Raw genomic sequence first — 58,914 nt, 5'->3', positions numbered from 1 at the left:
TGGATTGTTTGCTGTGCTTAACCAGTTTTGTTCCCATCATAGTTTCATCTTCCTTTCAAAAACCTGTAGAGAAACTATGAAGTTAGACAGCAAATATGTAAATGGCAATGAACTGTACTGGATGTGAAAGATTTAACACCGTGCAGTGGGAGGAAAAAGAGCAAAGCTAATGATTGGCAGCAACTAGTAACAGTGGTTCAAAGCTTTTTTACAGATTAACTCAAGACATTCTCTTGAGTTTCTATTGAAGTCAAAGACAATATTTCCATTGGCTGCAGTTGGAGCAGTTCTCTGAAGTTTTGAACAGTTGTGTTTTTCAGTCTAGAATAATGAAGTATGACATTAGTTCAAAACTGAGTCAGTTACCCAATTTGTGGATTCATCATTCATTTTAACACTGCTCTGACTGTTTCCTCATTCTTCTGCTGAGGTTAGCTTAAAAGAAAAGATACCTCCTAAGATATCCTCCCTTGAAAGATCTAAGGCTTTCTTTTCCACTTTTTAAGCTGTGGGAAGTACACTGTTAAAAGCAAAACACAGAAAGAACAACAGCATCTTGTGGTGAACACTGCAGTGACTCACTGTTGCCTTTGCACCCTGCTTTGGCCAGGCAGGTGTGGCTGGCAGGTATGTGGGAGCATGACAGCCTCAGTTGTTGGGGAGCAAGACAGAAGGTGCATTTCCTGGCTTGCCTTATTCTTAGCAGTGGCAACCATTTTGCTCAACTTTTCCTAATGATGTGTACTCTGGTGACAGGACTAGGGGGGATGGAGCAAAGCTGGAGGTGGGGAGGGTCACCTGAGGACATGAGGAGTACAGTCTTCACCATGGGAGTGGTGAGAGCCTGGAATGGGTTGCCCAGGGAGGTGATTGAGGCCCCATCCCTGGAGGTATTTAAGGCCAGGCTGGATGAGGCTGTGGGCAGCCTGATATAGGGTAGGGTATCCCTGCCCATGGCAGGGAGGTTGGAACTAGATGATCCTTGCGGTCCCTTCCAGCCCTATTCTATGATTCTATGATATCAAGGGCAAAAAGTTTCAGCTGTATGAAAGTTTTTCCAAGTCAGATGAGGATCTTCATGAAACTGCTAGACACTTTCTCCTATAAATGCTGTTGCCAGTTCTGTGTATGGTACAAGTCAGAAAACACTCAACAAAGCTCAGTCTGTTCTGATTTTTGTCACTGAAATGTTTTGGGTTGGTTTTTTGCCTTTTTCCCTCCACCATAAAATAAAGATAAGAGCAGCTATTCACTAGCATATTGCACTTATATTTGTGAAGGAAGCACATTTCTGCATCTCAGATTTCTGTGTTTGATAAATTGTCCCACTTGCACACTGACTTATCCAAGACCCACAGAGCTGATCAGTAGCAGAATCCAAAATAGAATTAAACCCAAGTAAGGAATCAGAAGAGAGAAACTGTCCTAGTTGATGGGGACACATTTGCTGCACTGTACTAAGGATGCAGTCTATTTTAAATATTCTCATCCTTTTGAAATACTGAGATGTCTACAGCTGGAAACTACAGCTTTGAAATGGAACATTGGGATTCATGCATATAATTGCACTTGCCAGAAAGCCACAGAAATATTTAGTTGTTTTCTAGCAAGCACTGACCAAACAGAGGTGCTCTCTTGGTTCAACCTGTGCTCTAATTAATGATGCACCAGTAGGGTCTTTGCTTCTGAAATTCAACCACTGCTATTTCATAGCAAACCCATAAGCTGCTGTCTTTTAGTGAATACCCACCATGTTCCCTGTTACTTCTGGTAACCTGACTAATCCCACCCAAACCAAATAGCTGTCCTTGTGCTCCCCCAAAATCTCAGCATTCTTCTTCAACCTCAGACCTCTTTGAATCAAAATTTGGGTTTGCTTTCCTTGTAGTTGTTGATTTGCCATATCATTGATACATAGCATAGAATCAACAAGGTTGGAAGAGACCTCCAAGATCATCCAGTCCAACCTAATACCCAGCCCTAGCCAATCAACTAGACCATGGCCTCAACCAGTCTTTTCTTGAACACCACCTCCCTGGTCAGCCCATTCCAATGCCAGTCACTCTCTCTATGAAGAACTTCCTCTTAACATCCAGCCTGTACCTCCCCCAGCACAACTTGAGACTTTGTCCCTTTGTTCTGTTGCTGGTTGCCTGGGAGAAGAGATTGACCCCCACCTTGCTACAACTTCCCTTCATGTGGTTGTAGACAGCAATGAGGTCCCCCCTGAGCCTCCTCTTCTCCAGGCTAAACAACCCCAGCTCCCTCAGCCTCTCCTCACAGGGCCTGGTATGTTTACCCCAATAAGCTACAACACTGTGACAACAGAGTTAGGAAAATCAGGTCTCCAATTCCATTGTTGTCAGAGACCAATAATTTTGAATCACCTAAAGGATCAAATCTTCTTTAAGAAAACAAATGAGCCATTATTTTCTTTTTATCAGTTCATTTTTGTTTTCTGCTGACCTATCACCAAGTGAAGCCAGAAGGATATGGAATTCTATTAGGAGGAAATGAATCCATTTCTTATCTTTGTAAAACTTAGGCTGGTCTCTATCACTGAGCAATGCCATGTCATTTTTCTAAGCTAATAAAAAAGATCAGAGACTCAGCATCTGTAGTCTGTAATTCAGTATCAGGTGAGAGGTTTGGACATCATGCCAACATCTCATCTTAATGTTAATGTATTATCTTCAGGAGAGTCCAAAGGACAGCCTTCTGGAGTACAAATAAATGGATGCCCTTAGCCTTAATGATTTTCAAGCTCTCTGCTTGTATCCCAGGTGGCACTTGTTCTCAATTACTTTAATTCCTCATTTGGACTGACAGAACAAATTTGCTGTGGACCTTGCCACTTCCCACCAAGAGTGTCAGGAAACAATCTAAAGAAAAATGAAAAAGGAGTAATTGTGATGGTGGATATCTTCCCTCCTGGTTGGCAAGTTGCTTTGTTTTCATTGTCTGCACTGTAAATTATTTTCCAAAGCTTCAAGTGGAAAAAGCAGATATAAACAGAATTTTGATACTTCCAGGGACCAGAACTTGCACAACAGCTTCAGGATTAAAAACAGTTTCAGCAATTAAAGTCAGGTGAATTTCTTTTCAAAGTGCATTTTTGTTTGGGAGGAGAAGAGGCTATACAACCAGAGGAGGCTGTAGGCTTAAAAGTATTGGTAAGAAGGTCGTAATGTAGCATCATTATTTCCCATGAGTTCACCAGCACAGGATCAGGAGTTGTCTCAGAAGAATAGTTGCTTGTCTGGCTCTCTTCTATCCATGTCAATTAGCAGCATGCACAGAGGTGCCTTTCAAATGTGTCATGGCCTGACATAGTCCAAATCTACCAATTCATTTTGCAGAGAGGGGAATGATCAGTCTTAGGAAGAGAAGGCTTAGAGGAGACCTTATTACCAAAGTGGCTACCAAGGAGATGGAAACTCCCTTTTTACAAGGAGTCGCATGGAAAAGACAAAGGGGAATGGGTAGAAGTTACTCTTGGGGAGATTCTGATTGGACTCCAGAAGAAAGTTTTCACCATGAGAATGGTTGGACATTGGAATCATCTCCCAGGGGGTAGTAGTGGCTTCCCCTACACTGGACAGTTTTAAGACATCTCGAGAGGGTGCTGGATCATCTTATTTTATTACTTAGAAAGGCTACACCAGATTGTCCTTGGGGCCCCTTCCAACCTGACATTCTGTGACTTGTCAAGTTGCTCAGTCACTACCAACCTGAAGGATAATTAACATAATCCAGCAGAAAGCTTTGTGTACTGTTATCCATGTAATAATAGCCCTCTGAAAAAAACCCAAAACCAACCAAACAAAGTAATTTCACTTCAATTTGAAAACAGAATTTGTTTGTTACATGATTCTAGATTTGCTGACTGTCCCCAGTCTCAGGGTATGGTGCATTTCATGTGCCACATGCCCTTCTGTGTCGTGAAAGGTCCCTATGATTTCTGCCCAGTCATTCTCTGTTGGCTGTGTTTCATGTGAGCAAATCTGCTAGCAAACCAATAACTTTGTATTTGCACAATACACTCAGCATTAAACACCTAGAGATGCATGGCACTATGACAGGACGTTGTTGCACAACTCTGCTGTGCTCTCAGGAGAAGAGACCTGACACTCCTTCAGCAGGCTGATAAGAAACAGTACCTAAGACATTGGAGGAAGTCTTCATTTTAACAAACTGCATGTCTTTCTAACACAAAAGACATTGGAGGAAGTCTTCCTTTTCACAAACTGCATGTCTTTCTAACACAACATAAGGGATAGACTCATTGTGCTAGTTTGAAGCAGGGTAGAATGTTTTGGTGAGAAGAACTAGACCATAGGCTGTGAAAGGAAAACAATGGTGATGTCTCCTTCCTTCAGAGTCTTGCTGAAGAAGAAATGAAAACATTACATAACACTCTCACCATTTTCACTCACTCTGCTTTGGGCTTCTGACTGAGCTGCATCTCCTTAACCTCACCTTCCACTCACCTTTGCTTCTTAACCTCTTGGCTGAACCTCCATTCTTCCTTAGGACTGGGGTAAGGTTGAGAGGGGCAGGGGGAAGATGCAGGGATGGTTGAGAGCCCCTCCTGGGGATTCAGGTTTCTGGGAGGGGAGTTGTGTTTTCTGTATTACCTTTTACCTTGTCTATTTCTGTCTATAATTATATATACTGTAAATATCTGCTTGTAAATTGTGCTAGCTGTAAATAAATAGCTTCATTTATATTCCCAGAGTCCAGCTGAGACTAGTCTGGGTAACTTCTAAAGTGTGGGGGGGGTGGGGAACACCCAAACCATCACACTCATTTTACAGTTAAAAACAGATATTTAAACTTCTCAAAGTCCTTAATGTGAACTGCCACAGAACAAATGTTCTGCAGCTCTTAGGGGACCCAGCAACTTCAGTTGGATTTCTGTGGGCCAGTTCCCCAATATTTAGAAGATTCTCCTCTGGCAGTGTAGCCATCTGATGCTGGAGAGTCACAGAAGCTTTCCTGCTCCCATGCTTCCCTCCATAAACAGAAATTCTGAGCATTGGGATGGGGACATTGTAGCCAGGTGGGGGTTGGTCTCTTCTGCCGGGCAACCAGCAGCAGAACAAGGGGACACAGTCTCAAGTTGTGCTGGGGGAAGTCTAGGCTGGATGTTAGGAGGAAGTTGTTGTCAGAGAGAGTGATTGGCATTGGAATGGGCTGCCCAGGGAGGTGGTGGAGTCACCGTCCCTGGAGGTGTTCAAGAAAAGCCTGGCTGAGGCAGTTAGTGCCATGGTCTAGTTGACTGGCTAGGGCTGGGTGCTAGATTGGCCTGGATGATCTTGGAGGTCTCTTCCAACCTGGTTAATTCTATGGTTCTGTGATTCTGTGACTCCAGGAAATGCACCTAGAGAAGTTTGCTGAAAGATTGATTTTTCTTGAGGAACTGCTGATTCATTGGAAATGTTTCACAGGCAAACACTGGTTTTGACCAATGCCTCAAAAGAGGGGCAGCCCCTGGGCATGTAGCAGGTAACTTGTCTGCTGAGCTGGGCCAGTGAGCAGGGCATAGCCTTGCCACAGTGGCTGCCTGTGAGCTGGCAACTTAGGCTTTCTGCAGCAGAGCTGGAAGAGTGGAAAATATGAGATCCCCAGCTTTGAGAAGCTTCAGTGGGTCTACAGTTGGATCCAGAGAAGCTAGCAAGTGAGTTCAGCTGTTTCCTCTCATGCTCTGCTTGCCAGTTCTACCAAAGAACAGCTTGTGTGCCCTTGGGGCTGCCAGGAGGGGTCCCATGCAGTATGGGTGGCTGAATACTTTGTTTAGCTTTTCCAATACCCAGTGGCTTTTCTGAAGCAAGTACTTTCAGAGTCTCCTCTCCTGGCATTTTCAGTCTGAATTCCAGTTCAGAACAGTTGCTGCTATTTGCAGACTCTGTGACTTGCACTGGCCCAATTCATGCCCTCTGCATTCATGGAGAAAAAGCTGTTCTGTGTAGGAACAGGGGCAGGAATTGTATTTTCCAGCTGACATTAGTCAAAATAGGTGTTTTCCTCACCTACTTATTCATACCCTGTCCCTTGAGTTTGCACAAGCTTGGTCTGAATGACAGAGTAGCTTCGGAATGGGCTGCCCAGGGAGGTGGTGGAGTCACCGTCCCTGGAGGTGTTCAAGAAAAGACTGGACAAGACATTTAGTGCCATGGTCTAGCTGACTGGCTAGGGCTGGGTGCTAGGTTGGACTGGATGAGCTTGGAGGTCTCTTCCAACCTGGTTGATTCTATGAAATCTCAGCCCACAAGAATAAAAGCAGAAGTTGCATTATGGCTTGAGGTCATGGTATGGTTTTCCATCCAGCCACAAAGACATGCATGCCAATGGGATGGAGAGGGCTGCCTCTGTGGGGAGCTGGTGGGGGAGCATGCAAGATGATCTCTTCTGTGGACTTTGGGGGCTTGCACTTCGTCGGGAGGTGAGGCTGTGTGAGATTCCCAATTCCACCAGGGATGTGTGAATTCTGGTGAAATCTTTCTGATCCTCACTCCCACCTTGCAGGGACAGGTCACAGGTTAGGGCCAAGCAGTTGCCAAAGTTATGGGCATGTGGCAATCTGGGCCGAGTATGAGAAGTGGCATATAGGGGGCTCTGGGAGGTGTCCTCACCCCAGCTGTCCAGGGATTTCATTCACAGTGAGCATTTATTATATTGCTGTGTGTTTCAGGGCACCTTTTCTCAATTAAGCTCTGCAAAATGGACTTTTGTGCCCGTGTGTGTTGAGAAGCTACTTCAGATTTATAGAGCTCCTCTGCATAATAGCCCTTAGTGGGGATTTTGTAGGCTAGCTCCAGCCTTGTAGAAACAGAGATACATGGAAACTTGGGACTGTCCTCAAAAGCAGGCATGTCAAAGAATGTTTCAAGGTCCTTTACAAGTTAATCACTGGGGTTTTTTTCTGTTTTCCAACACACAACAACTAAGTATTCTCATCTTGTTGGAGCTCCTGTTTTGTGTGACTTCTCTTTCATCTTCTTTCTTTCACTGTCTGCTTTATCTATGGTTGCAAAAAATATATGTTCATTCCTGAAAAAGCTTTCAAAAGACAAAAGGGAAATGCACTAACTTTACCTTTGTAGAACAGGTCAACTTGTTGGTACTTGCTGTCAAACAATGTGCAGTGGTTTTAACTGCAGGGAAGATGGTAGTGACACCAGCACTGGTATGCCTTACTCTAGCCACTCACACCCATACAGGAGCTTTTGAACAGATGGAGAGGTCAAAAAGTGGCAGAGAATGGCTTGAAGACTGAGAAACCTGCAGGAACTATTTTATGCAGGAACTATTGGGTGCAAATTTATGCAGTTCATTAGGTGGGAGTTCAGACCATAAATGTTTTAACCTCATATACAGGCATGTAATGTAGAACAGGCTGAGTGACACAACACTTAATTCACTGAATGTGGCATCTTCTTCTGTGGCAATATGCAGAATATATTTTTACTTTCTGACTTTTCCCCAACACCTTTTGATTTTTCAGCCTTATTTCCAGCTGAAGGGAGGCTTCAGTGATCACAGTCTCCATCCATCTGTCCCCCATTTACAATTTTTAAACCAAATGCTACACCCCAACATCTTCCAGTAGTGTGACCAACAGCTCAAAGGTATTAGGTTAGGATTCATTTCACCTAAGTTTAGACTTCTGTAGTATCAATGTCTTCATCTGAGATGGACACCTTAGCTTGTCCTTACATTTAGTGGAAACCAGTTGGCACTTTTCACCATGATACAAGTGACCTCATTTAGAGAGCTATTTTAAGATGGGATGAATCATGGATGAAGACTGCCTTTCTCTCTTTACCACTTAGTTAGGGTGACCAACTAAGATGAAGAATAGTGGAACTGTGGGACATTCCACATGATTTCTGAAGACAAAAGCTGAAGTGTGTGCTCCCCAGCAGTGGTGAGGCAAGTCAATTTATGTATCAGGCTGCCAACCAGCACATGCTCCTTGTTGGAAACAGAATGAGCCCACACTGCGCTTCACCTAACTACTGTATAGAGGATGCGAGATGAGTGTAGTGCTGTGGTGAGAAGAAAACCATACAGATCTTTAGGGTCAGGAGAGCTATCAGGGTTATTATGTTGGGTGGCTATGGAAATTAGACACTAGTTCAAATGAAATAAGCATAGAATCATAGAATCAACCAGGTTGGAAGAGACCTCCAAGATCATCCAGGCCAACCTAGCACCCAACCCTAGCCAGTCAACTAGACCATGGCACTAAGTGCCTCAGCCAGGCTTTGCTTCAACACCTCCAGGCACAGCCACTCCACCACCTCCCTGGGCAGCCCATTCCAATGCCAATCACTCTCTCTGACAACAACTTCCTCCTAACATCCAGCCTAGACTTCCCCCAGCACAACTTGAGACTGTGTCCCCTTGTTCTGTTGCTGGTTGCCTGTCAGAAGAGACCAACCCTCACCTGGCTACAACCTCCCTTCAGGTAGTTGTAGACAGCAATGAGGTCACCCCTGAGCCTCCTCTTCTCCAGGCTAAACAAGCCCAGCTCCCTCAGCCTCTCCCCACGGGGTTTGTGCTCCAGGCCTTTCACTGGATTCACTGCTCATAGAATGAATTGCATATTCCTATGAACGCACCACAACTCTGCAAGCTGCAAAAGTTGTGCTGTGACTGGTCAGATAAAACAACTTCTGCAATAACTCTTTGAGCATTTTTGAGATCAAGCCCTATCTCAGGGCAGTTTATGATGCAAATATCTATTTCCAACCTGATAATTTTCAAACAAGCACTTCTGATGTTTTTACCCACAGCCATTCTTTCTTCTCTGGAGACAAAAATGTCAAAACCACCTCATTCTTTTCTCTGAAAGTCCTTAAGCATGCTAAAGTCCTGGTGATGCTACAGCTGATGCCTAAGATCAATTCTCCCTGTTGCCTGTTGCTTCCCACCTGATGGCTCCTGGTCCTTCCACCTGAAGCTCCTGGATTCAGATCAGAGCATTTTTTCATTGTGCACAGTAAAAATCATAGTCAACAAACCTGAGTCTGTGAACTGTATGGTAATGCAAGTATATAAATGAGAATACATTACATACTAGCTCTGTCCTGAATGTGTGAGTGTTGGTGGTATTCCTTCTAAAACTCTGGGTCTGGGAGGAGTTTTGACAATGTCTCCAAAATGTAGTCCCCACTAAAAAGTTGCCTGGTTAAGCTCAGTCATGTGGTTGCTTGTGGAGGAAGATTGAGAAGCAGAATTCAGTCATATCTGTACAAGGGACAGCAACAAACAACAACAGGAGGGGAAAAAATCTGCTAAGCCCTGTGATAGCATTGACTGATCACCTTAGTACCTGTGGTAGCAATTCCTGCTTTGTCACTATGACTCTCAGCATTTCATAAGGCAAGGCATTATTCAAGTTTGGCCTTAGGGAGAGTGCATTTGCTCCCACAATCATGTTCTCACTGTAAGATCATGTATTAATGTATATTTACTTAGAAAATTACTTCTGGGAACACTTCCATTCACGTTCACTTTCCCTTTATCAGCAAGGCATAACTCATAGAATCACAGAATGGTTTGAGTTGGAAGGGACCTTTAAAATTGTCTAGATCCAACCCACCTGTATTGAGCAGAGACACCTTCCACTTTTACCAGGTTGCTTAAAGCCCTGTCCAGCCTGGCCTTGAACACTTACAGGTATGGGGCAACCACAGCTTATCTGGGCAACCTGTTCCAGTGCTTCATTACACTCATAATGAAGAATTCCTTCCTTTACATCTGATTTAAATCTGCTCTCTTTCAGTTTAAAGTCATTACCCCTTGTCCTATCATTACCCTCAGTACTCTCTTTTTCAGAAGGCACAACTGGGCCAGTGAGAGAGCTAGCTGCTTGCTCAAAGCCATAGAGTGGGTTAGTGACTCATCAGCAGAGGAGTTCAAATGGCAGGCAGGTTTTGTTTGTGTTTCATTCCATGAAAAACAAAACAAGCAATGCAGACTGGGAGAAAAGCTTCAAAACAAGCGAACCGGAACAATCCCAAGCTGATGCTATCCAAAATTGAGTTCAGAGCCCTACAATGGAATGATGAACAGTGAATGCCAGATCCTCATTTCATCCTCAAAAGCTTAATTCTCTATAAGTCTCCAGCAGTGTTGCTGTCTGCTGTCCATGATCCCTCTTTTTGGGGTATCTTCATTTTCCTGGTGGGAAGTGTGCCACATGTGACATCTCTATTGCCATCCTCTTGCTGAGGGAGCACAGGCATGCTAGTTGTGAAAGAAATGAAATCATTCCTCAGCGTTTCCTAGCCTGACTGTTTCCATTCATGCCCTCAGTTATTAATTAATACTGACCATTCCTTCAGCCTCATTTTACTGCATTTTGGTGGGTGTTCTCACAGAGTTTTATTCCTGCTTCACCCCTAACTACTTGTTTTTCATTTCTGCACTCTGAGGAAGAACCAACCAGAGGGCTGCCTTCCAGAGGCAGCCTTGCAAACCATAAGTAAGCCAGAGCTAGGAAGGTTCAAAAGCAGCTGCTAGGTGTTGAGCTACCTGTATGCACATGTATTCGTTCTGCACCAGCCTGTTAAGGCTTAGGAATGTGAACTGTGGCTGAACAGTATTTCAGGTGAGAGCTTCTGCAACTAAAAGACACAACAACCTCAAAACAGAACTTCAAGCCAATGATATCTTCAAATGCAGAGAAAGGCAAGTAGTATCTAGAGTGGGATGCAGTTTAAGGTGAAGGGCCTTTAATTAATGTGCCTACATGTAGGCATGTATAAAAATAGGCTTGCTGTCTATGTTTGGACCATGCATATCAGTGGCTCAGTCAAGATCAGTGGCTTGGTTCAGTTGCCTAAACGTTGGTGCCATTTGAAGTATTTCAGAAGTCAGAGACATATGGCTGACACTTAGGACAGGAGGAAAACCCAAGTCCTTTTGAAATGGCTGCATGCCAGAGAGGACACCCTCTCAGTTCTTAAATGGTGCTTGACATTTATGTATGAATCTTGTCTCTAGCCAATACAGTCAAGAAAGCCTAAGGAGCAATTAAAGTAGGACCTTGTTGACTGGACAAATCACTTCATATGCCCATTATTGGCTGATGTACCTTTGGCTGTATTGCCTATAACTATATATGCACATTTAGTGCATATATATAGATGCCTATATTTGTGCTTTCTAACCTTGAGTTGCCCTCAATATTTCAAAGGAGCAGTGGCAGATAAGAAAGCACTCAGGTTACCCAGCAGCTAATGCCTGTGAATACTCGGCTTCATGACTTGTGTGACTGATGTGACCTTTTTAAAGTGCTCAGGCCTCCCAAAGGGATATGAACATATGGGAATTGTTTGAACACTCATTTCTTATATGAGCAGATCTAGATTCTGGTGGTATGACCCAAACTGACATATCTTCCTGCTGTGCTTGTGCTGGGTTAACTAGCCACTTTTTCCATGACAGTTTCAGTTCAGGAGACAGGTGTAGCTTTTGTTTCAAAGGGTGGTTTGATAAAGAAGCATTCAAGCTGCTGCTAACAACTCAGGGTGTTATTTATTAACTCACAGCACACCAAAAGAGAGCTCTGCATTGAGTTTTAATATGTGATTTATGATCTCTACTTCCATTTTTTTTGGCTTTTGCTAAGATTTCTTTGGAGTCTAAGTGCTTTAGCGGTCACTGCTTCTCCTTCAGAAGAGCCAATCTGTTACTCCTGACAATAGAAGGCCTTTTGGGCAGAACTTGTTTGATACCAGCAATGAAGCATAGAGACTCTGGAATGTCATTGGCAGTTGTGTTGGCTGATTCAGTGCATTTGCTATTGTTCCAGTGAGTGTGGTCTAATGGAAAACAGAACATTCTTCTTACAGCAAGCTATAACTCACTGGCTGGACTCTTAAGTGTATGCAGTGACCAATATAACAGCTTCAGAGCAACAGCTAAGCCATGGGGGCACCATTCCTGCAGCAAGATGGGAAATGACTGTTTTCTCCCATCTGTTAAACTTCAGTACTTTAAAAAATGTGTTCATGCTGTTACTGAGATGAAAGCAAAACGTGTTGCAAGAAGGGCATCCTGGCCTGCATCAGGAACAGTGTGGCCAGTAGGACAAGGGAGGTTATTCTGCCCCTGTACTTGGCACTGGTCAGGCCACACCTTGAGTACTGTGTCCAGTTCTGGGCTCCTCAATTCAAGAGAGATGTTGAGGTGCTGGAGTGTGTCCAGAGAAGGCAACGAAGCTGGTGAAGGGCCTGGAACACAGACCCTATGAGAAGAGGATTAGGGAGCTGGGGGTGTTTAGCCTAGAGAAGAGGAGGCTCAGGGGTGACCTCATTGCTGTCTACAGCTACCTGGAGGGACATTGTAGCCAGGTGGGGGTTGGCCTCTTCTGCCAGGCAACCAGCAACAGAACAAGGGGACGCAGTCTCAAGTTGTGCTGGGGTAGGTATAGGCTGGATGTTAGGAAGAAGTTCTTCACAGAGAGAGTGATTTCCCATTGGAATGGGCTGCCCAGGGAGGTGGTGGAGTCACCATCCCTTGAGGTCTTCAAGAAAAGCCTGGCTGAGGCACTCGGTGCCATGGTCTTAGTTGACTGGCTAGGGCTGGGTGCTAGGTTGGCCTGAATGATCTTGGAGGTCTCTTCCAACCTGGTTGATTCTATGATTCTATGAACTTGGACATCAGCATCTAGGGCTCTGGTTTGGGAGGTTGAAAGGAAAACTGTTTACCCTCCCTCTGCAAGGCTAGCAAATATTAAATCAGTTATTCAAACTGGAAGTTGTTGGTGAGATCACATGGAAGCAAAGTTCCTGGAAAGACATATGTCCTCCCTAGTCAAGGGTAAGTGTCCTTTTACTGTGGTTTCAGGGATGATGCTCTCTTGTGGTGACCAGAAACTGATCCTGGACTTGAGGAACCTCTTCCTAACGACAATGCCAAATGTCTTGCACTGTTGTGCACTTTGATTTTAGTGACTTGGAGTTTTTCAGCTCACCCACATCTAATTACACCACACTGTTCAGATCACTGCACCAGCCTGTTGAGACCTTCTAGAACGATACCCATCTCTCCCAAAATGTTTGTGGACACCTGAAAAAGGAACGCAGGTAGATCACCGCTGAAGCATACTTTTTTACACGATGCCTTTCATGTTCTTCCTTCTTCCCATTCTACTTCACCATCAGCATTGCTGACTCAAATAAGTGTTGTATGGTTTCGGCCCTGCCTTCCCCCGTCACTGCTGTCGCTTTCCGCCGGGACAGGCGTGTCCCCACGGCCACAGCATCACGCTGACGCCGAGGGATGTGCTTCAGCTCCGGGTGCCTCTGAAGAACGCTGTCGGCTGCTGCCCAGCTGAGCCGCCCGCCCCGGGGCCGCCAGCTCCGTCCTCCTGCTGCCCTCTAGCGGCTCCTTCCCGACACAGCAGAGCAAAGCCTTTGAGAAAAGATCCTGCTTCAACGATGCTCCAGTGGGAATGCACCAAACTTGAGTTTAATTTCCTGGGTCAGCCTGGGTAACCTTGACTAAAGGCATGGAATCTAATTGATCAGTTGACACTAACCCTAGGCTGAGGAAAAGAAACTTTGCTACGTTCAGGAAAGCAACACCATGTCCAGGGTTGTCTGAGAAGCTGCTGCAAAGAGGTTCCCTGCATAACCATCTGCACTGTAGTTAAAAGATGGAATTGCCAAACAGAATTGTTCAGTGATAAGGATACGAGTTACAGACTGCAAGACTTTTATTAGGATCCTCCCCCCCCCTTTTTTTTTTTTTTGTTTAGATAATTAACTTCAACAAATCCACTATTTTGGCCGAGAAAAATCACATACATAAACAGCACAAAAGAAAAGCAGTCTGTTCATTTGGCTGTTTCTAATTAACTTGAGCAAAATTCTGATCCTGCTGGTAGAATCATAGAATCACTTTGGTTAGAAATGACCTTTAAATTCATCAAGTCCAACCATTATCTAACTACCAAGTCCAGTGCTAAACCGTGTTCCTTAGTACCACATCTCTGCCTCTTTTAGACACTTCCAGGGAAGTGGATTCAATTGCTTCCCTGGGGAGCCTATTTCAGTGTTTGGAAACCCTTTCAGTGAAGAAATTTCTTCTAATACCCAATCTAAACATCACCTAACACAGCTTGAGGCCATTTCCTCTTGTTCTATTGCTTGTTACTAGGGAGAAAAGACAGACCCTCACCTTACTCCAGCCTCCTTCCAGGTAGTTGTAGAGCATGAGAAGGTCTCCCTTCAGCCTACTTTTCTCCAGACTAAGCAACCTCAATTCCCTCTTCTGCTCCTCAGAAGACCTATTCCCCAGACCTTTCGCCAGCTTTTCTACCTTCCTATGGACCCACTCCAGAACCCTAATGTTTTTCTTCTACTGAGGACCCCAAAACTGGACATATCACTCAAGGTGTGGTCTCAGCAGTGCTGAATACAGGGGGAACATCACTTCCCTGTTCCTGCTGGCCACACTATTGCTGATACAGGCTGTTGGTCCTCTTGACCACCTGAGCACACTGCTCTCTCAATGTCAGCTGGCTGTCAATGGACACCCCCAATCTTAATTATCTTAATGGCTATTCTCATATCACTACCTGGGGATTCTACTTAAGGAATACATGGTGTCCTTCAAATGAAAAAAGAATACATTTCCACATGCTTGGGTAACCTTTCTATTATAAGCATTTCACAAAAATAAGAATCATACCAATTTATAGGTCTCTACATACTGGGTTGAAATTGATATCATGGACACCATAAGTCTAAAGTATGGATAATATAGGGAAACCCAGGTTTTGTTATCTGATTATTTCAATCCTATTATTTAACTTTTTAAAGGAAAATTATGACATAATAAGCTCTGAAATACATCTGAAATACAGAAAAAGGTTTTTTTCCCCTCCAGATTCTGAAGTAACAAGGCAAATATTAGAAGAAATAAAGGATAAAGCTAATTTTTACCTTAATCCATGATTTTACTTTAATGATGCTGGTAAGTAACACATTTGTCAAGACTTACTTAAAACCTTTCTTCTTTTATCATAGTCTAATTGTAAGTTCTGTCTTTTAATCAGCTTTTGCCCCACAGATTCACAGCTTGACTCCTCGAGGAGTCCCACCTGGGACTGCAAGCCAGATTCTTATGGGAACCACAAGAATCCTTGAAAAGTGGTGACCTAGAATCTGGAGAAACAGTTTGGGTCTGTCTTTCCTTTTTGGGTGGATAGTTGAGTGTGTGTCCCCCTCCACCCTAAGGCTTTTTTCCCTCCCTTTTGAGATGGTTTGGTTCCTTCTGAAATCTGCCTAGTTCCCTTCATGTAAATATTGCACATATTAAGTATATCTGCTGTTATATCATTGTTGCTAAGTTTGTTTCACTAATGATAAACCACAGTAATCTGTAACAGTATGTACCTACCTGGCTCTTGCTGCCATTGGTGGTACTATCAGACTGCCTGAGGTGAACACTGATTGACTACTGATTGATATGATTCTTGTCAATGATAAGAAGCTGCAATAGCTGGATATCTATTCATATTCACTTTATTAATCTTCATATTAAGCTTTATTAACCTTAGGTATGCTTGCTAGTGGTGATTTTTGTTGTATCTGTAATAAAGTAAAAGAGTTTGGAGGGTAAAACCTCTGCGACCATGTGTATTATGGAGTCACAGGAACACAGTCATGATCTCTGCACACCCACAGGCTGGATAACCCTTCAGGTTGTGACATCTGCTAAGCACCAAATCACCCTTTGAACCAAGCCCTTGGTGTCAAAAGGGAATGCTTTCTGGCACCTCAGACTCTCTTGTTTGTGGCACAACTTAATTGCTCTTCAGATTTCAGACTATTTTTTTCCCTTGAAATGTAAGTGTTTTTATTTCTGATACTGTTACTTGTACGACTCAAATGAAAACATGTTCAATTGCTCATGAGACATTTCATTTATGGTAATTTTTTGTTAGGCAATTGTAATTACAACAAATGACAGTCACATCCATCATTAAAATGCAAGTCATTGTCTGTGTGAGAAAACAAAAATGATTAAAATGGCTCCAGGGTCACACTGTACATCTTATTGTGCCATGGTCTAGATGACTGGATAGGGCTGGGTGCTAGGTTGAACTGGATGATCTTGGAGGTCTCTTCCAACCTGGTTGATCCTATGATTCTATGATTGGCAAGGTGGCTTAACAGCCTGCGTGCAACAGATACTCCAGTCAGTTGATACAAAAGCAAAAATCAGCACAAGGCTCAGAAAATAAAGTGTGTTTTAACTGCAATTAGGTGTTCATTAGAAAGAGTCTTGCAGTTTCCAACAAGAATAATCTGTTTGTGCCATGTGTTAACAGATTTAAAGCATACAATGAAAAACACCAACATGCTGTTATTCGCCTAAATGACAGCTGCTGTCATTTTTAAGTAGTAAATGTTCTCACATTGCACTTAGAGTTGGGGGTTTTTTTCAGTTGAAATATTTCCCCTTTTGTTATCACAGTCCATCCTTAAAGTGTCTAATTAGAAAAAATCTGTATAAGCACTATGTCTAACACATATGACCTAGAGAAATGCTTTACACCAGTAAGTTAGAGTTTTAACTTTTCCAGTTGACAAAAACCCCTGCCAAGGCAGCAACTAGTTTAACATCCAGTGTTTCTAAATGTGTGTGTTCCCATTCTTACCAACAGAAATTGACTATGTATTCCTCCTAAGTTGCTTGTATTTCTGTTGAAAATTTCATTTTCATTGACACAACAATGAATGACTCTTGCATGGCAAAACTCATCTGCTATTAACTGAATCTCTCACACAAGCTATAGAGAATTGCATGTATTTTATTTTCGTCTTTAGGGAACTTCTGGAAACAGAGCTCTGAGCAGTGTCACAATTGCAAATGAGCACCAGCAGGCATCCCATAATATAGTTAAACTATGACAATCACTTCTTTTATGGTGGCCACCAGCTATGAGATTTTTTGAGTTAGATTCATAGATGAGGCTTTAAGTACTGTTCACATCTGTGCACTTTCTTTGGTGCCCTGTGAGCCACTCAGTTACAGATAAGAAAAGAGAAAATAAAAGAGACTTTTGCATGTAGCAGTCAAAGTAAAAATCTCTGCATTACAATGTTCTTGATTACTTATACAAAGAATATCTTTAACAAGAGGATGAGAAGATTAATTGCAAAAAGGTCAAGAGACTATAGCAGAACTATTGGCTTCAACAACATTCTCCCCAAGCAGGTGGATTCAGACTTTGAAAAAAGTCTTGCAGCTTGGGTAAACCTGGGTTAAAATGGATTGAAAGATGAATTCCATGGAGAATTCAAGTTAATGGCAATTGAAAATTCCACCTTGGTTGACCCATATCTATTACAGAACATAAGCAAAGCTGCTTATGGAAAGGTATGTGTTGAAGTATGTGATTCTTTTGAGCACTTCTCAAACATCCTTGAGAACTGGTGAAAAATTTTAGTCTGCTAGGGCTGTTTTAAGGGTCTCCATCTTTCCCTTGCTAGTAATTAGAGCCTCATACCTTCCTGTTGGCTTTCATTAGAGACTGATGTTTGTCTACCCATGGATTCAGATCTTGAATTTTAAGTTTCTAATTTATACCCACGAGAATAACTGTATACAGAATAAGTACCACTGAATTCAAGAAGGTATGTGTGCTTATACACCTATTTATGTGACTGTTGGGTTTACATCTAGAATTACCAAACCCAGCTGACACTGGGGAAAACCTACCCTTGAAAACCCAGCATGGGACTGGAAAGAGTTAAAACTAAGATCAACTAATCTAGGTTTCTGGGTTAAGTTTTGGTCTTACTCACTCTTTTAATTCATCATGTATCTTTTCCTGCCAGAACTGCCATTTAGAAAATCCCAGTACAAACCACTTTTCAACACCTCATACTTTGGTTGGCAAGTTTTGTCAGCTTCCCTCTTTGACCAGATAGAGGTTGGCACTTAAGCTTACTGGACTCTTGACTGATTCACAGATGATCTTGCAGGTGAAGTTCAGGAAGAGATTAAACGATCATGATCTCATCTTCATTAAGAACTAAACACAAGAACTTCATTTCACCATAACCTTCCAACAATAAGTTCCTCCCTCACAATCTTGTAACACACATTCTCTCATGCACCTACACAAACACGAATAGAGTTGAAAACAAACATTATCAAACCGTTTCACTTACAGACTGTAGAAACCTTATTTTCAGACCTGAATTCCTTGGAAGCACAAAAGGAATTTTGAAGATAACAATCTGCATCTCACATAGTCAGAAGCTCTCTGTTCTACTTAATATTACCAAACACAGTACTTCCTAAATTGCTTTTTAACAAATTTCTTTTGGGGATAGACAATATTTCAAGTTCAACTCAGATGTTGTTACTAAACATCTGGAGATTGCTACTATGAGACCGGACAATAAAAGAACAGAGTCCCACAAAGGACAACATACAAATCATCTCTTCACAGTTCTAACAAAAAAGGATTGTACATAAAAATGTCACAAGTAGCTCAGTACATTGGTATGATCAAAATAATGTTAAGTTCAGCTGATATTGTCACATATTTAAGGGCCAAATCCTGGCTCAATGCGCAGTTGAAGCCTAAACAGATGTTTAGAGAAAGTCACCCTAAAGTGCTATGCTAATAACAATACTATTTTTAATCTACCAAAGCTGTTTGGCCTGATGTATGTATCTAATCTGTGCTACCAAAAGAACACATGGCCAGTGGTACTTGGCTCCTGTCCTAGGACATGTCTTTATGGATTTGTCATTGCCAAGGGCAGTGGAGGCTGAAGAACAGTCTTCCTCATAGGTATGACAGTTTTGGCAAGCATCTCTATCTACTGTCCAGACAGAAGAGTTCAAAATCCTGTACATCTTATTCAGCAGTCCCATTGAAGCCAATGGAGCTTTTTTGTGAGTAAGATGAAAAGGATTTGGCCCCTAAAGTTTTTAACCCTTTAAGTAGTAAAAGAGTAGTTTCATTGCACTTAGCCCACTTATTCACAAGTAGCTTTTTACTTAAAACCAGAAGATAGTATTTGATGCATAGGAACTGTTGGTTCACAAGGAGGAAAGCATGCAGTAGTGTCTGACCACTCATAGCATTTTGTAACTGAATTACTAAAGGGAAAAAGAGATATTTGCATATGCCAATTTCATCCAATGTCTATCTAAGGTCAAAATGATTGATTCTTCAATTCTGAAGTACCACATTATGGGTACCTTAGAAAACTAAACAACTGGAGAATGTATACAGGTATGAGGCACTTGGTGCCTTAGTCTAGTTGGCTGGCTAGGGCTGGGTGCTAAGTTGGACTGGATGATCTTGGAGGTCTCTTCCAACCTGGTTGATTCAATGATTCTATGATATGACTGGATATGTACCTGTCTCCACTAGACTGAACAGATAAGCAACTTCACCTAACAGTATGAACATTTTACCAAAAATAAAAGTGGAGCAGATGGATTTTTCAAAGAGCTTCCTAAATACTTCCATATGGGACACATGATCATGACTTTGAGAAGCATGAAATTTTGCTCTAATCCACGAGGAGCTTTTGATGAGTGGAATGTGCAAGAATAGCTTTTTTTTTCTATTTAAAACAAAGCAATCTTACTCTTACATGATTCCATGTTCTGTGGTTGTGGGTTTGAATTGTTATTAATTTGAATTAGATGAGATACAGGCTAATCTGTATGCTAATTAAATGAATCAAACCTATATGATGGTGCTACTCTCAGCAAAAGTCATTGCAGTGCAGTATAGTCTAGTAACATGCGGCACTCAAAAATAGAATTTGGGATTTAAAGTCGTGTAGTGAGGATGCAGGCATGAACTCTGAGTTAGAAGTGGAAAACAAAACTGAGTATGAGGGTATTTAATCCCAACTGACAGAGTGAATTACTTCAGTGCTAATACTGTGTCACGCTCACGCTGATACTCAATATGTAGCTTCAGTGAAGCTACAAAGAGCAGAGCACGAGTCCCCAAAATGCTTGCTTCAACAACATCTGCACTCACAGAGAATTTTACAGTGTTCCCTTCTCGCAAATGAGATAAAAATGTGGATGCCTTAGAAACATAGCTAAGAACATCTCTTCTCATTGGCACCAGAGCCTGGAGGTGCATGTGAAGCTTCTGTGAATTGGTTAAAGGGAGTGAACTTCTGCCCTTTTGGTGATATTAAATCATTTTAGTTCCTTGTATTGCTTCTTTCCTCCCCAAACAGAAAGATATAAATATTCTATGCTGACAGCAGTCCTTCAGTATCAAATTCTCATGGAACGTTATGGGCTGTGTATCTCTTTGGCTAAGCGAATAGGATTAGGTTTCATGCTTAATTCCCCCACTGCATGCTGAAATTAGGAAGAAAAGTTCCTGAAAGTAATCTAAATCGAGCAGACTTCACTTTATTCACTAGGAAAACTCTACAGGCACAGCATTAGTGTAGTCATTGGAAAAATGTGAATAAGAGCTCCATAAACAGGGCTGTAATGAAGGCTTCAAAGTGAGATACATAATGGTATGCCCAGGAAAAGGCAAGAAAGGTGTTAAGGTATCTCTTTGTTCCTATAAAAGATAGGCTTTTTGGTTACATCCACTTTTCCCATGATTCATTGTTTGCCACACATATGTCCTATTCTTAAAAGCAGATCCTGGAGTCTATTTCATCTTCATTCCTCCCTCCACTAGTTATGTACCAGAATGATACTGAATAAGAGAGACACTCTGTGCATCTTCTCCATGCTCAGACATCATTAATCTCTCACGAGATTCAGCATGAACTCTTCTTCCAGATTTTGTCCCTGCTGTTGCAGTTTCTGTCTCCTTGACTTGGTGAGGATCTCAGATAAGAGAATAACACAGAGGGATATTTCTACACAGATGGGAAGAGTAGGCACAGGAGGAAACCTACTGTCTACCTTTATGACTAATGCCTGGACTGGCAAGAGAGTCACCCTGGTATGAGGAGGAGGATGTGGCAGTGATCTGCTTCTTTGTGTACACCTGGGGGTCAAGAGATCAATCTGACACCCCAGGTAGCCATCTGGGCTTGTCCATAGTGCTTACAGGAGATAATTTTGTGGATTTGGGTCTTGAAGGCCACATCACAGCATTAGATAGGAGAATTAAAGGTTTTCATGGCAGAAGATAGGCATCTCTTTCTAACTCCTGAAGGAGAAAAACATTCTGAGCAATTTCCTCTGAATACCACTGCCCCCACAGGAAAGCATTTACATGGTATATAAGCTGCTTTGGAAGGCTTTGGTTTTTTTCTCCCTTCTGTTAGTCCAACTAGAAATTGCTTAGAAAAGAACAAAGCTTTTCAGTTTTATGATGACATGTCACATTTCTGATATACGTTGAGATTGCTCATGATATTTGACTTTCATTTTGGATCCTGAAAGCATTTAAACTCAATATGAAAAAAAGCTCCACAAAAAAAAAAAAAAAAATCCAAAGCAAGTTTACCTCTGTTTGGTAGGTATGGAAACCAAAGCACAAAGAAATTATATGGTTTGCCACAAATAGTGGATTAAGTCACTGGTGAAGTCAGGAAGAAAAGGGAATTCTGCAGTTATAGGCTAAATCTCTCTTCCTGCTAAGAAAATTCATCTTCCCCCTAATACACTGTTTCATGCCACCTGTAATCATGAAAACTGGCCAATTGGCACTGCTCAAACTGTTGCAAAGCACAAAAATGCTACTTAAAGGGTTAATCACACTGCTGTGCTGGTAAACATTTTTACTTATTGCTGGTTAGACCCATATTTAAATACTGACTGGGACAGAAGAGACTGAGCTGGCCCTGGACTCTCTTGTCTTGGTGTTGGGCATGGATATTGTACAACAGGATACGCCCACAGTAGCCTCAGGCAGCTCATCTTCCTCTGTCCACTCGTTGAGATCTGGGTTATAGCACTGAATGCACTTCTTGTATTTTTTCTCTATTTCATTCCAGCCACCCACTAAGTAAACTTTGCCATTAAGGATGGAGGCACCAGCTGTACTAACGCCAGTCTGAAGCGGTGCCACGTAACTCCATTGCCCCGTGTAAGGGCTGTAACACTCCACGGGGAGAACGTCGACCCTTTCAGCTCGCCCACCGAGCTGAGACCCCCCCATGACATAGACCCTCTCCAGAAGGGACACTGCACAATGCCACCCTCTTGGAGTGCTGAGGCTGGACTTATCCTGCCAGCTATCTTTGCTGGGGTCATACATGCACACTGAGCGAGAATAAGCGTTATTAATGTAACCTCCTGTGACCAGGATACAACCATCCACCACGGCACTGGCATGGCAACACCTGGGCACCTCCAAGGGTGCCTTCATCTGCCACTGATTAGTTGCAGGCACATAGCATTCAATTGAGGAGAGGCACCCCTCAGAATTGCGACCACCCACTGCAAAAAGGAGGCCATTGAACACATTCAGGCTAAAGTGGGTGCGCCGCTGATTCATGTTTGCCAGGTGAATCCAGGTGTTGAAACGAGGATCATATCTGAAAGCATTAAAAAAGAGGGTAACTGTCTCACATGTTGTTCCACTGCATTCTACAGTCCTGTCTCTGTCCCACTACTGCTGGAGGGGTGAAGTTGCTAAAACTGTAGGTATTCACCCTTGTAGAAGTCCATGGAATGAAGCTGCTGTTCCTGGTTACATTTCCAAATGTAGTTTTTGACTGGAGAAATGTTAGTATCGTTCAAATCTGGTATTATTTCCCTGAAGTAAATCTGACTCTTCTGTCATTTGATTCTGTACAACAAACTTACCAGAATACTGGCAAAAAAAAATACTTCCAATGTAAAATAGAAAGGTTTTTTTTTTTTCAGTTTATGTCTACAGAGAATGTGAAAATTTACTAGAAGAGTTTTAAAAAAAAAGTTAGGTGGTGATTTATACTTTCATCTTTTTAGTACTTTCTAAATGGGAAGTGTTCCTTGCCTGACATTCACACAATTCACGTGGAAAGAAGGCTTTTTCATTCTAACACCATTCTTATCTGAAATAACATCATTTCCTTGACATTTAAATGGGCAATTTCAAACAAGGAAATAGAAAATTGTGACTTCTGAAGAAGCTGAGTGTGGTATTTTAATAGGCCTATACATTTCCCCTGGTGGATGCTGAGGGCATCAGAGAATCAGAGCATAAAAGATTATGAGAAAAGAAATGCTAATTGGTAGCTGTGATTCAGCGTTGTCACCTGCAGCTCTGAAAGCAAGGCCACAGACATATTGATGTGGCTTGACATGCTCAGGGTTAATGGCAGAGCAGGGAGCAGAACTCATTCAGCCATTGACCATGAGGATACCCTCACCTTCTCCCCACAATCAAGATGTGTACCCAGTACCCATTCTCTCCTTGTGAGAATGTGAGGCATAACCTAAAGGCAGAAGGTTGGGAGAGCAACAGCATAATCTCCTGTGTGTGATAAATTTTTCTGACAAAGTGGATACCACAATAAAATTGATCTTAAGGAGGTTCCTCATTCATTAACTTCGTATGTTGGTTGATATCCTGAGGAAAATGCATCTCAATGTTCCTTCTGGGAGCAGAGAGGGAAGCATTAGTATTGCCACTGCATGTCTGTAGGCTGTGAGTTGTCTCACCTCCAGTTTTTGCTCCGAGATATATTGTCAGCTTTTACACTGAACTGTTTAAAACCTAGTCCCACAGGCTTAACTACTGCATGGAGCCTATGCACTGTTCTCACCGCTGCAGTCCTTGGATGACTATAGATAGAAACTGTAATATTTCAGAAATGAGGTATTATTTGGAGTAGAGGAGCAACATAACCTTCAAGTAGAGATGGTGACATGGCTTCTAAACTCTTAACAGATTAAAACCCCCTAAAGGATAGGAACTGCAGTATAAAAGCTGCTGAAAATATGGCAGACAGTGCATAGGAAGCCATAACTTTAATGTGTAACAGGTGGGTTTCAAAACTTTCTGTGAGGTATTGGAAGCACTTTGACTTTTAAAGTCTCACTATGTCTGATTTGGTGCATTTTAGTGGTATCTTAGAACATCCCAGTCCCTATTTATTTCTTCCATTCAGAGCAAGTTATCTCACTTCCCATTGTGCATGTGTAACCAAAATGAATTTTCTTCATAGCTTGCATGTTTCTGGCATTCAAACTTTAATACAGAATAGCATCTAAATCTCCTCCATGCTGTCCTCTCTCTATTTATCTGATTGGTTCATGCTGCATTGGTCAAACTACCTGCATTGTGTGGAGCAGAACTCCCCATCCCTTTTAAACAACTGTTTAGTTACCTGCAGAAATTGCTGACTGCATGCTTGGCTTGGTTCCTGGCATCATTCTGGTCTTCCCCACCAGCCACATAGAGAAATCCATCCATCACTGTGACACACTGATTAAAACTTTTAGCAGGCATTTCACTCAGCTTCTTCCATCCATTTTCAGGATCTCTGTATAAGATGTCTCTGCTAAGAGACTTTTCTGCTAGAGCAGGACGTCCACCAACAGTAACTAAGACTCTGAAGCCTCCACGAATCCTGGTTCTTCTGGACTGAAGTGTGTTCTGGTGGTAGGGAAGCAAATGATAGTTCATGGCATCCACCAGGAGCTTATGGCAGTCTGCATCTTGCATCATTCTTGGCACAGTTTGGACATAATTGACAAGGTCTTGGGCTGAGATGGTACCAAAACGGATGTTACCTAAAAGATCGGCAGCAAACTTTACTCTTTTTTGGTCAAATTCCAGCCATTTTATTGCAATCTGGAATGCAACAATTTCAGAAGGCAGCTGCAAGTCATCATCTGCAAGAAGTTCATTAATTTGATCAAATGTGAGTTTCAGGAACTGATCTGTTTCTGAAAACTCAATGAAGTTGTCCCTAATAAATTTGTGCGCCGCCTCTTTGGTTGTTTTCAGTCCATATGTTTCTGCAATGTTGGCAATGTACATACAATTCTCTACACTGATTTCTTGGATTAGAAAATCACAGCACATCTTCACAAGAGTGTGAATCTGTAGATAAATTGCTGTGGAAATAATACTACCTATTGTGTAAAGTGAAAGAGTAAGTTTTCCAGTATAAGCATAGGTGATAACAGTAGCTAGTCCCAATGGGGATACATCATTGAGGTCTACTCTTTGAGTGGCTGGATCTTTCTTTAAGATGTTGTGGAAGTAGTCACTGCTTGAAGCCATCACCACCTTATGAACGCTGAAGGACTTAGTTTTGGTGCTGATAGTCAAGTCGCAAAGAAAATTCTCTTGTCTCATTCTGCTTAGACCTTCCAAGAGATTTGGGCTATATAATGGGTCAGAAACCTCAGATGAGATGCAACTGAAACCATTTCCTCCATCTAAGAGTCCATTCAATCCATTTAGTTTACTGAGAGGGCCATCTTCCACAATGAGAGTCATTTCATTGATATCTGCTTTGTTCTTTTTCACATTCTTCTTCTTAGGGGCCATGATTGCAACGGAATATTACAGCTTGCTAAAAAGAAAATGAAAGCATTTAGAGATACACCATGGCTGTGGAATTTAATAGCTACGTGACTGTACTACAAATCTAAGCTTTGTCAGTAACCTAGAAAAGTCACAAATGCAAAACACAGAGAATAGTATGTCTTCTTAAGAACTGTTATAGTGTCCTGGATTGTAGTGTGGCTATTCATTAGTAACAACCAATATTCAAGTTGTGAAGATTATACCTGGAAGTAATTCCTTTTTATAAAAAAGAAACCCAAGGTCCTAAATTCACACTGACTTATTAGCACCACATCCAAGGAACTGGGTGTGAAATTTTGTAAGTATATATGGAAATCAGAGAGGTTCTCTATCCAAATTCATTACTGTGCTAGTTTGAAGCAGGCTAGAATGTTTTGGTGAGAAGAACTAGATTACAGGCTGTGAAAGGAAAACAAGGCTGATGTCTACTTCACTCACAGGCTTGCTGAGATGTATAGGAACAAGAAATGGAAACATAGATAACCACTCTCACTGGGGCTGCTGGCTGAGCTGCATCTTACTCTCTAACCTCACCCTCCATTTTGGACTAATCCACTTTGCTTCCTAAGCCCCTGGCCGAACCTCCATTCTTCCTTGGGACTGGGGTAAGGTTGAGAGGGGTAGGGGGAAGGTGAAGGGGTGGTTGAGAGCCCCTCCTGGGGACTCAGGTTTCTGGGAGGGCTGTTGTGTTTCTGTATTCCCTTTTACCTTGTCTATTCCCTGCCATTGGAATGGGCTGCCCAGGGAGGTGGTGGAGTCACCGTCCCTGGAGGTGTTCAAGCAAAGCCTGGCTGAGGCACTTAGTGCCATGGTCTAGTTGACTGGCTAGGGCTGGGTGCTAGGTTGGCCTGGATGATCTTGGAGGTCTCTTCCAACCTGCTTGATTGTATGATTCTAAAATTAAAAATCCTCTAGGGACTAGAAAACTGTTATTCAATCCCATAGTTCCGCTATCACTTTATAAACTCATGGCAAGGCCAGCTCATCCTCCTGTCCTCCTCCAGCCCTGTGTCAGGTGGGAGCTGCTTTTATCAGGACAAACATGTAAGGAGTAGACCTGTTTGGGGGCCTCCAAAGGCTTATGTTTAGGCCTCTTGGATGGTGGTGGCATTGGGGGGGGGGGCGAATTATAGATGTAGTTTTGGGTTGGGGGTCACCATAGATGTTGCATCTGCTTCTGCAATTTTCTGTATCTCTCTCTCCAAATAGCATTCTGGGTTTTTTTCTCCAGTTCATTTGAGAGCTTCCTTTTGTTGTCTCTCTTTAAAAAAAAAAACAACAAACCATGACATGTTAATATTCTATTTCCCATGTCAGAGTCACAAATAACTTCCAGCTGTAGCACACTTTGCTTGCTTTTCAATATGAGTAATTTGAAATGTATAATCCTAGGATTTGGCAGAGATTTAGGAAGAAGATGTCTAACTTTTATTGGAAAAAAAAATGTCATGCAAACTCTAGCAAGATTAATTACTTTAAACAAGTTCATTATGTAAGAAGGTAAAAACTTTTCCCATACTGTTAAGTTAGAACAGATACTTCAATTATATGCATTGAGTCCAGGCAAGTTCTAGCTCTTGCTGAAATGAAGGACTACTTTTTGTCAAATGCAATGGAAGACAGTACCTAAGCAGTTTCCAAAGGAAATGGTTCAAACAAATCCTAGCTGTGACTAGTGGTGTCCCCCAGGAATCAGTGCTGGGGCTAGTCCTGTTCAACATCTTCATCAGTGACACTGATGAGGGCACAGAGTGTCTGCTCAGCAAGTTTGCTGATGACACCAGGCTGGGAGGCTTGGCTGATCCAGCTGAAGGCTGTGCTGCCATACAGAGAAACCTGGACAGACTGAGAGCTGGGCACAGAGGAACCAGATGAGGTTCAAGAGTCCTGCATCTGGGGAGGAATAACAAACTGCACCAGTCCAGGTTGGGAGGTGATCTGCTGGAGAGCAACCCTGTGGAGAGAGACCTTGGGAGTGCTCGTGGCTAACAAGTTACCCATGGCACAGTAATGTGCCCTTGTGGCCAAGAAGGCCAATGGGATCCTGGGGTGTATTAGGAGGAGTGTGTCCAGCAGATCAAGGGAGGTTCTCCTCCCCCTCTACTCTGCCCTGCTCAGACCTCATCTTGAATACTGTGTTCAGTTTTGGGCTTCCCAGTTGAAGAGAGACAGGGATCTGCTGGAGAGGGTCCAGCAGAGGGCTACAGGGATGATTAGGGGACAGGAGGGCATGGCTTATGAGGAGAGGCTGAGGGCCCTGGGGCTGCTTAGTCTGGAGAAGACTGAGAGGGGATTTCATAAATGTTTATAAGCATCTGAAGGCTGCCAGGATGGGGGGGACAGGCTCTGCTCACTGCTCCCTGGGATAGGACAGGGAGCAATGGGTGGAAGTTGCAACACAAGAGGTTCCACCTCGACACAAGGGGGAACTTCTTTACTGTAAGGGTCACAGAGCACTGGAACAGGCTGCCCAGGAAGGTCGTGGAGTCTCCTCTGGAGCCTTTCAAGGCCTGTCTGGATGTGTTCCTCTGTGATCTGTGTTAGATAGCAATGTCCTGCTCCGACAGGGGGCTTGGACTCGATGGTCTCTTTGGGTGCCTTCCAACCCCTAACAGCCTATGATGCTATGAAATCAACACCTATGGAAATACATGCTGAAGGAAAGCACTGATCTTAAACAACAGAGTTAAATGTGTTATTGCTGAGCCTGCCATTCAGATAGATTCAAAGATAGCATTTGGAGATCTCTTGCAACCTGGTTGATCCTATGATTCTATGATCTATCTCTTTTGTATCCATTGCTTTGCAAACAATTCATACATGCTAATCTTCTCTGATCTCGCAGTCATGAAAACCAGACTAAGAAGAAATGCTCCTAATGATAATACAAACATCTGGGTTCTTTTAAATAACTTAACACAAAAGACTCAGTAATGTTTCAATCTAGAGTCTCAGCACATCAATATTTCCTTGAGCACACAGCACGTAACAAAATGGTGATTTAATTATAGAAAGGAATGGTTGCTGCCTGTGAGCACCAGGATTTCTTTTCCTTTTTTTTTGCTGCTGGGTGACAACCATGCACAGAGCAGGCAAGGGAGAAGGCCATGTGTGCTGAAAGTGTCAGTGTCAGCCCATGCTGACGTCAGCTGCCATCCCCAAAATGTCAGTGTGCCAGTGTTGGGGTCAGCTGCTGCCCAGCTCCCCCCCTTCTCCGGCTGCATTCCAGAAGCTGCATCTGTTGAGACCTATCAGAGTCACCTCCCAGAATAGCAACCTCCCAACAGCTTGCCATTTTAAGACAGGTTCAATCGAAGCTGTAGCTGCTGGTTTAGTATATTTGGTTGTCTGACACAACTTTTGTTGCAAAAACCCTACGATATTGCAGGTGTCATGTATATTTGCTGGTGTAGAATACAAAGCCAAAACTTCTGGATGTCTTTTGATGCTATCCATAAAGTTATATCTTTGCATAGCAATAGCCACAGCATATTATTTGGCAGTCATATTTGTGGTTCTAAGTATTTTTAGAGACCAATAGCTTTAAATGTTTAATACGTGCAGCTCTTAATGTTTATTGCCTCACTACATCATTGCAGAGCTTACTTAAATCCTCTCTGTTAAAAATGTCCACTCTCCAATGTTTTTCCCCTGAAAAACACTTTTCCATCAGCAGAAATGTCACCAGATAGTTCAGTGTATTAGCAGATAAGTGACAAAACATGCATAACCAGTGAAACAAATCAAGCAGTTCTGTAATACATCCAAGTCACTTAGCTTTGAAAACCCAAGATGATTTGGTTTTCTATAGCTGCTTGCTTTTGCCCTATTTATTTTAGCTTAACAACAACTCACCTTAAAAGACACTTGGGGACCCAAACCAATGCATTCTAATATCCAACCTCCCTCCACCCCTTAAAATATTATTTTCTAAACACTATCAAAGTGAGGAGTTAAAATCCCCTTACCCTCCTTAGAAAAATGTTGTCCCAGAGCTGTCCAAGAAGCTGTCAGTGAAAATGTCTCTTCCTTGGAAAAATGAGAAGACTAAAAGAGAGAAAATGTGATAAAAAAACAGAGAGAAAGATAAGAGTCCACTTGGTTAGCTCCAGCTTGTGGTTTCCAGTGTGACGCTTTACTGTCACAGTGAGCAAGAGAGACTGGAGTCTGTGCTTGGGTGCTCTTTAAAATGACCCCTCCTCTCTGTGTCTCACTCACTGCCTCTGCCCAGCCATAGGACCTCAGCTTCCCAGGGCTGGAAACCAGCAGGACAAGCCAGACACACAGGGACGAAGGAGGAAAAGGAGGGGACTGTAAGGACGGTAGATCCACCCCAGGTAATAATTGTTTTGTGTAAGTGTAGCGTGGACCACAGAATTCCTCATCCCTAAGCCGGGTGCATGGGAGAGAGCCAGTATGCTCAGGGAGGGGAAGGTTTAGATTAGATGTAAGGAAGATGATTTCTACTATGAGGGTGGTGTGGCACTGTAACAGGTTGCCCAGACAAGTTATGGCTCCTCATCCCTGCAAGTGTTCAAAGCCAGGCTGGATGGGATGTTGAGTAACCTAAACTAATGAATGATGTCCCATGGGAGGAGGTTGGACTGGATGATCTTTGAAGGTCCCTTCCAACCCAAACCATGCTGTGAGGACATCATTCTATCATCTAACAGAACCAGCAGGAAATGCCAAGGAATAGCTGGCACTTCAGTTCCACTTTCATATGGTTTCAGTGCTTAACTCTGGAAAGAGGGAAGGAGTATGGCTGATGAGGATTCATAGTCATGGCCTATTTCTTGGCATTAGGTCATTGCTTCCACAAAGACTTGCCTCAACACTCAAAGTTACTGGCTCACATCCCCTGTTTTATTTTCAGAGAGATGTGAACTTTGATCTATTGCCTTTCAAGAAAGTATCCTAACTTTTGGATTAAACCATGCACTAGAATACTTTGCCTCCACCTCTTGTCAGTCAATTTCCAAAATAACATAAAGCCAAATCTTCACATCCCAGGAGAATTTCGACCCATGAGAGAGATAAAAGAGATGTGACTGCATGGAAAGAGAAGTATATCGAGGGAAGTGAGAGTCAGAGAAAAGGAAGATTTACTCTGACTGAACTTGTGTAACATTTCATCTGCACCAGTGGGTCCAGAGGAAGGCTGCAAAAGTGATTAGGGGGCTGAATCTGTGAGGACAGGCTGAGAGAGTTGGGAGAAGACCTTATATTTGCCTTCTGGTACTTAAAAGGGGCCTACAGGAAAGGTGGGGGAGTATGTAACAATACAGAGGACAAGGGGAACGCTCCTTGGAAGTGTTCAAGACCTTGATGGGCAACAAGGTTGGTGAGGGGGCTACAGCACAAACCCTACAAGGAGTGGCTGAGTGAGCTGGCATTGTTCAGCCTGGAGAAGAGGAGGCTCAGGGGAATCCTTATTGCTCTCTACAACTACCTGAAAGGACGTCGTAGCCAGGTGGGGGTTGGTCTCTTCTGCCAGGCAACCAGTGACAGAACGAGAGGACATAGCCTTAAGCTGCACTAGGGCAGGTTTAGGCTGAATGTCAGGAAGAAGTTCTTCACAGAAAGAGTGACTGGCCATTGGAATGGGCTGCCCAGGGAGGTGGTGGAGTCACCATCCCTGGAGGTGCTTAAAAGGAGGCTGAATGAGGTACTTAGCACCATGGTTTTGTTAATTAGAAGGTACTGGGTGATAGATTGGACTCGATGATCTCAGAAGTCTTTCCCAACCTGGTTAATTCTACAATTCTGATTCTGTGGATGGGGCTTTCAGCAATGTGATCTAATGGAAGATGTCCCTGCCCATTGCAAGGGAGCAGCTTGTTCCAGTGCTCTGTCACCCTCACAGTGAAAAATATTTCCCTTATGTTTCCGTGGAACCTCCTGTGCTCCAGCTTGCACCCATTCTCCCTTGTCCTGTCATCGGACATCACTGAGCCTGGCTCCATCCTCCCAACACTCACTCTTCACATCTTTACAAACATTAATGAAGTCACTCCTGTCTCCTCTTCTCCAAGCTAAAGAGACCCAGCCTTTCCTCATAAGGGAGACATTCCACTCCCTTGATCAGCTTTGTGGCTCTGTGTTGGGCACTCTCAAGCAGCTCCCTGTCCTTCTTGAACTGAGAGGCTCAGAACTGGACACAATATTCCAGATGTGGCCTCACCAGGGCAGAGCAGTGGGGGAGGAGAACCAGGAGAATCATAGAATCATTCTGTGATTCTAGAATTCTGTGATCTGACAGACTTATTCAATTGCCTCCAGGCATGGATGGGCTACTACAATAACTGCTGCAAAATAACACTTGTCATTTTGAACAAAAGGGCATCTGTGTTGTACTGGAGTTACAGAAAGTTATGAGATAAAGATGAAAGAATGTAAGAGGGGATTAAAGGCAATCAAATGTGTGAAATGAGAGTGAAAAAGAGAGGCATAAAGCCAAAACCTCCCAAGAGCAACATGGTAACCAGCTTTCCTTAAAAAAATTGGGGTCACAGCTGCAAAAATATTAAGGGCAAAGCCTTATTTTAAGACATAGTTTAGGAACTTCTTCCTCTACCACGCTTTTTTTCCTCATGTGCTTTCCTACTGCTTCAAATACAGAACTCAATATAACACCAATTTGAGATATAGGATGACATCTATCACCCCCTTAACACATCTAAATATGTTTTCATTTACCAGACAAATCTAATTATAAAATTCCTTACATGGACATTCTTAACTGTTTTGTTTTGAAGCTCTGCCATAACGGGATCGGCTGCAATGATTTTTACACAAGGAATATATTCCCCACTTTGCTCCAGGAGTTCTAAGCGTGTTTAAGAATTGTTTTCTGTAGAAACAGCAGGCATCATTCTGAAACAGGATTTCTAAGCAAATACATCCTGGTCAATCTGAGTTACTCAGTGTTCTCTAACTCCTCAGACCCAACCTCTTACACTGTTCTACCCCCTCAAACTCTGATCTAGCGCTTCTCGCTAGCTCACACAAAGCCTGTTTCTCTTTATGGTTTCACTCATTCCTTGGAAACTCACCAAGCACTGGCAGTAGGGCATGGAGAGGACCCTAGGGATGAGATGGGAGCTTGCAAGCCTTGTGGGGGAGCTGATGGCACAACACAGCTCTTGAGCACGTAGTGAAAGAGCAATTACTGGAGCTGTATTTTTGTGCGTGGCAATTTCACTTCTTCCTAACAGAAGTACAACATTGATGCCAAACAAACAAATCTGCTTAATGAGGATAACAAACTTGGAATTCTCTGCCAAAATTATGACAGGTGATATGAGGAATGCTGCAGTGAGATCTGGGCTAGAAACATTTTCTTGATATAGGAAAGTTTTTGAGATTTCTAAATGTTTTCTTCTTCACTGGCATAACTTTCAGAGTAATTGGGCAAAAATGCAGTAATATTTTCCTCATCCCAGAAAATCCAGTAACTTGATAAATGAGGCTTTGAAGGAACATATGGGAAATCCAGCTCCAGTTGCATAATCCACATGACAATCTGAGCCTCAACTTCCCTACTCAGAGGCTGAATGTCTTCCAGAATTTCTTCTGCATAAATGCCACTTTGCTGAAGCAACTTCGTATTATCAGGGGCCAAAAAACTGAAGAAAGAGTAATTATTTGCAGATGGCTAGTTTTGAGGTAGGGTTGATCAAGTCTCTACACACTGTGAAGATAATTAGTTCCATCAAATAAAAGTAAGCATGGGAACTGGAGAGCCACCCTGCAAGAGGGACCTAGCTTTGGTTTCTTCCATACCCCACCTGAGCACTCTACCTATTGTATTGCCATCCCAGCTATTTTGGTTTCTCCACTGATGAATCTGCTGTATGCTGTGCCAAGCTGCAATAAGAAAAGTAACCTTAACATGCAAATAACAGACTTTTGACTACTTAAAATTCCCCTGTAGTTCAGACTGGATACACTTTTCTAACACTTCCTCTGAGCACTGCTTGAAAGAGGGAGAGATGTTGTTCTATGTATCTAGTTTAATTGCTGTCTACAACTACCTGAAGGGAGGTTGTAGCCAGGTGAGGGTTGGTCTCTTCTGCCAGGCAACCAGGGGACACAGTCTCAAGTTGTGCCAGGGGAAGTATAGGCTGGATGTTAGGAGGCAGTTGTTGGCAGAGAGGGTTATTGGCATTTGAATGGGCTGCCCAGGGAGGTGGTGGAGTCACCATCCCTGGAGGTGTTCAAGAAAAGCCTGGATGAGGCACTTGGTGCCATGGTCTAGTTGACTGGCAAGGGCTGGGTGCTAGGTTGGACTGGATGATCTTGGAGGTCTCTTCCAACCTGGTTGATTCTATGATTCTAGCTTCCAAGAAAACACTGCAAACTCGCAGATCTTTTAAGAAGGGCCTTATTCAGCTTGGAGTCTTTCAAGGCATGTGCTCAGCTCCAGCTAGCTCCAGGTCAGAGATCCTGTTTCAGTTATGTGCAGTTTGCACAGCACCACAAAATCATCCCCTGCCCTGTGTGTTTTGTGACCTTAGGAAAACCACAGAGGAGCCACACTGATAGCTGCAGAGCCCAAAAGTCCTCTGACCCCTCAAGAAGCCCCAAATCAAACAAACAAGAAAAACCCCATTAGCTAGCAGGCTGTAAATGAGGTAGAAGGGGTGCCTGCTTGAGCCTGTGCATTATCCTCACCTGCAGATTAAGACTGCAGAAACACAGGCAGCAGTCATGTTTTTGTGGGCTTGGCCTGGCTACCCCTACAGAAGCCATTGTGCTTAGAATCATAGAATCAAGCAGGTTGGAAGAGACCTCCAAGATCATCCAGGCCAACCTAGCACCCAGCCCTATCCAATCAACTAGACCATGGCACTAAGTGCCTCATCCAGGCTTTTCTTGAACACCTCCAGGGATGGTGACTCCACCACCTCCCTGGGCAGCCCATTCCAATGGGAATCACTCTCTCTGTGAAGAACTTCTTTCTGCTAAGCAGCCTTACAGCTGTGCAGAGACAAGAGAAATCCCACAGACCTCATTTACCTGCAGGTGACTGAACAAATTTGCATGAGCCCCAACGACCACCTGGTGCACTCTGAGGGAAAATCCTCTCACATCTTCCCAAGGTTGGCACAGCTGTACAGACAGACCTACTGTGATGTTCTTGCAGGACACAAGCACACACCAAAGCGTTTCCCGGGGCAGAACGCTGTTCTCCTTGCCCTGCTTACCTCCATTGGCTTACTTACATTTGTAACTGTGCTTGTACAGCGCCGTGCTGTGTCTTTAAACAAAGTCATAGAATCATAGAATCAACCAGGTTGGAAGAGACCTCCAAGATCAGCCAGTCCAACCTAGCACCCAGCCCTAATCAATCAACTAGACTTTCTTGGCCACCTGGGCACACTGCTGGCTCATCTTCAGCTTACTATCTATCAGTACCCCCAGGTCCCTTTCCTCCTGGCTGTTCTCCAGCCACTCAGTCCCCAGCCTATAGCGCTGCTTGGGGTTGTTGTGGCCAAAGTGCAGAACCCTGTACTTGGCCTTGTTAAATCTCATCCCATTGGCCTCTGCCCACCCATCCAGCCTGTCCAGGTCCCTCTGCAGGGCTCTCCTACCTTCCAACAGATCAACACCTGCTCCTAGCTTGGTGTCATCTGCAAACTTACTAATGCAGGACTCAATGCCCTTGTCCAGGTCATCAATAAAGATATTGAACAGGACTGGGCCCAGCACTGATCCTTGGGGAACACCACTAGTGACAGCTGCCAACTGGATGTGGCACCATTCACCACCACTCTCTGGGCTCTGCCATCCAGCCAGTTCTTGATCCAGCACAGAGTGAATCTGTCCAAACCATGAGCTGCCAGCTTGACTAGGAGCTTCTTGTGGCAGACAGTGTCAAAGGCTTTGCTGAAGTCCAAGTAGACTACATCCACAGCCTTCCCCAAATTCACCAGGCGAGTAACCTGATCATAAAAGGAGATCAGGTTGGTGAGGCAGGACCTGCCCTTCCTAAACCCATGCTGGCTGGGCCTGATCCCTTGGCCATCCTGTAGGTGCTTTGTGATGGCACCCAAGATTACCTGTTCCATGACCTTGCCTGGCACTGAGGTCAGGCTGATAGGTCTGTAGTTTTCTGGCTCCTCCTTACGACCCTTCTTGTGAATGGGTATCACATTGGCCAGCTTCCAGTCTTCAGGTACCTCTCCAGTGAGCCAGGACTGCTGAAAAATGATGGAGAGTGGCTTGGCCAGCTCATCTGCCAACTTTCTCAGCACCCTAGGGTGGATCCCATCCGGTCCCATGGACTTGTGAGGATCCAAATGATGCAGCAGGTCCCTTACTGCTTCCTCATGGATTAGAGGGGGACCATACTGGTCCCTGCCTCCATCTGCCACTTCAGGAGTCCAGCTGTCCTGGAGACAACCTGTGCCACTAGTGAAGATTGAGGCAAAGAAGGTGTTAAGCACCTCTGCCTTTTCCTCATCCTTTGTCACTATATTCCTCTCTCTATCTAACAAGGACTGGAGGTTGTCCTTGGCCCTTCTCTTGCCATTCATATATTTAAAGAAACACTTTTTATTTTCCTTGGCAGCCGTGGCCAGCCTGAGCTCCAAATGGGCTTTTGCCTCTCTAATTTTTCCTCTACAAGACCTAGCAACTTCCTTGAACTTCTCCTGGGACACCTCCCCTCTTTTCCAAAGGTGATACACTCTCTTTTTAATCTTTAATTCCTTCAGCAGCTCCCTGCCCATCCAGCCTGGCTGCCTCCCTCGTCAGCTCATCTTCCGGCTCAGTGGCACTGCCTGCTCCTGTGCCTGCAGGAGTTCTTTCTTGAAGCAGCTCCAACCTGCCTGGACCCCTTTGTTTCTAAGGGCTATTTCCCAAGGAACTTTCTGAATTAGTTCCTTAAATAGGCTGAAGTCTGCCCTTCAGAAGTCCAGTGTGGAGGTTCTGTTGATGCCCCTCCTGGTTTCTCCATATATTGAAAACTATAATTTCATGGTCACTGGACCCCAGGCAGCCTCCAACCACCACATCTCCCACCAGCCCTTCTTTATCTGTGAACAGCAGGTCAAGCAGGGCTGCACTCTTGGTAGGCTCATGCAACAGCTGAAATAAGATGTTATCCCTCACACACTCTAGGTACCTTCTAGATTGCCTCTTCTGTGCAGTGTTTAAGTCCCAGCAGATGTCTGGTAGGTTAAAGTCGCCCACCAGAACAAGGGCAGGTGATCTTGAGGCAGCCTCCAGTTGCTTAAAGAGTAATAAATCAACCTCTTTCTGGTTGGGTGGTCTATAACAGACTCCAATCAGGATATCAGTCTTGTTGGCCTTTGCCTTAAGTCTCACCCATAATGACTCAACTTGATCATCTTTGATTTCTACCTCCATGACATCCAGAGCATCCCTAATATACAGAGCCAATTCCCCCACCTTTTCTCCCTTGCCTGTCTCTCCTGAAGAGTCTGTAGCCACTGATTACAGTACACCAATCATGTGAGCCATCCCACCACGTTTCAGTGATAGCAACAGTATCATAGTTTTCCTCCCCGGGCAGTCTCTGCCGCCCTGCCGCCGCTCTCCCCCTTCCCCCGGGCAGTCTCTGCCGTCCTGCCGCCGCCTGTCCCCAGGCAGCCTTTGCTACCTTTCTCCTCTCTACGTTACCAGCTCTTGCTCCATTACCAGCTGCTGCTCCACTCCGTTACCAGCTCCAACTCCTGCTCGGTTTCCAGCTCCTGCTCCATGTTCGCATCCACCGCAGAACCTAGAGCAAAACCTTCGAGGATCCAAACTCCCAGACAAAGCTCAGCCTCAATAACAACAGCAGCACAGACTTAGCACCGGTGAGCTAAAGGTGGATGTCAGCAGCCTAGCCCTAAGGCGGCCCTAGCTAGCCGGGGGGCCAGCGAGGCCCCCCGGCCTTTGAAACCCTCCACCACACCCCGGTGCTCGCCCGTGCGCACTCACCTGGGATGCCAGCGGAGGATCCCTTGGCCCGCAATGGGCCCAGCTTGGGGCTGGGCTCCTCCTGCTCTGCTTATATGGGGGAGGGAGCAGGGAGGGCAAAGTGGCCACAGCTGGGGTGGGAGGAGACTTCAATTGGCCTCAGGTGCTGCGGGGGTGGGAGAAGGAGAAGTGAAAATCAAACAAACGCCACCAAATCCAGCCAAGGAGAGCTTTAGCTAACAGCCAGGTGGGAAACAAAACAAATCAAACCCCAAAAGCTCATAGAGAGAGCATCCAACCAGACTGGCACATGGGAGATGTTTTCCAGCTAGGGTGGGACATGGGAGATCTCCTTAGAATCATGGAATCGAGCAGGTTGGAAGAGAGCTCCAAGCTCATCCAGTCCAACCTAACACCCAGCTCTAGCCAGTCAACTAGACCATGGCACTAAGTGTCCCAGCCAGGCTTGGCAAGAACACCTCCAGGCACGGCCACTCCACCACCTCCTTGGGCAGCCCATTCCAATGCCAATCACTCTCTCTGCCAGGAACTTCCTCCTAGCATCCAGCCTAGACCTGCCCTGGCACAGCTTGAGGCCGTGTCCCCTTGTTCTAATCTTGGAGGAGAAAAGGCTTCACTCTTCAAAGGATGTTTTTCCAGGCAGCCAGTTGTAAAATCAGTCCCAGTTCTGCCCAGTGCCCTTTCCTCAGTGTCCCACAGAACCTCTGGAATGGGTTCTCCAGCCTGATCTTTCCTTTGGATCTGCAGACTGAATGCCCGAGTGCTGTGTTGGCATAGGTTAGGGAAAGACAAAAAGAGGGGGAGGGGAAAGCAGCCCCCGTGTGAGCGCTTGTACAGTGGGCACTGCCCATGAGCAGTGATGGAGCAGTGGTGTAAAATGCAGCTTCACCATCTGGCAAAAAAGAGTTTGATAAAGCTGATTTCAGTAAAGAGTGAACTACTGTTTTTTTTTTTTTTTATTATTAAATATTTCAAATATTTTACAAACCTTACAACTTTGAGGCTGAATTATGCATTATATATATATGAAAACTATGATTCCCCCCCCCCCCAAGAACTACAGATAAACTTATAGCTGTGAAATGCCAAATGTTGGAAGGCAGTAGGAGAGCCAATGAGAAAGTACCATGAGCAATAAATGTCAGCATGAATAGCCACAAATAACAAGTTCCCCTGGCTGTTAGTCGAAAGAGAATGCATGCGATCTTTATTGCTGTATCGTTTGGTGGCAAACAAGCAGGTCAGCTGCAGGTATTAACAAAAAGCCTGGTAGGGATAAGCCGCTATGGGTCAGGCTCAGCTGACTGTACCTGCCTTTGCGGGACAAAAAGACCTGAGCTCAGTTCTGAGCCCAACAGGGCTGCTTGCACCGCCAGTGGGCACGTCCCCAGCATGGTTCAGTCCACGGCTGCCAACCTCAGTTCACGAAACAGCCAGGGAAAGTTCAGTCGTGGGCACAGGGCGGTTTAGAGAGCCCAGCGGCGAGGCGAGGGGCAGAAAGCACGGGAGAGGCAGAACCGAGGTGACAGAGGTAGGCAGAGATGATCTCGCCGGTGGGGACGGGCGGAAGCACCTGAAGCAGGGCCGGGCGGCGGCACCGCCTATGGCGCTCTGTGCTCTGCTATAAGAGGGGCGTGCGGCGGCTGCGGCACTCCCGGTGAGACGGGGAGAGACGGGGAGCTGAGTGTCTGCCATGGCGGAGGGGCGAAGTGTGGTGCAGCGGGTTCAGGAACTGAAAGAGCAGCTGAGCTACGCGGAGCCCGCGGAGGTAGCTGCCCCGCTGGTTCGGGCGGAGGAGAGCGAGGGTTCCACCCCGGGTCGTGGGCGTTTGCTCGCTCTCTTAACATACGGTTGCTTGTGTATGTGTACCGCAGCCGCAGTGCAGGTGGCCTCTGGCGGACGAAGCCCTGCGCTGGGGCTGGCTGGGGCCGCCAGCCCTCGCCGCACTGAGAAGCTCCGGGCCCGTGGAGCCCCTTCCCCGGCGGCGCCGGCGGCCGCTCCGGCTGAGCGGGGAGTGCGGTGTATGCGCTCAGCGCAGCCAGCTGCGCCGCCAAGCCGAGACTCGGCGTGAGATTACAGGCCTGGGTCTCCGTTTTACTTCTCTCCCGTGTCATGACCGGGTTAAAGAAGGGCAGGGTGGAGGTCAGGTTGCCCGCCCTTATTTCCTGGGGTGAGAAAAGGCTAAAGCTTTCAGTGAGTGGCCAGGAGGCACTGCGTGCGGTCGAGGAGACGGACAGTCAAAGCTGGGTGCCGTGTCAGTACATCTAACAGGTAGCTCTGGTTGCTTCAAGTCTCAGTCCCGCCGTGAAGGTCAAAATGCAGCATCTGGGATTCTGCTGTCTACGTTTGTAAGAGCTTTTCCTGGTGAAACGGGTGACAGCACTTCCTTTCAAGGCTTGCAGCAGGAGGAGTTGGAGTGCTCTCATCTTGAGTTGTTGTTATTCCCAGTGCAATAAGAACAAAGCTTCTCTTATCTCTAAAAGAACCGAACAACTTCTGTAGGATAGTGGGGCAGCTCAGTGGCTGCAAAGACCTGATAAGGAATACTTGAATCGAGCAAACGTCAGTGGGGAGAGGGATCAGAGCAGCTTGTGGACGCTGTGCTTGACACTCAAAGTACCGAGAGGCAGACAGGGAGATAAACACAGGCTCCGGGGTGGAGGGGAAAAGAAAGCATCTTCTGTTTTCTGAACGGCAGCCTGGACTCTGCCAAACTTGCTTCGGTGTTATCCAAAGTAATAAATCACATCTGACTGAACAAGGTGTACTCAAAATGAGGAGTCGTTTGAAAGTCTAGAACACATTTGCCCTGATAGATTTTTAAGACGTTAAACTTGATATTCGTGGAAGTGTCTGGAGGCACAGAGCGGCAGTCAAATTTAATCTGCATTGTATTTGATAGCTAATGAACTTGAAAAGATTAGTTATTTATCATGCCTGCTGTTTGTTGTCAAAGTATGTGTGTGTATGCATATACAGGAAACATCGATTTATTTTAGCCAGTCATGGTTTATCTTTTTGAATGTCAGTGCTGTAGGCTGTGCCTGTCCAAATGCAACTCTCTGTGCAAGTCCTTCCTCAGATGTTTTAATTTGCAGTTCAATGAACCTAGAATTTCCTTGTGCTACAAAAGTGATCGGATATTGTCTTTGTCCATGTGCTATTCAGAAAGAGATTGAGAAGGACAAGAAATAAACCATTCTAGAGGTAATTAATTTTTAAGTGATCTCAAAACAGTGTTTCATGTTCAGCTCAAATGAAAAATGTGGATAGCCCTGGCAGATTTGGTGCCTTCAAGGGAATAGATGCACAGTTTTCATCTGATGTGACTGCAAGCAGGTGCTGCGTCAAGTGGGACTAATGGTGGTGCTGCAGCCCTTCCGCTGTCTCTGGTGAAATAGGAATACTTGAGCATTACAGGGGCTAAGGAATGGCAGGGAAAGTAATAGCCATAAAGTTGCAGTCATGAAACACACTGCTAATGAAAGGTAAATCTAGTAATAAAAAATGTATTTAAAATCAGAGAGGACAGTCTTAGGTATAGGTGGAAAAATAATAATATTATGAATATGTATGTAGGTAAGTGTTGATGTTGCCAGTGTTTTTGTACCATGCTTCAGAATAATATTGGCACTTTTTAATAGTTGCCAAGTACTTGGTAGTATCTAGAGAAGATGCAGAACGTTGTTCACATCAAAAGTTTGTTAATGTTCAAGTTTTGATAGCAACCCCAGTGAGTTCTCAGAACTGACCAAAGAGAGAACAGAACTAATGATGCATGTATTTTATGATATAAGAGAAGTTCATCAGGGCAAGAAAAAGGTACTGTGCTACTAGTTACACAGGTGAATGGAATGATCTTTGTTGGCATTGATAGCAAAGGGTTTAGCAGCTGCATGTTGTTTTATGTAAGATGCAGTTGATGAGCAGGTAAAGGATGGTGCCATCATCTATGCTGCTCAGTGAGACTGTAGCTATGCACTGCCAAATTTATCACAAATTGTGTTCAGCTGACAATAACTGTCATAAATATGAGGCATTTGACTTGCTTTAGTATGATGTGGTGACAGTAGTAATACTACGGACCCTATGCAATACATAAAGTAGATTTTAGTAGCACTCACCCCAGATAAGTGTCAGAGCTCATCAGAAAACTGTTTTGGGTTTTTTTGGTGGTTTTGGCTGTGGGTTTGTGCTGGGATCTTTTTGGATTGGGGAGTGATTGTGCAGGGGTTCCTGGCATGGTGCTGTTAAAGTCTGTTAATTTAGAAGAAATACAAGAATTGTAAAGAAATGCTATAAATACTGAAGTAGTTTGTGTCAAATTGAGAGACTTTTCTAGAAATCAGCTTTGATCATATGCTAGGCTACTCTCATATGAGCACCATGCATTTTAACATGGCTCACTGGAAAATCACAGCTAGGAAGTATGAATATAGGTCATTTGGGATAGGAGACTGTTTTGGAAAGCATTGACTCCTAAAATGATTTGAGCTCTGCTGCATTATCAGTTGAGCATGAAATTGCAGTACAATGCAATGGCTTAGGGAATAAGTGCAATCTTTGGGTAACTTAGCAAGGTTCTGCTATTATTGTTACATAGTCTGAGAGGGACTGTTACAGGAATGTTGTATCCTGTTTTGGAGACTGCTTTTATAAACAAGAGTGCCAAGCTGGAAAGACAGTAAGGCAGCCAGAGAATGGCTATAGCTCTTGCTAGCATAAATTATGGAAACTAAAGAACCAAGATGAAGTGTGTGTACTTCTGTTATATAAAGTGTTTGAAGGAAGACTCTTTTAATTAGCAGGAAGATTCATTAGTTATTAGATTCAGTAGAGCAAAATAGAACTGGATAAGTGGTCTGAGGCAAATGGGATTTTCTGATGTGGTTTTAGATTTGAGGGGTAGGGGTTTTTTGTTGTTTTATCAAGGACATAGGAATTACTTGCTTGAGAATGCATTGGATTTTTCTAGTGTTGTTTTGTTGTCTTCAAAGTCTCGATGCTCTTTCAGATAAGGTGTCTGACTCATCCAGAAGTGAAGGACTTGGTTAAATTTCACAGACTGTTATAGAAGAGGATGAGCAAAATAATTGTAAGCATATCTTTGAAAAAGAGATGCAGCTAGTGAGTGAGGAGGGAAGGAGAAAAAGCAGGGAAGAGTTAAGTATGGTGACATTGAGTTAGTCTTTTGACCACAAATGACCTGGGGACCAGTTAATGGGTCCCATCCTTCTGGAGGGTTCAGTTGTAGCTGCTAAAACTGAGGAGAGTGTACAGTGTTTGTATAAGAGATGATGGAGCAACACTGCAGTGGCAAGAGACCAAGTGTGATTGCAAGCACCTGGGACCTGCTGGTATGGTCACCTTTTTTAGATTCTGACTCTTGGAGAATTGTTTATTTACATGCTTCTTACCTATTGCTCTTAGCCCTCTGCTTTCCAAATGCTCACTTTCTTTCCCTCGACCTTCTTTCTCTCCACTCCACCTCAGCTTGCTGCTGTTCATATTATCATCTTCACTTTTGTCTCACACCAATATGTGTGTGCCAGGTCTCAGTTTCTCTGTGAGACCTGTTTCTGTTGTCTGCTTACATTTTGTGAGGACTTGTGTCTTGGATTTGCTTGGAATGTCAGTTATTGGAGGAATCAACAATTGTGAGAACTTTGGCTCATTCTTCAGAAATCAGTATTTGGGAATCACATAAAACAGTTCAGGAACTGTGTATATAGAGCTTATGTATTCATTTTTTTAATGGAGTTTACCATCTCTTTTAAAGTGAGTCAAGCTTTTCCATAAGGGCATAACTACAAAGTAAAATAGTCTGAAATGCAGTGCAGGGTTACATGTGTGTTGTGTTTACATGAGAAGAATTGGGGGGAAAAAGACTGGATATAGTCCAGTGAAATAAAGAAGACGCAGGATGGGCTGTAAATGATGTGTTAAAAGAGATGGTTAGAGCAAGGCACTTCAGCAATCCATTTTAATTTTGTTTTTGAAGGCCTACTCAAAAGAGACTTCAGTTAAATTACTTTATCTTTTGCATTATTTTATGCAATGATTATAATGAACATGAGCCAGAAGTATGCCCGGGTGGCCAAGAGAGCCAATTCCATCCTGGCCTGGATCAGAACAGTGTGGCCAGTAGGACAAGGGAGGTTATTCTTTCCCCTGTACTCAGCACTGGTCAGGCCACACCTTGAGTGCTGTGTCCAGTTTTGGGCTCCTCAATTCAAGAGAGGTGTTGAGGTGCTGGAAGGTGTCCAGAGAAGGGCAACAAAGCTGGTGAGGGGCCTGGAACACAGACCCTATGAGGAGAGGCTGAGGGAGCTGGGGGTGTGCAGCCTGGAGAAGAGGGGACTCATAGGTGACCTCATTGCTGTCTACAACTACCTGAAGGGAGGCTGTAGCCAGGTGGGGGTTGGTCTCTTCTGCCAGGCAACCAGCAACAGAACAAGGGGACACAGTCTCAAGTTGTACTGGGGGAAGTCTAGGCTGAATGTTAGGGAAGTTCTTCACAGAGAGAGTGATTGGCATTGGAATGGGCTGCCCAGGGAGGTGGTGGAGTCACCGTCCCTGGAGGTGTTGAAGCAAAGCCTGGGTGAGGCACTTAGTGCCATGGTCTAGATGACTGGCTAGGGCTGGGTGCTAGGTTGGACTGGCTGATCTTGGAGATCTCTTCCAACCTGGTTGATGGTATGATTTTGACATTGTGTGGGATTCTGCTATTATGGCATTGCAGAAACAATGAAGCTTGTAACAGAGAAAAATACTCTCCCCCAGTGCAGTTCGTAAAATGTTTCTTCAGGTTTGCTACTTGCTTATTTTAGTATCTCTTCCACCTCCTGCAACACCATTTCATAGACAGTATCTAATATGTTAACTGACAGTTCATCAGTTATTTAAGTTTGCACAGCTGTTTCTGTAGTTACAGATTCTGCATAGTCTGTTTTGCATTCCTTCAGGTTTCTGACCTTGCATTTAGAAGTGGCAATGCTCTGAAATACCTGACTGACATTCCAGGCTTTGTGAAAACCCTAGGAAATGCTGTTCCTTTAGTTCAGCATTAATTCTGTTATCTACATAACACAGCTTCATGGATTTTTGTGAAAGAGAAGGCAAGCTGCTTGCCCGTGGTCAACTGCAAGACTGTGGTTTACTGTATAGCCACTGCCAGAGAAATGTATACTCTGCTTATGAATGAGACTCTTGTTACTAAAAAACTTCTCATAGAAAGTTTGTATTTGAAAAACCCTTTCTTGCTTTGATGGGAATATTGAGTTTTGTAACAGGTACACACTTTGGCAGTGGGAAAGAAAACACCTGTTCTGTCTTGAGTTTGTTTTGTTAATGTACAAATTGCTGTTAAGGTTTCTAAACCTTATTTTTCACAGTCTGGGCCAGCTCTGACTTTTCTTGGCTTAGACTGGTGGAGTGGTGCTGCTGACCAGGAGACCTGCTGGGAGACTTGTTGATTTTTGCGTGGTGCTGGTTCTCCATAATGTAGCTTTTTCTATTGGTTTTGTGACAAATGGGGATCACAGCTACATGAGGAGTGTGGGCATATATGTGTAGCCTGTACTAATGTATTATTGATCTTTATTGTAATCTCTGTAGTGGTAGATCCATGCCTACTGCATTTGTCACTGAAACTGGGAGGTTGGCAGAACTGTGCTGTTTGTATCACAGCCCTGATGTGTAGCAAAGAAGTGCTTACCTTGTCCTGGAGTTCTTGGGACATTCTGTAACAGCATTGAGAACTTTTGGATTAAATGTGTATGTGTTGGTTTGGGAGTTACCTCCCCCCCCCTTATGAAATCACCCAGACTGGACTCAGCTGGCTGGAAGTTAAGGAATGAAGGTTTATATTTACATCTTAGCACAACATAGAATCATAGAATCAACCAGGTTGGAAGAGACCTCCAAGATCATCCAGTCCAACCTATCACCCAGCCCTAACCAATCAACTAGACCATGGCACTAGAAGCAGATATTTACAATATTTACAGCTATATACAGAAATAAACAAGTTAAAGATAATACAGAAACACAGTACCCCTCCCAGAAATCAGAGTCCCCAGGAGGGGCCCCCAACCACCCCTCCACCTTCTTTCCACCCCTCTACCTTATCCCAGAGTTTGCCTTATGTGCAAGGTGGGCTTGGAGGATTGGCAAGGGGAGTTAGAAACAGAATTATGTGGGTTACACAGCAAAAGCCCAGGGAGAAAAGCACAGGCCCTGACTCTGGCAGATAGAGACTCTCTCACACTGTCTTACCTATGTGTTCTAGTTTTCATACATGTCACCAGGCTTATGGGTGAAGTAGACATCACCATTGCTTCCTTTTCACAGCCTATAATCTGATTTCATTAACATACTCCCATTTGCCTCAAAATAGCACAGTGTGAATGAGGATGAGAAAAATATAACATCAGATTATTTTTTAAAAGAAAATATTCATATGTTTCCTTCCAGATCATAAAAACACTGAAGGTACTCCAGGGTTTGGACATATCACTGGACATTCTGGTGGTAAGTGACCAATAATACATTAAACTCTTCCCTAGTGAATTACTGTGTCAAATGTTTGGGTCTGAAATCCTAGTACTAGTGAGCATGTTGCATTTCATAATTCTGACTCTCAATCAAGATTTGGAGCTCTGTACAGGGAACTGTAGAGCCTTTTCCAAAGGCTAGCTGGAAGCTGAACATACAGGGAAATATAAATGCAGCATTAGGCCAGCATGCTTTGTGCTGAGCAGGGATCAGTGCCTACAGAGAACACTCTGCTCCTTGGGGTTGGTTTCTTTTCACTGTAAAACTGCTCTCAAGTTAATGTTTAAGACAAAGCAAATAATTCTTCAGATCAGTTATCTACATATTTTATTAGCAAGGTTAAGTTAGCTTTTTGTGTTTAAAAAGCAGGCATCCTAAGTAAGGGTACTTGTGACTTGTATCTTTATCCATGCTGTATCCTGTCAAATGTTATGTTAGAAATTCTCATGCTGGTCTGAGAAGCTTCTAGGTAGCATGAGCAATGTGTATGTATTTTGGCAAGAAGAGAAAACATGGGTTTTGTGAGAAAGAGAAAAACATGTTAATTAAAATTGGATTGGCCTGTTCAGGCAAAGGCATTTTCCTGCCTTAAATACAGGTAGACTTCTACTGGAATACAACAATATTTTACTGGGAAACAAAACAGTCTTATATTGCACTTAGTTGTTTAAAATGGCAATTTGTGTTCCCAGAAAACTTGAATGCTTTCCAGTATGACACACTTTTCAAGTCAAATAGACAAAGTCCTTTCTTTCCTCTTAAAACTGAGGACTCAGTGTATTTTTAATGCAATTGAAGAACATAAATAGCTTTAAGAAATAATCCCAGGGAATTTCTTGCATCTATTTGCAATGCACTGACCTACCAAACCAGTGTGGCTCAAATGGTATAGAAGCTGATCAAAGTGAATTTAAGGAAAACCTTTCTAAGGTGTGAGCTGATGATGTGGGAGTAGCACATGTATATTTTTGTGTTCAGACTTCACAAGAGTTTAATTTCACTAGCTAGCAGAAGCTTTAGCAGGTTACCATAAACCTAGTGTATATGGATTCCACAGAGGGTACAGGGGTTTTAAAGCCCTGTGATTCTGGCTGAAACAAAGACTGTTTATTCATTTTGACTCTGCTCCTTTGACCTCATGCTACTCCTGGCTGAAATGCATCTTGAATTGCAGTATGTCCATCATGTGTGCTCTCCAACATGCTAAAATGTACCTGCATGAGCCTTAAAGGGAATTGGAATTGATTAGGTGTTTTGTAAGAGTACACATTCAACCCAAATGAAATTCTTGAATGGATACATTCAATGGAGGACAGTTGCTTTTCTTAGTTTTATGGATCAAGATTGCATTTCATTCCCCATATTTGATTGTAAATATCTTCCTTTCAGTTCTGCTTACAGTATAGAGTGAGTTTATTTCTGTGACTGCTATAAGGCTACTTTCCCTGATAGCTTAAAACTGTTTATAGCAGCTTTAGCAGAGGTTTTATTTGGGGTGTTAGTCATGATGTAGTCTGCTCATTTTTCTTGCACTATCTTCAACAGGAAACTGGGATAGGCAAAACAGTTAACAGCTTCAGGAAACATGCCACTGCTGGGAATACAGCTAAAACCCTGGTAAAACAATGGAAAAAACTTATTTCTTCAGAAAATCAAAGGTAGGTGTGAACTAACTCTGTTTTAGAAGTTCATTATCCTGCATTGTAACTATAAAATACAGTTTGGAAAGCTTAAAGCTTAGGGAATATGTTTGGAATGACAAATATCCAGCAGGACAAATCCATACATTGAATAGAAGAAATGTCTTTTTTCAAAATGCCAGCAAACGAATCAGTGATTTGACCAAAATTATTGGTCAATTAGCCAACTAGCACTCAAATTTCAACTGTTTTTTTATCCTCTCTGCACAAGTTCTTGGGTCGCAGGTGATGCAAGTGGGACTAAGTCAATGATGGGCATTCCATTGCACTTCAGGGGAGTTGGAAGCTTGCTTTTTTCTTCCAGAGGTGGTGGTTAGATTAAGCTATTCTCCAGTTATTTCATTGTATAGAGGGCTTTACTATAATGTCCTTGTGGCCAGAGAGAGGCTTTCAGTAGGACTAAATTTAATTTCACTAGTTAGCAAAAGCATTAGCAGGTTACCACAAACCTACTGTATATAAATTCCACTGAGACTACAGGATTTTTAAAGCCCTGTGGCTCTGACTGAAACAGAGACTGTTTAGTCATATTAACTCTGCTCCTCTGACCCCATGCTACTGTAATTGCACCGAAGAGATGCAGCTTCTCAGAATGAAGCAGCCACTGGTGCCATGGCCAAGCTGATTGCTTTAGATGTTTTGCAGACCTGACAATTTGAGGTAGCTTTGCTGAGAAAGCTGAAGGTTTAGGCTGACTAAATAGTGTATTTTTAAATCTGAAGCTCAAACAACAAGAGAAATAACATAACCTGTGATAAGCAAAGCATAAAGGCTGAACCAGTGTGATATGTATCATCCACAGAGCACATTGTAAATTCTTTGTCTCCTACTTATTTCATTGCTGTCTGCAACTCCCTGAAGGGAGGCTGTAGCCAGGTGGGGGTTGGTCTCTTCTACCAGACAACCAGCAATAGAACAAGGGGGCACAGTCTCAAGTTGTGCCCAGGGAAGTATAGGCTGGATGTTAGGTGGAAGTTGTGGCAGAGGGAGTGATTGGCATTGGAATGGGCTGCTCAGGAAGGTGGTGGAGTCATCATCCCTGGAGGTGTTCAGTGAAAGCCTGGATGAGGCACTTGGTGCCATTGTCTGGTTGACTGGGTAGGGCTGGGTGCTAGGTTGGACTGGATGACCTTGGAGGTCTCTTCCAACCTGGTTGATTCTATGATTCATAAGTATCATACCTGTGTGTTTTAAAGTGTGCAGGAAAACTTGTGCAAAGAAAACTAGTGTCCAACACATAAGCAAATAGTACTGTCAGACATGTTTGCCTGCTGGGGGTTATATCCCTACTTGCCTCTTATGCAGTCAGTTCTTGTAATGTTTAGCACTGCTTCATCCGTGAGTGACATTGCCAGGTAGTGTACTGATAAATAATAAGAGCACAGTTCTGGGTCTTGTAAAATTATGACTTACAGTGTGACTCAAGTGCTTTTAGTTTTACAAATACAGGTAAAAGTGATTTGTCAAGTATTTGTCATCAAATGTAGTGTGGGATGTGATTAAAAAAATATATTCTTTTCTATTGCAGTGCTCACAGAGGAAGAAAACAAAATACTGGAAAAGATGAGGCAAAATCTTCTGTTTCTGAGGAGAAATCAAAGAAATCCAGAGCATCTGTGCTGGTGTCCAGAAGTTCCAATAGTGCTCCCATTTCTAAAAAGCTCAATAAGCAGCATACTTGGAGTGAAAAGATCCACCGAAGTAGAGAGTCTCAAAAAGAATGTGATCATAAAGAATGTAGCAGCAGTGGTTCTGCTAAGCAGCATACTTACAGTGAAAAGACTGACCAAAGCAGAGATTTTGAGTCTCTCGAAGAATGTAGTAGCCATAGTAATAGTTCTAATCATGCTTTCCAGGGTATTGATGCTCAAGCTGAAAAAAGTGACTTAAAAGAGCAAGACAACAAGAAAGTGTCAGAAAAGCGGTGTTGCTCTGTAGTCAAAGACTTGTCACTCCTGAAGGGAAAGCCTTGTGAGGATGCTTTCAAACAGAGAAATTCTAAGCATGTGAAGAAACCGAAACAAATTCGTGTAATAAAAAGAAAAGCCGAATTATCTAGTGATGAGGAGTTTGAGCCTCCTACTATGTCCTTTGAATCTTATCTTAATTATGATCAGGCTACTGCAAAAAGAAAGAGAAAGACTTGTTCTACTGGCCAGCAGCCAAAAAAATGTAGTAAACAGAAAAGCAGTTCATTACTGAGAAAGACTTCAGCGTTTTCTCATGCAAATGAGGGTAAGAAAGATGTAAAAACAAGTGAAGGTGATCAGTCAGAAACTCCCAATAAGAAGGTAAACCACTGCAAAAGTGAGATAATAGCAAAGAAACTGCAGATAAATAAGTGTTTTGGACTATTTTCAGTGAAATTAAGCTGTGTTTACTTTAAACAACAGATTGCATGGCTCTGGCACATGAACTGCATTGCAATTGCCAATAATTAAGGCCAAAAAAAATGATTGTTTGTTGCATGCTGGCAGTTTACAGTTGACTCATCTTGCCTGTTTAGAATGATTTCCTGTATGCCAATAGCATTTTTCCCATATCAGCTAATCTGCTTTTTACCTGCAAAGTAAAGTAAGCACAGTATTGCATGTTAAAGTGACATAGCCATGTTTGTAATTTGAACTGCTCTAGTCCCTTGAAGTGGAAGTAGCTTAAGTAGCTCCTCTGAGGTAGAGCTAAATGTGTATTAATTAGACGATTTAAATGAAGATCTTTTGTGCACTGGGAATTTGAGGTGTCTTCAGTCTTTTTACTGTGATGTGAAAGCTTCTGGCATTATTGTTGGAGATCTGCAATCTGAATGTGGTATTTTCTGTCTCAAATGGAGAAATATCAATGTAGAGGCTCGTGTATGAACATCTGGGATGTGCCAGCAGTCTGAAAAAATTGCTTATTGAAGATACCGAAATGAAGTTAAGGGTAATGCAAAATTTGAGCTGTAATTGGCTTACAACTGGAGGACAACAAAGACCAAACGTAGATACTGCATGTGATGCTGAGCATTTGTGGGGACCTATGCTTTACCAGACTGCTGCATCTTTACCAGATTGCTGCATATTGAAGGGGTTGTTGTCTAAGAGCAAAAATGGACTTGTCCTGTCTTGTCTGAGACAACTGCAACTGGAACTGCTGTAAGTGGGATGAGACAGTTATCTGTGAAAATTTGAGGCTAAATGACTTCTTCAGCTTAATATAGGAGATTTCACAGTGCTGGGTATAAAGCTGTTTGTCTTTCAGGATGACATTTAGTTTGCCTGTGAACATTCAATTGATGTTTTGCCATCTTGCAGTTTAGTCTCATTCATTACCTGCCTTTGGTCTCGGTAGTTGTTTATCTGAAAGCCTGTTACCTGAACTACTACTACTCTGTTCTTCTTATGAACAGATTGCAGATAGCCCACTAAGTTCCTCTTGTGATGTGGTCTTAGTAAGTAGAGTATAGAAGGGTATGCTGAAAAGTAACTTTTAGTGTGGAAAAGCAATAATTGTAGTTATCCCAGGTTAACTTTGGAGTTTGGTTAAGGTTGGGTGGGGTTTTTGTTTTGTTTTGTTTGGGGTTTTTTTGTTTGTTTGGGGTTTAGCTTATTTTGAGACTCAGTAAACCTTAATTTGTAATATTGACACAATGTTTTCTTGACTCTGCACAGGCCAAGGTGGCATCCCTCCAAGATCTTCTTAATACTCCGCTGCCTAAATTTCTGACAGGCATCTCAACCTCATCTCCCCCATATGCTGCAGATGTTGAAAGTAAGTAGTATACAAGGCTGATAAATGTGAAGTAGTGCAGAGTTTTAGAGCTCTATATAGAGATGTCTTTATCTTTTCCTATTAAACTATGTGAGTTCACATGCCCATGGCAAAGAATGTCTCACCTTTTGCTTTCTCATTTGTAAGAAATCATTTGAAGCTGAAGAGAATTATAAGCTTCACTCTTCTGGCTTGCTGAATAAAGAAATACCATGGGAGGTTACCACAGATGGAGAGATGGCAGGCAGTAATTCTATAGGCTCTATTTATCTTTACTCCTGCCTAGACCTTATAGCAGACAAATCCTGGGTAGACATTATCTTAAGCAAAACAAACACAGGAGCTGCTAGGTCTAGCTTTGGCATAGGAACTTGCCAACACTTTTATAGGTAGGCAACTCAAAGTGCCAGAGGTTCCTCTAGCGGCTCTTGTGAGGTTTTGTGTTGCACTGGCCTTGAGACATCATTGCTGTTGCAGCTTCTGGCTTCTCTAGGATAACTCAGGAAGATCAGTAATGTGCTGTAGACTGGTAACAGTAATCTAGATGTGAGTACAGACCTAAGCTAAAGAATGCAAGGCTGGCTTGAGCTGGTGCAGCTCATTTGCAATGTATGTGCTGTCTTGGTGCTAGATGACAGTGAACAGACTTCTATCGTATTTGTGCAAGAACCCCAGATTGTAGTGCAATAACTTTGTATTTCAAGAAAAAGAAATATACTTGTCTTACCAGCTGTGTTTCTCTCAAAGTCGAGTCTTTTAAGTATTATACATTGTCAGGAGGTAAAGGAAACTCTGTCCAATGTTTTGCCTGCAACTTCACTAGAACCTGTTGAAGAAGCGCCTGTGGAGGTCAATGAGGTGGTTCAATTCACAGGACAGAGACTGAACTCCAAAATGCAAGTTTACTCCGGCCCTAAAACAGTCCATCTTTCCAAGATGCTTACACTGTATGAACAGTGCATCCGTGTTCTTCAGAACAACATTGAATGTGAGTACTTGCAGGGATTTGTATCAGGCTGTGCCTGAAAGTTTATCACCCTTCTTTTTAGCCTATGCCAACAACTGGCCTACTAGAAGATCCTGCTTTTCCCTGCACATGGTGACTTAGCAGGCTGAAAAGCACTTAAATCAATTTGTGACTGTGCTTAAGTGGAGTTTTGCTTTGGAAGCTTACCTTTGATAAAGTTCCTGTTTTAGTTGAAATGTAAGGTCCTATAAATTACAAACCAAAACACCTGCTGATTTGTGGTTTTGTTGTTGTGGTGTTTTGCTGTTGGTGTTTTTATTCCCCTCCAAGGTGTTTGCTTACATAAGTTGGAATGATTAAGAAGCTGTTCATTTCCTTGTGTAGGCAGAGAGGGGAGTGTTGCTCATAGGTAAAGATGAGGCAATAGCTGTTCAGAGAAGCTTTTTCCAACCTTGAATCTAACTGCTGATTTACAGACGTTTTCATAGCCTAATTTCTAAACCTGTGTTCTGTCAGTGCTTGTTAAAATGAACTTGTACTTTTCACCTGTTTGAATGGTGTTATCCACTGAGTAAGCCAAATGAGATGCTGAAAACGATGTCATCTTCTGCAGTGCTACATGAAGTAGGAGGTGTGCCTTTTGAAATTCTTGAGCCTGTGCTAACACGTTGCACACCAAAGCAGTTGTTTCGAATAGAGGAGTGTAATCCGGTAAATTCTGCCTTGTTCTGTTCGTGGAAGCACACAGGACATGAGGTGTCTCTCTCTGCCTTTCTTGCACCCTGTGTCAGAAAAATCCTTCATGGGTTGTTTTGGCTTTCTCTCTGGTGTATGTACTTCTTTGAATCCAGCTGTCATCACCAGCAAAGCATTCTAATTGGGAAGTATCTGCGGTGGGGTTTTATGTGGGTGGGAGTTGTTGGTTGGTTTAGTCTTTTTAACTGCACTGGCCAGGTCTTCAGCTCCAGGATGCATCTGGGCATTGAGGTTCTGAGTGGGTAACAGTTTAGAATGAATATTGGCCATTTCTCTGCATGCCTAAAGTTGAGAGCAGGTATAGCCTGAGCTTGTGCTAATCTAGCCTAAACATGGCTCACTAACTCAGAAAGAGAGCACTGCTACTTCATGTTATGTGATTTCTAGACTGAAGTTGGTATCTGCGTGATATTGCTACACTTCATGTTGGAGCTACCTGTGACAGTATGTGTTGGTGGAGTTTGTTCTGCAACTTTCTCCACCAGGAAACTGGGTTTTATCTATGGGCTCAGGGAACAGGTATACTCTTGAAGAATAGTACCTCTAAATCTTTGCTTTAAGATACCTTGTGTTCAAAGTAGGCATTTACAGAAGAGTCTGACCACTTGTGGAAGAAACACTGCCAGAGAGATTTTAAAAATGAGAGCCTCCTGGAATGTGAGTCTTGGCGTGAAATGTACTCCAGACTGTTTAATCAGAGAGAAGAGAAACTGAAGACTCTTACAAAAAACATTATTTCAGCTCAGTCTGAGAAACCAAAAGGTAGGATCTGTGGTTAGCTTTTCCGCTTACAAACCTCAGTCTCCTCTGCTAATCTTGACATTTGATATGTAGGGTCTAGTGATTTGTTTGTACTGAGCACTAATATTGTACCTTTAGGAGAAGTTATCAAGAAACAAACTGTTTCAATTAATGACAAGCTTCCCCAAAAATAAATGTCTGCATTAACACAATAAATGAATGCATAATACTTGCAGCATGCAGTAGACAAATCATACCTTACTCTGCTTACAGAGTGAGGATCCTAAGCAACAATACAGAGAGTACAAATGTAATTACAAGTACCAAAGTTAGCACAAAGGAATACTGCATGCAGTTAGTATCATTTGCTATGGCCCAGTGACTACTTTGATACCAGATTCTGCTGTTCTGATTTTGTAACTTATTTTTTTTTCAATTTAAACCTAGAAATTGCCACACAACCACATCATCAACTGAACGTTGAAAATAAAGGGTGAAAAAGCTGCATATCTTCTCCTTTTTGCTTTTGCATTAGGCAGGCAAGTGAAAATGGCTTATGTGACCAGTGCAGCCAGACAACCCAAGAACATACGGAGACAGCGAGAAATGCATGGGACTGCAGGACCTGGCACACAACTTCAGCCCAGAGAAAGGAGCAAGTCAGTGTTCTGTACTATGCTTTTAAATAGAGTTTAGGTGTCTCTATCAGTACCAAAACTTGCTGACAAAATGTTTTTGAAGTTATAAATAGCTTTCTATTTGCTTTCCTTTTTTTAAGCAGCTGGTGTCTAGAAACTAACTTGCTTTTTAAGTCTTGTGTGCTTCTCTGTGTATGCATTATCATGGCATGAGTCTCCAGGGTGCCAGCTCACTCTCTCAGCTGGAAAATGAGTGGATGCTCTTGTTTTTCTACAGATTATGCTGATGCCACTTGTCATCCCAGAATGATTCTGTATTGGTGTTTTGTGTTTATAAACCTGCCTAGTAGCCTTGCAAGTTCCCATGCTTCAGTAAAATCCCAGTCAGCTGTTTGCAGTGATACAGCTGACCAGAGTGAGTCTCAGGAACTTTAAATGCTCCCAATGGTGGTTTTCTGCTTTGGCACTTAAAAGGACTGTCTGGAAAAGTTGGTCTGTAGCAGTAGTCAACACTAATCACTGGAGAAAGAGTAAACTGGGATTCCACAAATGTTTACTGTGTACAGCACAAAGCCAAATTTTCTTTGACATCTTAGTTCAGAGTAGTTCAACAGCCACGAGAACCAAAGCTGAGATATGTTTATCCTACTGGTACTGCCAGATCAGTATCCAAGAGGATGGTTGCAATAGAGAGATAAACTATCCATAGCATGAGCTCTACTTCTCTTCTCAACAGTGTGGAGAAAGACTGCTGCTTTTTATTGTTTGAATATCTGTTCTTGTCTCAGAAAAATCAGCAGTTTGATTCAGAAGCAGCCCATGAGTTGATGAGTCTGTGTGCCAGCAGCTGGACCATAAAAACTATGGAGAGTATTTGTACTGTGTGAACGTGGGTGCCTTAAATTGTGGTCACTCTGCTGTGACTGCTGGTGAGCATGGGGCTCTCCCCTGTCACTACTGTGAGTGTAACTACTTTTCAGCTAATGCTCTCCAAATATCCCTGTGGGGAAGCAGCAAGTGAGCTGGTTTTCAGTAATCAGAATTAGTGAACAGTTATGCAAGTTGACAAATATGTGAGTAGATAGTGACAGTTTGGAACAGAGAGGGTAAAACTTAAGCGGTTAAAAATGTGATACAAGACTGACAGCATAGTTGAATGTCAGGAGAGTAATTTTAAGTTATTTCTGTCATGATGCTGTAGTGCCTGCAGTTATACTGAGTAATTGTTCAACCTTAAGCATGTAAACTAGACAGCTGAACTGATCTGAGTTTATTGTTCATGGTTGATACCCTGTAAAACCAAGTATTTCTGTGAATCTCAGGAGCTCGACTTAGTCATGCAGCCTTGACTTACTGCCCAAGATGGTGGTGATATGGGGCAGGAGTGACAGCCTAGGTATAGAAACTTAAAATGGCTTTTGCTCTAGATACAATGTTTAGCCGCAACCTCAGCTCATGAAATTGGGAAAAAGCTTCTCTCTGTACTGCTGATACTGTCAATGAAAACTTAGTCACCAAGGCAGTAGCTTAAGTCACTTCAAGATAGGCCTTCACTTGTAGTTGGCTCGTGGAAAGTTGTATCTGCTTTGTGACAGACCAGCCTTCCAATACAGATGGTCTAAGTACAGCAGTGTAGATATCCTTTCTGCTATAGTAATCTCTGGACCTGTGGGTGAATGATGTACTCAAAGCCCTGCATGTCTGTTTTCCTCAGGCACAATAAAGTAGGAAGAACTGCTGTTGTGTTAGAAGCCATGAGAGGGTTGCTGCTTTGCCTTGAGAAATGATTTTGTTTAGGCATGATGAGCTTAAACTTATTATTGACCATGTCCTCTGAAAACCTGTAGGTTTTGCAAGATGCAGAATTTGTATAGCTGAAATTATCACTGAGAAGCTGGTCTTGCAGGAGGTAAGAAGGATTTGCAGGAGCACAATGGCAGGCTTACAGATCCCTGGTAGTCTTCTATTGCAGTTGAGTGTGCAGCAGTAAATGATAACTGACACTAGACATCAGTGGTAGGTTATGAGCTACACAGGGCTGCTCACAGTGGTGACATCATGCTGACAGTTTAATGCTGCATTGGTTTAACTACTTTGAGCAGTTAAGCATCAGCTCTGTATCTTTCTGCCTCAGTCATTGTACTGTTGATTGAGGATTCCAAGCTAATACTTATTGTCCACTTTGCTAGACGTTCCTACTTTGGGGGGAGGAAAAAAACTCTGTACATTTGCCTTCGTTTTCTGTCAGAACTAGTTAGCAGTTCAGCTATGTTCAGAAAAGGGAAACTAACACAAGGACAAACCAGAGCACAGGGCACTATGGTTCACAATCATATGGCTAAACATTTGATCTGTCATAAATTTTGATCACTTAATATTTGTCTGTAATTGAGCTAGGTAACTGAGATCCTTTCTAACCTGAATTATCCCATGGTTTTTAGAGGTGTAAAGTCTTAAATATTGGTGATAATTTCTTTCCAAAATGAGTCAGAGGGAAGAGTAGTTAGATATCAAACACCATCTTTTTCCTTATTTCTTTGTTTTTAAAGAACAAGGATTCCAGAAAGCAGAGACCTAAATAACACATTGTCAACTCTGATCTCTGCTAGCAACTGTGGAAGCTCTAGTTCAAGCATGATGACTCGAGATGAAAAGAAGCCTATGAAAAGTAAATGGAATTTCCTAAGATTATCAAGATAGTAGTTTTAATAACTTGCAGTCTTATATATCCTTAATATTATACTGATATAATTTTAAGACAGAGCTGTAGTCCTAACTTGCCCCTTTTTTCTTATTGAAGAAATTGGACCAATCATGAAGAAAACTTTGAAAGCATTGAAGAGCAAAGCTGGACGACGCTAAAATGAGGCTTCATATTTGAAGCTTATGCAACTCTTTCTGTGTTGTGCTATCATTAATGAAAGCAATGCTAACATAAACCTTTGGCTTAGTTAAAATAGTTTTGAAACATTACAGGGGCAAATGATTTCCAATGGAAATGGAAACAGCTGTGTTTGTTCATACTGCTGCTTTCCGTGAGATCTGAGTTGAAATAAAGTCAGTGCACACTAATGGCAAATTGGCTTATGTGGATTCCTACAGATACTGCCTTTATCAGTTAACCTGTGCATTTGCATGAGGTTGTCATGGAGGCATTTAAGCTCTTGGGTATAATTTGCCAAGCTTAAAGTCATCTCAGAAATGGTGACAAGGTCTACTTGGGATACAATTGGAAAGAGTCTTTGGCATGTCTTCAGCAAAAGCCTGATCTACCTGCTGGTTGTGTTGGTGTTCCTCAGTGGCTCTGCTCTTAAGCATGTGTGTGTCTGTGCCACACCTTCACTGGAATTCTCTCCAGTCGTGCATCAATGTCCTGCCATAGATCAGCACACCAAATAGGCTTTCCTTTCCTCTGCCAACCACTCTTTTTCCAGTCCTTTAGCCAACCCCATAGAGCATTGGTTACCATCCATGAGTCAGTGTAGAGGTAAAGGATAGGCCAATTCTCACGTTCAGCCACATCAAGAGCAAGTTGGACAGCTTTTACCTCAGTGAACTGACTGGATTCTTCTTCTCCATCTCTTGCTTCAGTAACTCTCCTGGTAGGACTCCTGACAGCTGATTTCCATCTTCACTTGTTCCCAACAAGATGACAGGAACCACCTGTGAACAAAGTATAGTTCTTTTCCTGATCAGAGGGATCACCATAGGGAGGAGCTTCTTCAGCACGAGTTACTCTCTCCTCTGGAGGTTTTGTACAGTCTGTGCCTTCTGGCCAGTTGGTGATCAGTTCCACCAGGCCGGGGTGATCAAGAACCTGTTTGTGCTTGCTGGGCTATCAAAGCCATTCCAATTAGCCTCAAAGCAGAACAATAGTATTGGAGTATGCTGACCTGTGGCAGATCATGCATCCAACAGGAGGAAAGTGGAAAGATGCTTGGTTTTGCAATGTGTTTTTCAAACTGGTTGCCACATTTCTCTTCATATGTCATGTATCTTCCTGTTATGTGTTCAGCATATTCTGTTATAGTCTGCTGGCTGATCTCCCTGGTGGAGAGCTGAACCTGACTCAGGAGGGCAGCTTGGAGGAAGAAACCTGTGATATGTCTCAGATAAGTGGCTCTTTTCACAGAAAGATGAAAATTAATGAGTGTGTAATGGCCTTGTCTTTCTTAGAAACACACTGCAGCTCCTAATCCTTCTGCAGTATCTCTAGAACATTTCACCCAAGCATCAGAACTGCTTTTACCTCAGGTGATTAGCAAGTTCATGTTCATTTCTGACAAATAAGTAATAGGAGAAAACTATGGCCACAAATGGAAAACCCTG

At 43.2% G+C, this 58,914-nt stretch overlaps 2 protein-coding genes across 4 annotated transcripts; one reads left to right on the top strand and one right to left on the bottom strand.

Moving 5' to 3' along the window:
* Window positions 1-21,761: 21,761 nt before the first annotated feature.
* KLHL31 (kelch like family member 31) lies at window positions 21,762-37,539 on the bottom strand. 3 transcript variants are annotated; one of them, XM_064145817.1, is made up of 5 exons: window positions 37,478-37,512; window positions 37,175-37,320; window positions 29,494-29,572; window positions 24,315-25,511; window positions 21,762-22,535 (listed from the first exon to the last, which is right to left on the bottom strand). In XM_064145817.1, the coding sequence occupies exons 4-5, from the start codon at window positions 25,484-25,486 to the stop codon at window positions 21,803-21,805; spliced, it is 1,905 nt and encodes a 634-aa protein (XP_064001887.1). In that variant the 5' UTR covers window positions 25,487-25,511; window positions 29,494-29,572; window positions 37,175-37,320; window positions 37,478-37,512; the 3' UTR covers window positions 21,762-21,802. The 3 variants fall into 3 exon arrangements, with proteins under 3 accessions (XP_064001887.1, XP_064001886.1, XP_064001888.1); XM_064145816.1 differs by having other exon boundaries at window positions 37,193-37,320; XM_064145818.1 differs by lacking the exon at window positions 37,175-37,320 and having other exon boundaries at window positions 37,478-37,539.
* A 1,602-nt stretch (window positions 37,540-39,141) lies between these two features.
* Window positions 39,142-57,664, top strand: LOC135176657 (elongin-A-like). Its single transcript, XM_064145815.1, has 11 exons — window positions 39,142-39,245; window positions 45,953-46,009; window positions 47,579-47,691; window positions 49,262-50,024; window positions 51,384-51,483; window positions 52,307-52,471; window positions 53,064-53,161; window positions 53,788-53,968; window positions 54,483-54,606; window positions 57,135-57,253; window positions 57,386-57,664. The coding sequence occupies exons 1-11, from the start codon at window positions 39,171-39,173 to the stop codon at window positions 57,445-57,447; spliced, it is 1,857 nt and encodes a 618-aa protein (XP_064001885.1). The 5' UTR covers window positions 39,142-39,170; the 3' UTR covers window positions 57,448-57,664.
* Window positions 57,665-58,914: the final 1,250 nt, after the last annotated feature.

This window comes from Pogoniulus pusillus, chromosome 7, assembly GCF_015220805.1.
Source record: "Pogoniulus pusillus isolate bPogPus1 chromosome 7, bPogPus1.pri, whole genome shotgun sequence".
Classification (NCBI taxonomy): Eukaryota; Metazoa; Chordata; class Aves; order Piciformes; family Lybiidae; genus Pogoniulus; species Pogoniulus pusillus.
Note: the sequence above shows the minus strand (reverse complement) of the source record. Positions and strands in the feature narration are given on the sequence as shown.

Bases quoted from the DNA above. Each gene is read 5' to 3' on its own strand.
- KLHL31 (XM_064145818.1), bottom strand. From the start codon at position 25,486: ATGGCCCCTAAGAAGAAGAATGTGAAAAAGAACAAAGCAGATATCAAT. The intron at 22,536-24,314 runs GTAACTAAACAG...TAATGCTTTCAG, and splicing joins GCAGTCAGCAATTTCTGCAG to ATATGATCCTCGTTTCAACA.
- LOC135176657 (XM_064145815.1), top strand. From the start codon at position 39,171: ATGGCGGAGGGGCGAAGTGTGGTGCAGCGGGTTCAGGAACTGAAAGAG. The intron at 52,472-53,063 runs GTGAGTACTTGC...CATCTTCTGCAG, and splicing joins TCTTCAGAACAACATTGAAT to TGCTACATGAAGTAGGAGGT. The intron at 54,607-57,134 runs GTCAGTGTTCTG...TTGTTTTTAAAG, and splicing joins CAGCCCAGAGAAAGGAGCAA to AACAAGGATTCCAGAAAGCA.